The following is a 71147-nucleotide window of genomic DNA, read 5'->3' on the forward strand; positions in this document are numbered from 1 at the left end:
GATGATGGATCATTTCAAGCTGTTTATCTGAATGTCATTTTAGGTAGCAAAATCTTGGGAAAAATGTTTTTGTAGTGATGTAAATTTTAACACACTTATGGAATGAGTGAATAGAAAGTATTATAAATTGCAAAGTAAATAAATAAATTAAATTGACTTTTCTATATAACAAATGAGTCGACTGCTGATGTTTTTTTATAGAGACAAATAGATAAAAGTAAAACAATGCTGTGTCTGTGTTTCAAATAGATGTAATACACTGCTTTTTTGTCATTGATTTCATGAAATACAAACTTTCAGGAGTGAAAATAAACAACTTGAATTTTAGCTTTGTTTCCATATGAAACAAAGCTGAAATCACTGTTATTTTAGCTTTGTTTCACTCAAGGCTTTAGCACTGTTAGACTTTCACTACTTAGGAAATACATCTTGCCACACTACAGACAGAAATGAGAATCTCGTGGTGCGCCTCACTTTTCCTTCCTTTATTTAACCAGGAAAATACTGTTTTAAAACTATCGTCTTGACTCAGTTCCTGTTTTCCGCGAAAATATTTTATTTTGAAAGTATAAACGGAAGTTGAGCTTCAATCATTTGGACCTTTACACAAGCTCAAATGGGTAGCTAACGGTAGATAAGTTTCCTTCTTGTACTTTGGTAAAGTCATTGCACGGGACTGCATTGAGCTATGGGAAACAAAGACAAATAGTCCCGTGGTTTGGGGATTTTTTTCGACTCAACAGGTAGGGGACATTTTGGCTCAAAGTGCTGCCTAACTGTCTGCCGGTAACCTCGAAGTGTTAGCTGAATGGCCGTTAGCCTAATAATAATAACAGCCATCTGCTTAAGCTTCAGGGAGCCGGAGACCTTCCATGTAATAAATATAGTTCAGAAACACTATTTTATTTAATTAAAATTTTATTCTAAGACCTAAAACTGTAAGCAATCTGAAACTTCAGTTGTGTTTATTGGCGTTATTATTGATAACTTCGGTAGTGACGCTTGCCGTCACTCAACTGACTCAGTTATGGTGTAATCCATCAGCCAATAGAATCACTGAACCGTTTGACTGCTTTAACTCTCAGCCAATAGGAACGCGACCCAACGATAAGAGACTCCCCAGACGGTATTCGCTGTCTTTTTCCGGCGCAGTATGCTGGGGATGCTGATGCCAAGGAGCCTTGTTGATTTGTAGCATCACCAGAACTCAATGCTTGTCGACATGCTGTGCTGTCAGAGGCTGCAGCATTGCGTTGACCTCTGTCTGGGCCTTTTTTTGTTTTTAGCCGGGTTGCAGCAGATGGAAGCGGCCGCCGCCGACACAGAGATGGTCAACTTAAACTGGAAGCCATTCATCTACGGAGGAATAGCCTCGATTGTCGCAGAATTCGGTACTTGATGCACCAATACACACAGACACTCGCTTCAGTCTATTTTAATGTAAATACAAAGGGCACTATCTACTAATTTGTTTCAGATTTATGTATAAATTGTCACCAGCTTCTGAAATTTACTGAGAAATTGTGCAGCAGCACCTGCAGAGTGATGATGACTCTGGTTTCAAAGGGAAGCTGATGCATTCTGCTAAATAGATTTTAAGGCCATCTCACATAAACCTAATAAATAAGTCTGGAATATATAATGTGCACAGCTTACAAAGTCAAAGATACAGCAGAATGGCAGTTAGCCTCACTTTGCATCTTTCATGTGATATCAGCAGGTTTTAGTCAGAGCTAGCCTCTAGCTAAATTGGAAAATTATTCCTGTAGAAATATAAAGCTCTGAAAAAAATTACGAGACCACTTAAAATTGTCAGTTTCTCTGGTTTTACTCTTGATAGGTATATGTTTGAGTAAAATGAACATTGTTCTTTTATTCTATGAACTTCTGACAACATGTTTCTGAAATTCGAAGCAACAATTAAGTATTTGCAGAAAATGAGAAAAGGTCAAAATAAAGAAAAAGATGCGGTGCTTTCAGATCTCAAATAATGGAAAGAAAACAAGTTCATATTCATTTAGAAATAACAATACTAATGTTTTAACTAAGGAAGAGTTAAGAAATCTGTATTTGGTTTTGAATGGGATTTAGTATTATTTTCCAGAGCTGTATATGTATAAAATCTATCATCCTATTACTGATTATTTCAGTTGCATAAATATTTATAAAAGTTGTAAAAGGTGGAGGTATTTGACTGGAGATTAATGTTATGTTTAATTAATAACATAATATGCAATGCCCTGCAGAAGTATCCATGCTTCTTGAGGTTTTCTACATTAAAACCACACATTTTAATGCAATTTAAATCTGTATTGGATTGCGAAGTAGAAAGTAAACAATATCTTGTTGCTTTTACACTGATATCAATACATAAAATCCTGTGCAACCAATGACCTTCAGTAGTCACATAATTAAGTGACAGAGTTAGCCTAAGTGTAAATGTAGCTAACACTGAATACATCTTCCTAATAGTAAAACATCATGCGGTAGAAACTGATCAGAGTAGATGGAAAGATGGATTAGTCTGAGTAAAAAACACCTACTAAATGAAGATAGAATGGACCAGTCAAAGTTTTACCAAAATCCAATTGAAAAGACTTGGAAAACTGATGTTTACATAAACTGTCCATCTAACCTGACTGAGTTTAACCTATTTTTACAAAGAAGATGGAACAAAATCCCAGAATCCAATCTTTATTGCTCAAACTGCAGCAGACATGGTTCAATAAAAGTATTTACACTGGGCCTTAATTTTATATATTTCACTTGTAGAAAAATCACCATAGTGTGCTGCTTTGTATGGGACTGTCACATAAAATCCCAATAAATATTTGAGGCTAACATCCCTCTCAAAATTTGTCATCATATTAATCTGTGTTATTTTCCATCTTCAGGGACATTTCCTGTGGACCTGGCTAAGACCCGGCTACAGGTCCAGGGTCAGTGCCAGTACACGGAGGTGCGCTACAAGGGCATGTTCCACGCTTTCCTCAGGATCAGCAAGGAGGAGGGAATGCTGGCGCTCTACTCTGGGTAGGTCGGCGTGTCTTGCTCACATTTTGTTCTTGAGTTTGATTTCCTCTTTTATTTTCTGGTTAAGAACAATCTACTTCAAATAAGCAGATAGCTCATATTTTCTTTTAGGAATATATTAGGTTCAGTTATGGATAACACCAAATGTTTCTTTACATTTTTGCTAAACTAGATGGAAAACTAGAGACCTCACATCTCTCAGTAGTTTATAATTTTAACATGAAACCCAGCCCATTAACTTTAAAGGTGTTATTCTGCTGTTTTTAAATGAAGATTTGATCATCACTGGTAGTTTATTATCCTTCTCTTTATAGCTAGTGAACTGACACAATGTTTTTGATTTGTTTCTGAGTCTTCTAGTATTCAGTGATGTTGGAACACCTGGAAATATTTCAGGAGATTTTTCCTACTGGAAGCAGTAAACCAGATTTCTGATCTATAACACAAACCAGATAAGGCAGTTTTGCAGGGTCTTCAGTACAAGCAGCAGTAGTAGTAAAAGTGAAGGAATTACAAGATTTTTCTCATTTATGCATCAAAAGTATACTCTTTATATTTGAGCATTTTCCTAAACCTACTGAAATAGTTCACTGAAAAAGGTGGGAGTTCTTAGTGTTGATGCATTAGTAGTATTAGGGATACTAATCCAATTTTCTAGTATTTCACCTGCCAAACATGGAAAGAAGAATTCAAATTCCCTTTTCTGGGTGATTGATTGTCTTTGTTAATGTCAAGTTCATGTATTATCTCTGAATGATGTCGAGCTTCTCATTGCGCTCCAGAAAACTGCAAACATCGAGACTAATCTGAACAGCGTAATAAACGTGAGAACAGCCACGAATGAACGTGTCCGTAAAGTTGTGCAACTATTACAGTTACTTTTTCAAAGTAACTATGCCATCACTGGTCATCAGATATTAGAGAACTGTTTTCCAACATTTTTATGGACCACTAATTAATTATTATTTTTAAAATTTCTTCTAGTTTTTTTCTATCGCTTTCAAGATTTGTTGATATTTTCTACTTTGACCTTTAATTAACGGTGTTACAGTGTATTTACACAATACTAGTTCAGTTCAAAGTTGATTGGTCCAGTGATGCTACTTCAAACTTTTCACGTAGACTCAGATGTTTCACTCCTTGTCTTGCATATAAATTGTTGACTTCAACTGACTAATTTTATTTTACTGCTCTGCACAGGATTTCCCCGGCTCTTCTGAGACAAGCTTCCTATGGTACAATCAAAATAGGAACGTACAACTCTCTGAAGAGGTTCTTTGTCACTCACCCAGAAGGTAAGTGTTTGCATATTTTTTGTTAAGTATGCTCCTGTGCATTCTTCCATCTTTTAGTTGGATAAACTATTAGTTTGAAACCATTTCCAATGTTTAAAAAACCCCCTCTAAGCTTGGATTTCAAAGTTATGAATTGTTTATACAGTTTTGCAGACGCAGAAGCTAGACTAGAATAGCATTAATTATGCTTTGTTTTATTTTAGGTGTAAAAACTTCCAGTCGCAGAAGAAAAATCAACAAGTTTCACTTCACGTTTTTATGTCATATTAAAAACTTATGTTGGGAGCTGAATGTAGTATTTACACCCCTGCTTAATAGATTTTTTCTCACAGAAGCAATGCAGTCAACTTAATTTAAACAAAGAATGGGGAGAACTCCTTAAAACTTTCCTTTATTATTATTTGAAGCAGAGTCACTGTAATAACCCGACTCCAGTAATTTGCAAGTTAAATAAGAGGGAAACAAACTTCAGGAAATTAGATTTTGAGGAAATTTTTTACAAAAGAAGAAGTGTAGTAATAATTAGAGGTCAGATTTGCTCTGACGGTCTCTGATACCAAATAGAAATATGATAAAATTATAACAGAATTATGTTTTTTTGATACAGACAAGGATTATGTTTGTGAGCATTAGAAGAAATACGACTGATATATTTTGAAAAAAAAAAAACAAGTATTTTGAGGTTTTGATAAAGAGATTGAGGTATTTGAGTGATTGCTTTATCTACAGTGTGCACATTAAATGACTTTGGTTGACATCCAAATTACATTTAGCTTCACTTGTGTGTAAATAAGTGGCGCCATGATGTTTTTCAGACTGTCAGGATGTTTATGGCTGCTCTTTGGGTTTTTCCCCCCTCTCTTCATGATTCATTATATGACTTTTTCCTACTGACTGGTTCCTGCTTTATCTGCCACCACTACCTGCCGTTGCCAACAACATTCTCTTCTCCCCGGTGTCTCTTTACCATCATCGACTGCAGTGCAGTTTCTGAGTAAAGTTCCTGGAGACACTGCAGAGCTACAAATATTTCAGCTCCAAGCAGTTATTTTAAATTTAATTTTCACTCAATTCACTTATCTTTATTTTAATCATGATTTTCCTCAATCTAATGCAAGAAGGGAAGACTGAAGGCCTTGTACTCATTTTATTGTGTATAATTCTGATAAACTATATTTTTCAGTAAATGTACTGTTTTGACCTCACAAGCAGCCTTGAACTAGAATTAATTAGACCTTGAATTCTCACTATAGTTGTAATGTGTAAAGATTAGTTGTTCAGAACATTGTGACCAGTTTCCACACTCTTATTTTTGTGCAGCTTCTTTAAGCATCCGTTTTTAGTTGATTCAGGTTATTTTTAGAACACATGTGAAGTCAGAATTTGTAAAAACAGCTTTCAAAAGGTCGCTACTTGGCAATTTATTTGTATTTGGCGTAAATTCAAAATGAGTAGCAGCACTTGTTCTCCAACAAGGCTTCTCCATTTTAAAACGAGAACAAAATTTAAACAGTCTTTATCAGGAGTTTATATTTGCAATTAGTGCAGCTAACCTTCATAAAACAGCAGTTAATATATTTCTTTATATTTAATTTTAAACATCCAAACATATTTCCTTTTAAATATGTTTACTTGGTAACGTAAACATATTTACGTTCTCCAGGTGATTGCTAATGGATCTGGTTATGTTATGTAAATAAAAACCTTTTTTCCCCAAACAAACAAAATCAGAATCATCAGGTCAAACATTTAAAACATGGATATTTCCATTATGACTTGTTTAAATGTTTAAATACCTCAACATCTGTGGTGACTTCTGTGCTTTGGTTCACAGATGAGACATTGATCATCAACATCTTCTGTGGGGTCGTATCTGGGGTGATGTCCTCTATGCTGGCCAACCCCACTGACGTCCTCAAGGTGATTGCTAATGGTAACATTAGTCTGATGGGTCTGTTTGCCGACACATAAAAGCAGCTTTGGTGGTACGTTGACATGGAAACGGGTCGGTGTTCTTCCAGGGATGCTGGACTCAGGCAGATGACATCAGAATGATGTCACTAATAAGGAAAAACTCAACATTTCTCATTAAGTCAACAGCTGACTGTAGCAGTGGTAGACATATAAACCAGTTACTAAACATACATTTATGAGAATCTTTAAAAAAATTATAACTTTCCGTAATTGTTTTCATTCCAGATAAGAATGCAAGCGCAGGGCAGCCTGCTGCAGGGCAGCATGATGTCCAACTTCATCAACATCTACCAGACCGAGGGCACCAGAGGGCTGTGGAGGGTGGGTTCTTTCTGGACGCTTCTGTGACCATTATGTTTGGAATAATGCTGCTGTAGAACGTTTTATTGGGTTCAGGGATGACTGGGTTCAGAGGCAAGGTCATTATAGTTAAATAAAACTAATGAAATAACCAGAACTGAAATTGAGGAAACATTTTTGTGAACTGAAATAAATAAAAACGGTAATTAAAGGGGACAAACTGTAACCAACTGGAACTATGTCATGTTTTTTTTTAAAAACTAAAACGTACTAAAATTATAATATATATTTTGTTTTTGTGTTTATGAATCTATTTATTAGCCTTTCGAACTAAGTTGTCTGTTGGGAAATTCTGGTTCTCCATACTCCCCCTGGCAGTGCTTATGCTAGTCTGCAAAATGGCAACAGCTACTTTGAAGTTTGCAGTTTTAACAAGACAAAAAAAAAGAACTGGATGAGGTATGAATACTTTTGAAAGACATGGTATGTATGACCTCTACTCATAAATACATAACCATATCCAGTCTAACCCCAGGCCTAAAGATGAGGATGAAAAGATCTTACTTGCTTAATTTTTTACTTTCAGTTATAGAAATATTTTTGGAAAATATTGACAAACTGCTTGGCAGTTTACTCAGAGTTGTTCTGCAATAAAGCCAAAGTTAGACTTTGTTCTTCTTCTTCCTCTTCAGGGTGTCATCCCCACTGCCCAGCGGGCAGCCATTGTGGTCGGAGTGGAACTTCCTTTCTATGACGTCACAAAGAAGCACCTCCTTCGCTCTGGCCTCGTGGGAGACACCATCCTGACACATTTCATGTCAGTCTCTTCTTTATATCAAATTTTTCTTGGTTTTTGTGTATTAATCACTTTCAAAATGTTTTCCACAGGTCCAGTTTTACTTGTGGCCTGGCCGGGGCCATCGCCTCCAACCCTGTGGATGTGGTTCGGACTCGCATGATGAATCAGCGGGTTGTGTCTGGAAGCCCCATGTACAAAGGAACGCTGGATGGAGTGATGCAGACGTGGAGTAATGAGGGATTCTTTGCTCTGTATAAGGGATTCTGGCCAAACTGGCTGCGACTGGGGCCTTGGAATATCATCGTATCCTTTAAAAGCACACAGAAAAACCTATTTCAGTGAAGAAACAAAAAAAGACAATAGTTTAGACCAGTCTTACTCAAACTGTGGTCTCCAGACCTCTGGTGGTCCGCGGGGCCCCCCTAGTGGTCCGCGAGGTACTGCATGTAAACAACCGTTTACTTGCCGTGAGGCTAGATCAAAGTGCGACGCTACAGCTAGCTTACCAAAGGATTGTGTTTAAAAATTATAATGTAAGACTTAAAATGGAAAGCTTAAAACCAAGTCACCCAAAACAAAAGCTTCTGCACCGATGGAAAGAAAACAACTCCAGGACTACTTAGAGTAGCTGGTGAGAGTGTTGATGTGCTGTTCACTAGCGATTGGACGTTCCTTTGAACTAACACTCACCCACAATAGGACCCGTCTCTGTTAGGCAGAATTGTTTTTGTTTTTTATGACTTTGCTTGCTTATGATGCTTTGTTTACACATCTACAGGTATTGTTATTTTTATTTAGTTAAAAATAATTAAATACAGTTAATAAATACAATTGGCAGAAATGGGTGGATTATTTTATATGTAATGGTGCAGAAAAGGATCTTTTGTTTCTGCTAAAGCAACTCAAGTCCATTTTTCTTTAATTGTGCTTCTAAATCACAAATAGTCCTAAATGTTAGTAATGCACACAACACTTGGTAGTAAAGATCAACTTATTTTTTTATTTCCATGTGTTTGATGTCATTGGAAAGCTTAGACACTTTCAGGATCTTTTAATAACTCAAAAATGCCCAAGTAGACATGTTCATGGCTTAGTTGTGGCCGGTCAAATTTAACAGCACCACTCTTCTCATAAAGATGAACAAAGAAAACAACAATAAGTGAGTTAAGAGACTAATATTTTCATTTCAGGTTGCAATATATATTAAGTTGCATTATTGTGGAGACAATTTCAGGTCAGGTGGTCTGTGACTGTTAAATGAGTTAGAGTTAGGAAACACTGGTTTAGATCCACACTCAGCTGCTAACACTTCCTGCAGTTTGTCTAAAAGTAGATCTGAGGATCAAAATAAGTTAATTTGAATAGTGTAGAAAAATGTAACCTTTACTTTAAAGACATTTATTCAGTGGAGAATGTAATCCCCCCTTACTTTCGCAAGTTTTGCCATCCGTAGGGAAGAACATTTGATTTTTTCCTCTTCGCACAATTTTTTTAAAATCATCCACCAATTTTTTAAGGGCAACTTCTAACGATAATTATTCTTTTCACTTTAACCTTGTTAACAAAATTAGAAAGAGCATACTATTTATTGCAATAATGAACACCAACATACTCAATTAACCGTTTTGTGACTTGGAGAAAGTAAACAGTGGCTGCAAATATTGACGTATGATTGTGAAATTAATGAATATAGTAAAACTACACACAAATATGTTTATTGGCACTTTTTGATCTTGTCAGCTGTAAAACTTAAATAAATAAATAAAAAAACTAGATCTAGCAATGCGAACAAAAAGCTTGCGTTTATGTCCATGATGCCATGCACTGTTAAGAAGATTCCAGAGGCCTGTGGAACTTTAATAGCCCAACAGCATCACACATCCCCCACCATACTCAGTCCCTTTCTGTTCAGGTTTGTTACTCCCAGCCTGTGTTTGTAGCCTGTATTCTATTTGCTAGTAAAATGAAGGGTGAATTGTCGTCATCTGACTCCCAGTAAGCTTCTCCTTTATACAAACTCCTGAGCTTTTCCTTAGCAACCGATCCAGTTCTTCATCACGTTCGAGCAGCTGAAGAATCTCCCGTTTTAACACGGACCGCACGTGGGACTGCGCTGGTCTGCTGGACATTCCCAGAGATAAGTGGAGTTTGAACAGAGCAGCAGCCAGGAGTTTATGTGCACCAGCAAGCCCCCACTCTGTAAATAAGACAGAACCTCACACTGCACTCGTGTAAATATTTTTTTTTTACCATCACCGTTTTTGTTTTCACGCCATTTTAGTTCCACGCCGTGACATTGGACACTCCTCAGGCAGCTAAGTGTGTGGAGAGCTGGCAAAGAAGGGAGATTCAATCAAATAGGTCACTTGAGTCACGAATTAATAAAAAAAAATGATCCTCATCATGCACTCAGGTTTCCTGCAGGTTTGTGTGTTTACCTACTGAACTGACTACTCCTGAACTGATTTGTCCAACTTCATAAGATGAGTCGAACACTGGAACATCTGATCTAACTGCGCATAGTTTCATGCGGCGGCACAGCCATAATGAATAGATTCTTTTTAAAGCCACGATGCTTTATATTTTATAGAAAAACTGAACAAATGACAGGCTAACTGTTACAGGCTGGAGGTAAAGCAGATGTCCAGAATGAAAGGAAGTAATAAACGTGAAAACGTCTGTTTTTATGTGAAAAGAGTTAGAAAATCTGTCTATAGGAAGATTTTGGAAAATAAAATGTGCTGTTAAGATCCCAACTGAACCAAAGTATCCAAAGAGAAAAGAAGTGACACATTTGCATTCTTATTTATATTTATACTTTATTTTACAGAGCTGCTAATTTTAATGAAGTTTTTGTCTTATTTTGCCTCAGTGACGTATTCCTTTGAATTTGTTCACTTCCATTCTGAGACAGCAACAGGGAACTAACTGGTTGGTAATTTCTGTCCTGACAGGGTAAATGATGTAAATGTCTGTACAGACTCATCCACCCGTTAAAGGTGGATGTACTTCCTGTAAATCAGCTGTATATTCAGTTTTTTATTTTGTGCCAAACTGTGATTCTTTTAGGCCCCGTTACATTTCTCTGCAGCTGCTCCACTGCAAGACATCCAAATAAGATTCAGGGAGCTCTGCATGCATTAAGAAAACCACATTTACTTCTAAGCTAACTTATTTGAAATGTATTGCATAGGTCCAAAGACATTACACCTAAATATTCACATTCCACACCACCAAACATGTTTAAATGTCAAATGTTATTTTATGTTTCTTTTAAAAGCTGAAGATGTGGATTTTACTTGAATATGAGTTATATTTAAAGCTGGGTGTTTTGTGTTTAGAAATCTTCTTAGGTTTGTGGACATGCTAACTTATTTACTTTTTGTTTGTGAAAATGTAAAATTTCTTTCAGTCATTTCTGTTCCGGCAGAGGCTGATAACCCACAAATTTTTTTTAAAAGGTTTCCGAACCACAAAAAATGTCTGCGCTGTTCATATGGTTTTATTGGGAATAAGCACCTGAGTTACGTTTCCTCTGTATTTATAGAGTAAACAGCGACTGTTTCCTGGATTCAGTCTTTTGTTATATATTTTTCTTTAATCCTCTCTATAAGTTAATAATTAAGATCCCAACTGCTACTGGTTTGATCTGACTTTCCTGAAGAAACGTTTTCATGCTCTTTGTTCAGTCGACAGAAAATGACGTCGAAATCAGCAGCTCATTGTTTTAACTCTAGATTCACTACATTTTTTTTAAGAAATAAAAATTGCATTCTGATTCAATTCTTTTGAATCCAAAAGAAAAATGTACAATTAAATCTTAACGTGTTTAAGGCTTGTTTTTTTTTTTTTTTTTTAACAAAAAAATAAATAAACTGGAGAAAAAGTAAATCAACTGATTGGAATTAAGATTTCTAGATTTCCCTCCAATCTAAATATAAATAGATTGATTGATTTTATTTCAGTTGAAGTCCAAGTCACACTAAAAAGAAAAAAATAAAACAATCAATAAAATAAGAGAAAAGAAAGTACATAAAAATGCCCCTAACTATTCAGGAGGCAGTCCTATCAATGTCTCCAAAGTACAGATGAGTAACTTACTGCATTATGATATGCAATATGATCTATTGTCACAAATTTCAAACCCTGTCAATACAGCCTCATAAGTTTATTTCTAATATGACTGGTTAATTTCAAAGATGCAACAGCGTCTGTTTCCGTTTAAAAGTTTACAGAAAAGATTCTGCTGTGAGCTTGTAGGTTTTTGTTGACTTAAGCTAAAGTTTGAAATGTGTTTCTCCTTCATGTTCTTCTGAAAGCTCTCCAGTTTCAACACATTGTATCCCCTTCTTAATCATAAATGCCTTTAATTATCTTGTGGAGTTCTGGGGCACTTTTATCATCTGCTTCAAAAGTTGCTGAATGTTTACTGCTGTAGTAATGCAGGGATTGAAGGAGGAGTGTTGTGATTGGTTGAAAATTCAAAATGAAGAAAATGTAGAAAAAAACAAATTGCTACTTTAGGAAAATAAGACAATTATTTGGTGTTTGTTTTTCTTTTTTAATAGTTCAGATCATGAGACATTTTGGGTTCAACATTGGCAACATTTTGATTTACACAAAAACAAAGAAGCACTTAAAGTCACTTTGTTCTGTGCCAAAACAAAAAAGCCAGATGTTAAAAAGGTTTTCATCACCAAGTTGTAGAACTCATTGGAAAGATTTTCTTTGTTTCTGACTGGTGTTCAGGCCAAAGGTTTGTTTCTGTCAACATTTCAGGTATGAGCAATTAGTTCAAATCTGTATATTCTGAAAAGCATTAAGAAAACCAGTCATTATGTCTTTTGGAATGGGAAAACAGATTCATCTCATTACAGTAATCAGTTTTTCCATTATAGCATGTAGCTATTAGCTCATTTGCACAATGTTGAGAATGTAAATGAAAACTGTTTTGATGTCTGACTGAAAAGGAGTTGGTTCTCTGTCATAATTATCTTTATGAAAATATTCTATTGGGGGGAAAAAAGTTTAATCATCTTCCAATAACTTTGTTTTTTTGTCAAATTCAATGTTCTTTGAACAGACTGTTCCTTTAATATGCACAAAACAGCTGTGAAACAAACTGAGGTCTAAATCTTCCTAAAGTGTGTTTCTAAAATCACCATTGAGAATTTGATCTTGAGTATATTTTTGTCTTTTTATTTAGACAGCAAGACACCATTTACATTGTGTTGGCCATGGCAATACATTTCTCTCTTCAGCTATTATTAATCTTCATTCAAATTTTCCGATGCCGTCATCAAAATAAGCAAGAAAAGCTCCATTTACATGGTGGGTTTGGCTGTGTTACGCCATATTTTTAAAAGCTGGTGGGGTCTTGATGTTCGGTCTGTGGCATGCTTTTTGGTACCATCAAAAGTTGCATATTCCAGCAGCTGAACCTGTGCAATAATAATTGTTTGCATTCAGATGGTGTATTTGATACAAAATGGAAAAGTCTCATTCTTTGGCAATATTCTGCATGGGGAATGATGTTGTGATTTCACGGTCAGTAGTTGAACTCTCCTCTGATTGAACAGACTTGCACTAATCAGAAAATAGTCTGTGAAGTTTTAATTCTAATGGATGGGCTTTATCACATCTGAGTGAAGGATGGACATTTTCTCTCTTAAATATCTGGCAACTGTTGAAGTGTTATTGTTGCATTTAAAAACTTGACCACTAGAGGTCCTATAAGGCTCTACTGTCCTGATTTTATCTTGATGAAAGATTTGGCTCTTTCAAGATCCTGAAAAAGTTAAAAAGTTAAACTTTATATTATTTGGAGAAAGTTGCAGCTTTTCATGAGTCTTGAATGTTTCTGTTTAATACGCTCTGGGATATTTTCTTGTCTGTAAATACTTGAGATCTGCTATCTGTTGCGTGAAGCCTAAAGGCCTATTGTGCGGGGATAGCTAGGTAATAAAACATACATGTTTTGTTTTTATTCATAATAAACTAGTTAAATAGCTGTGAATTCACTTTTTTATGGAAATGTGTGGAGCATACATGTTTTGTTAAAGTTGGACTTTGGCAGATCTGGGGGAATATTTTTCCCCCAAATCTGCCAGTTTCTCTTCTGACATGCGACTTCTTTCATATAGGATTTTTAATATAATTACACTGATCTATTTGCAAATACACAGACTTAATAATTATTGCATTTAAGGGCATTTCATATTTGCAATGAGTTAAAAATGTGCAAACCAATGAATCAATCTGAAAGGAGGCTTGTTTCTTCTACCAACCTGCCGATGCATTTGCTTTCAAATGTTCGACTTATTTAACAGAGAAGGTAATAAATCAATAAATCAGTCTGCTTGGGAAAGAAAAATTACAAATATTTCACTGCCAATGATTATTTTCTTGTATCATTGTTGCCTGTATTCTCACTTTTTACTTGATGAATGTTAATGTTGAAACTTTTATGTGAATCTTTTTTTGGCACTTTGGTTTAATGTTATTTATATTTACTGTTCATTCAAATAAAGGACATGCTCTGACTGTGTAAGCATGCTTTATTCAAAAAACAATGAGTGTCATTTTAGTTAAAACAGCTGCAACATTTCAGCACTAAAGTGATGCATTTCAGCACTAAAGTGATGCATTGAAGGCATTATTTTAGCGCTTGTTGGGGTCATCATATGACCCGGTTCAGGTGTGTCTGATTGTCACACAGGTGAGCTGTCTTTTTAATAAACCCTGAGAAGCAGTGGAGGGAGAAGCTGTTTTTAAGTGTTAAGGCTGAAATCCTGCTGCTTTTTTTTTGACTAATTAAGTTTGTTGCGATTTAGGTTTTTTAGATTTTGTAGCCCATCCAGAGAGCTTTGTGACATTTCAGCCGCAATTACATTTGCTTGCATTGTCTGTCTGGTTAATTTTATTTTTCTATTTCTATAGTAGGCTTATTGTACAAGTCTTTTTATGATTTGAGTTTGTTTTTTATTCTTATTTAGCTGAATAGCTTCTGTGTTTTGAGCTGGAAAGTAAAGAGTGTGTAAACCATGAAAGAGGAAATTGCTGCAGCTGTGTTCTTTACCACTCGGCTGGTAAAAAGATACGGTTGTCTGGATAACGACAGCAGGGAGCGGTTTGCTGCCGCCCTCACCTCGGCTCTGTTCGAGAACTACAAGAATCACTGGCACCCAAGCGTGCCCACCAGAGGACAGGCCTACAGGTGAGGACCCTGGGATCTCATTGTGATGCACTGTTGGGTTATCCTGCTGCACTTATGGTGGTTTTGTTCACCAATAAATGTTCACTTACAAGTTAGTCAGATGCTTTGCCCAAAAGTTTGCTTGAGCTATCTAGAGTAGGTTAAGAAAATAAGTGATTCTCAATAATCCCAATATGCTAGCAATTTTCTTTTGAAGGGACACTCAGATACGAAAGTGACCAATTTCTAACTGTATGTAATATTTTCAGAGTTTTTCCCTAGGTTAAAAACAGCTGAATGTAGGCTGCTTTATTTCTCCCAAAAAATAACTGAACCTACGATGATTTTATTGCTCTGTCATATAAGCTTGGAGGTTTTTAAATGCCATATGTTTTCTTTTAAAGCTATATAAAAGGTCAAAATAAGAACTCTTGCCTTCTATATAACTTAGTACTCTTGGTTAAATTGTGAACTTGTTTAACTATTCTGCTTGGGACATTTTCTGGCACATTCACTAACCTACTGAAGCCCACTGGGCCTTATGAGGCCAAGTTCTGGTTGTATTGTGGTGGTTATTGGTTAAATTTAGAGGTATGGTGTGAACTAAGTTCTTGTTTGGTTAGTAATATACTGGTTATGGTAAGGTGTAAATGCAGTTACTAAACTGAATTTCAGTCTCAAACACCTGTCGTCCCGTCTTATGCAGTTTGTCTCTTATTTGAACGGACTGCTGAATTGAAACTCTGTGCTTCTGTGACAAAGAAGCTCTGATTCTAATTTTGTCATTGCAATCTGGTTTCAGGTGTCTTCGTATGAACCGTGTCCAGCTGCAGGACCCGGTGTTGCAGCAGGCCTGTGAGCGGAGCGCAGTGCGGTACGAAGACCTAGGGCTGCCCCTGGAGCTAACGGTGTGGGTCGACCCTGGAGAGGTTTCCTGCAGGTCTGTTTACCTGAGAGCCAGATGTGGTGGTGATAAATGGCATTGCAGAGTTCTCAGATGTTGACAGTCAAGTGAAATTAAACTAAGTTTGGCTTTCTGCAATGGAGAACGTATTCCTTTTTGTTTTTCCAATTGTGATTTAAAGATTGCCATAATAACCACTGGAGTCGGTGTGTTTAAGGAACTTTCTCTATCTGCTTTTGTTTTCTTTCGAAGGTACGGTGAACGTAGCACTCCATTCTGCGTCTCGGTGTTGGACAGCTGTCGGCGAGATGGGGAATTTTCACGACGCATCCATGAAGCTGTGGAGCGAGCAAGCCTCGACATCCAGTCAGGAAGTTCTTCTGATGAAGAAGACAAGGATATGGACAAAACCATGAGTAGCAACAGCAGCCGCAGTCTATCAGGTCCCTGCCCTTCCACAGGCTTCGAGCCTAAAACCATCCCAACCATCATCAACCCCAACAGCATTTACCGGGTGAGCCCACATGAAGCTACAGTATTGTCCAAAACTCTTAAATTGTCCATTTCTTCATTTAGCCTCAACATTATGAGCTTTTCTTGTCATTTTAAAAGGGTCTTTCTGAGATGTTTTGACTCTGGTAACTGTTGTACCCCTCTTGCTCACAGTTAAGTGAGTTCTCTCCAGGAGCTCCGCAGACCTGGGTGAGAGAAAAGAGGAAGGGTTTCCCTGGAGAGGCTTTCTCTTCTGCTACTGGATGTCCACTGTCTCAGTTCTCCAATCAGAAAGGCTTTAAATCCAATCGGCCCACGTTTATTTTTGCGGGGCCCCGTGTCGACAAGTACCACTGGGTCTCCAAATCTCGATCTTGAAGTTGGCTGTGGCTCTTCACTTGGTACTGAATATATTCCTTTAAGACTAGACTTCGTTTCACAGTGTTTGTTTAATCTTTAAATTAGTTTATTTGAATTGGTTTAAATTGATAGTTTAAAATATTGCTGTTTAAGCAGGTTTTTATGAAACTTATTGTGCTATTTTAATCTAATTCTTCTATGTGTTTTTAACTTGGATTAAATCAAATGTGAATAAAGTGAGAATGAACTGTCATTGAAAAATAAATTTATTTCTGCATCATCTGCCAGTTGTGCTTTTCTTTTCTTTTTTTCTTCCCCCTAGACATCTAACAACTTGGTGTGGGTGGTGGCTGTATGAATGTGAACTTAAGATATTTTGAATTCAGATGAGGTATTTGACACTTGAACTTGTGTCAATGACCACCTCAAAGCCCCAACTGCATCATAATAAAAGGGGCAAACCTCTTCCATATTTCTACTGAAAACCATGACTGCATCTTGTAATGCGATTCTGCTCATGGCAGATGAGCAACACTTGCCTCCTTTGGTGCCTGTTCCAGGTTTATGCACTGTATATCAGATAATTTACATATGTGTGCATGATGTAAATTATGCAGTCGATAAGTCCAAATGAAATGTTTCCTTCTGGATTTTGAATTGTTTGCATATTTGGAACGAAGCAGAAAACTTATTCAGAGTTGAACAACTTTCACCTTTGGTCTTCTAGAAGATTCATTTGCATTCAGATGGTAAAGTACAAAGCTGCACTGCTCTGGATTGTCTTTTTTTTTTTTTTTTTTTTTTTTTTAAAGCGATAAACTTCCAGCATATCTAATTTGCATATTAACCTGATGTTCCCATTTTGCCTGTTCTGCATTTTAATAGTTTTCCTGTTTGAGACTGAATGTTAAATTGCCATATCAATTTTTCTCTCTGCTTTTAATTCCCTCTTAGTAAGAGGCATCAACTATAGGGACACAGTAGTTCTATGGTTGCAGGATAATGTCGATAATACAGTTTTATTACAAATTTGAATTAAGTGGGTTGCTATTATTTTTGAGATGAGTTCAATTTAAGTTTTGTTTTGAAGATATATTTTCTCAATGATTACAACACTGGTACTCTTTGGAGTATCTGGGTGTTCACCTGAACAATAAACTGAACTGGAGTCATAACACTGATGGTTTTTATAGGAAAGGTCAGAGCAGACACTACCTGTTGAAAAGAATGAGGTCCTGAAGTGGAAGGGGTGCTCCTGGAGGCCCTCTTTGACTCTGTGGAGGCATCAGCTGTCTTCTGTAGTGTAGTATGTAGGAGCAGCAGCTTATCTAAAGATAAAGCAGTTAAACTAATCAGGAAGACCAATCAGGCCAACTGCATCATAATAAAATGATGCAGTTCTCAACCTAGTGCAGGCCACAGGTGGGAGCCCCTGTTGGACAGTCAATCCCATGCATGAAGCTGTTGCTGAATTGGAGAGCTCCTTCAGTGCTGAATCCTTTGTGCACAAAGCAGTGTAATTATAGATCCTTCCTCCCAGCAATTGGAACTGGAATATTTTATTATAATTAGACTTATGCTCAGAAATGTCCACATCCCTACTGTTTAGTGTGTAGGTTTTCTCATTTTAATTAACATTCCTGCACATCCCTGTTGGTTTCTGTTCTTTAGTTTTTGTAAATAGTCTCGTTTTATGCACAAATACACAGTCACATTTCATACATGTCTTATTTTATCCTACTCAGTTGCACATTTCTTTGAATCAGAGTATGCATTTTAATAACTGTTTGGTACTGTTTTATGCTGTAACTTAGCTCTTACGGTACACTATGTCATTCTTAATTCTATTTTCTTATTTTTATTTTTGTGTAAATTTAGATGCTTCGACTTGCCTGACACTTTGCTGCCGGTCCAACCGAATGTTCCCACTGAGGGACAATAAATGTTTTTTGTTTTATTCAACTAAATTTTACAAAAACAAACATACAATTACATATCAAAAATTAGTTTAACATTAAATTGAGTGTTTCTTTTGTTCAGAAACCCTGTTTCGGAAACTTTGCCACTCACAAGATGGCGGAGGTGCTCATGTATCATGGGCAAAGAAGCCGATGCGGCGACTACTCTAATATGTATGCGTTGATATATATCTTAAACAGAAACAGCAGCGTGAAAAGCAATGCTAACAGAGAAAGAACATTCGGCTGGTGACTATGCCTTTTGTCACAGCCTTTACCCTCTCAGCCAATAGAGAAAGAGCTTTGATTATTAAACCCAAGACCTTGTCCAATCACATACACCGTCTTTACGAGCTTCCCTACTGCTTGCTCACATCCGGTCGTATATATTTTGCCACGAGTTAGCGGCGAATTTGGAGTGTCCATTTTGAGCTGCGAGTCGGCGACCCACTGGTTTATTCACGCAAAGTAAGCAGCGGATTCTGTTGTTATTAGCTCACTTAAACCTTAGTGAGATGGTTCAGTTTTATTTAGGCGTTATTCTGTGTGCGTCTGTTGTGAGAGGGGCGGTTTTTATTTGCGGCGTGTCTTGATGTTAGCATTTAGTTAGCCGAGGGAGCTAATGGTCATGAACGCGGTTATTTAAAGCGATGAATGAAACGCTCTCTTCCTTGTTTCCACGCTACTAAGCAATACATGCGTATACTTTAGCTCTTGTTTATTGGTGTATACTCCCAGACTATTTGTTATTAGTAATTTAATGAGCTCCTTAGTGATTAGCTGCAAGTGAGGCCTACTATTTGTCCCGAGCGGGTACGAGGCAAAGCGCGGTCCGCTCAAACGCTCAACAACATGGAGACTCGCGGCGCTCGTTCTCTTTTTGTTTATATATTGTCGTTTTATGGAGCCTCAGAGATGCACACATCTCTCTTTTTTCATCATTTCCTCATGTTTACTTTTGTGTTGTACCGTTTTGTCTAGAAATGAATGAATCTTAGCAGTTAAGCGATCATCAGAAACGTGTAATCTTTCTGCCATACTACGAAAAAGGAGGCCTTTCATAGTCGGGATCACTTAAATTCATTTCTGTTTGCGAAATTCTAGTTCAATTTGTGAAAAAGAAGAAAGAAGACTTGTTCATTTTGGAGCTTGGACTTCATATCTGTTTGCAACGTACCAATAAATGTATTTTTTTTAAGTGGAAGTTAGTTTATTAGGAAACTTTCAGGCCCAGTTTGACGAGTTCAAGTAATGTGGTTATATTGAACTATTCAATCCAAAATTATACATTGATGGCTTTGAAGGCTAGTTGGGGAAGGAAAGTAGAGTACTTATTCATTTATGGTGATATTCTATATTAATTAAAATGGCATATGCTTTTAATTTATGAAAATAATTTGCCAGTTTTCAGACCACTGAAGAACAAAAACGGTGAAGTTCTTTAGTTTTTAAGGGCAGCTTGCATCAATCAATGTTGTAAAAGAGTGAAGTTTCTGGAGCAAATGCCTTAGAACTCTCAGATATGGTAGACAAAAATAGTATAGTCTGTAATATAGTGGCGTACTTTAAAAATCCAATTATTTTTACACAAGGCATTTTAATTGTCCCAGGAAAGAAAATTGTCAAATACTTGCTTTAAATGAATACATAAGTGCAGATTGAACATATTTGAACTCATCAAATGAAATGTATACTCCCAGAAAGTGGTGCTTTGTGATTTAATTATAAAAATATTAAACGGATGTATTATGGCTCATGATTTATTCAGTTTTATTGAAATGCTGAAACACAAGCAAGGTTGAGTATTTTGGAGGGAACTTGATTTGAAGAACTAATTAGCCATATAAACATTACAGCACTCTTTTTATTTTATCATATACTCCTTAGGATTAGTATTTATCAGTTGCAGTAACCATGGTTTCATATTTTCTCTAGGAGAAAACAAAAGTTTTCACATAACTGCATGAATTGGAAATGCACTGAAGAGCTCTGTCTTTCACCAAAAATATAAAGTTCTGTGATCCTTTGGGGGCATTTTTTTAGAAGGCATAAATTTTGCTCCTTCTTGGCCTTAAACGGCCAAATTTATTAACATCTCATCATTTTTCTACTTTAAAAACAAAAAGAAACTAAGCTGTTATGACTGTTCAACATTTCAAGTGTTGGTCCTCATAATTTGAATTTTGTGCTTGTGTGTACTCAGTCTCTTGAACAGAAACCCATTTCAGAATGGCAGACGCAGAGAATCTGCTCATGGAGACATCGGAGCAGAACGGAGACGAGGACCAGAATGGAGCCGAGCAGGAGCTGATGGGGGGCGACGACAGCCAGGACAGCGGCACAGACGGTGGCAAGATCGACGCCAGCAAAGGAGAAGAGGATGCTGGGTAAGAGTTTAAAGATAGTCATGCTAACTCCAGTGTTTACTGGGTTTAAGGGAATAAGTTTTGTCTTTTAGAAGAGATGGAAGTGTTTTGTGTCTTCGGTTTGCAGAAAAATGTTTGTTGGTGGCCTCAGCTGGGACACGAGTAAAAAAGACCTAAAGGATTACTTCAGCAAGTTTGGGGAGGTCTCAGACTGCACCATCAAAATGGACTCCAACACTGGCCGGTCCCGAGGCTTCGGCTTTGTGCTCTTTAAAGACTCTGCCAGTGTGGACAAAGTGAGCCTCCTTAAAACAGCAAAACGCATTCCTGAGATGTGTCAATTGACTTTCTTGGAGTCACCGATACTTTTTGTTTCTGTAGGTGCTGGAACAGAAAGAACACAGACTTGACGGACGTCAGATCGACCCTAAAAGGGCGATGGCGATGAAGAAAGAGCCTGCTAAGAAGATCTTTGTTGGAGGGTTGAATCCTGAAGCAACCGAGGAGGCTATCAGGGAATACTTTGGCGCTTTTGGAGAGGTTGGTGTCCAGTTATAGTAGAGACATCGTTGAAACAGGTTGCATATATTTTCTAGCAAACCTTCTTTTTATGTGAACTGAAGTTGCACTTGAAGTTTGCAGCATTTATATTGTGATGTTCTCCTTCTAGATTGAGACCATCGAGTTGCCCATTGACCCCAAATCCAAGAAAAGGAGGGGCTTCATTTTCATCACGTATAAAGATGAAGCCAGCGTCAAGAAGTGTCTGGAGAAGAAATACCACACCATCGAAGGTGGCAGGGTGTGTACTCTCGTCCCTCTTTCTTTGCCTTCTCAAAGCTGGTTGGCTTCAGCTCAAGACACGGGTTTCATTTCCTCCACAGTGTGAGCTGAAGATCGCCCAGCCGAAGGAGGTGTACCAGCAGCAGCAGTATGGGACGGGGCGTGGAGGAGGATACGGAGGCCGGGGAGGAAGGGGCCGTGGAGGTAAACGACAAAGCTACTGTTTCATATATAGTAGAGCAGTGTTTTTCAAATGTGTGCCACCAGGGGGCGATGCAAGTACCTCAAAGTTGGAGGGAAGATGAGGAAAAACCTTTTTCTTTTTTTTATTTTTTTATTAAATGTTTAAATTGATATAAATGTTATTCCTGATGCTCATTTTCAAATTGGCTGTAAAAATAATCAAGCTACTTTGCTCCTCAAGCTAGTGTAGCAAGCAAGAAATAGAAATGTTTGATAATGAAAAAGGCTAAAGGAACTTACTCTGCAGCAAGCACCATAAGAACTGTGGGGATGACGTAAAATTTGATGGGATTAGTATGAAGTATTACATATTTTTATAATAAAGAGGGGATTGTAATGAAAAATGTTATTATCTGGTAATAGACATATTATCTGATAGAACTTTCCACCATAGAACTCATGGCCATCTAGAATCAGAAGGTGTGAAACAGCAGTTATTCTTAATAAATGCAATTATTCAATAGTCAATACAAAAGCATTCTAAAGGTTGATGTTTCTCTACAAATTTTGATTTGAAAAGTAGGTCCTCAGCCAGGCGTTAATGCTCTTTGGGATTTCATGGCATGTAAAAGTTTGGGAACCCCTCCATCGGAGGACAATTTATTTCTCATTATCATTTCATTACTTTTAGGTTTTAGTCGTAGTCGCTCTTGTTTCTCAATTCTTGTGAGTTCTAGTGATTGTCCAAACGGAAGCACATCATTGCATACCAGTCGTCTTTAAGGGGTTTTAGGCCAGGGAGGCCGCCCTTGCTTTGTATTCAGTCTGAACAAGATCAATTGTTGTCTCAGGTCAGAGCCAGAGTTGGAACCAGGGCTACGGAAACTACTACCAGGGGTATGGCAGTCAAGGCTATGGCTACGGTGGATACGGTGGCTACGGCAATTACGACTACTCTTCTGGTTACTATGGATATGGCACCGGATATGACTACAGTAAGTGATAAGTCGATGAACTTGTTTCATCAGTCTTCAGATTTTTATATATTTTTTTAATTTCTGTGGCTTTGAGTATTTTACATCTAATGACTTGATGGTCCCAGTGATGGTGAAGTGTTCAAGTCTTTGGAAGTATTGAAATTATGAAAGAACACTTAGATGCTGGGAATTTCATTTCAACCATATTTAGAGTTTTCTTCACCACTTGGTGTGATTTTTATTTCTCTCCATTTGCCATCTTTTCTTCCCTACCAATTGGTCCCAGTTTGGTTTGCAGGGATTAAAGGGTGACCATTTAAAGATGGACATCCGTCCACATCCTTTGATGTTTATATTTAGGAGACAGTAGAGAAACTTCCTGCCAAAGTGTCTGACTTTCTTGTTTTGTCTCCATGACAGACCAGGGGAATGCCAGCTATGGTAAAACCCCGAGGCGGGGGGCACACCAGACCAGCTACAAGCCGTACTGATGATCACTTGGTGGCAGAAGGTATGCCGACTGCAACACATTCACATACGCTACATAAATGCGTGGAGTTCTTGAATCAGCAGCTCAACCAGGACAGTAGGCTCAGATGAACAGAATTTGCTGTCTTGGTTTTTATTTAATTATTCTGGGGTTTTTTTGGTAATGAATAATGTTTTTGCACTTTATTCAGATTTAAGTTTAACTTAAACCTTTTGTGTTCCTCAAGACTCCAGTGATCCAGTAACACCGACGGCAGGACGGACACACTGGGTTCACTAAGACCTCTTTTATGACAGAAGACCATTTGTACAGAAAACATCTGAAATGTAACTTTTCCATGTTTTTTTTTTTAGCCTTTTTGTTTTGCTTTTCCCTTTGGTGTGTTCTTTTTTTTTTTTTTTTTTTTTTCCCCCTCCACATTTCCACTGGAAGTGTAATTTTTACTGTACTTTTTGGTACCTGTTTTGATTCTAATGTATTGTAAGGGTTGTATTTTACATGTGTGCTGGCTTTACAGTATAAAATCGTTGCGCTGTAAAGGAGCTTTTTTGACAAATAAAACCAGTTTTCAGTAATTTTTTTCTTTTTGTTCTGACGCTTGCAGGTTTGTTGAATCAAAATGGGGTTTAAGTTGAGTTTTTTTTTTTTTATTTGGAGGGCTTGTGAAGTTTGTCTGAATACGTGAAAACCATTTGAGTGAGGCTGACGTGTGAAGGCCTACAGCTGTGTAGGACGTAATGTGGGTGTTTCTGTTTAGAGTATTTAAGTACCGCTGATTTTAGATTGTCCCCCTGTTTTTGTTTTTTCTTTTCTTTTTTGGACAGATTTAATCTTGCCAGTGTAGTCTTCTTAGCCAGTGTCTCTGGCCTTTATTAGTAATAAACATTCACATTTGGTAAAATCTCTGTTCTATTTTGTTATTTTAATGTTACTGTTAAATATAACTGGCTTAAGTTTGAATTTCTGGAGTCTTGTTTCACAAAGCATCAATTTACAGGTATTTTAAAAACATGAAGGGTCCAGAATTTCTAGTTGTGTATAAATTAGTGTATTTATGCAGTTTACGTCTGTTTGTGGCTTACAACTTAAGGGATTCCAAATTCAGTGTCCTGGAAATAACTAGTTTTAGTATACATCTGTCGCCACCTGGTGGAGATTCGTCCAGCAAACACTTGACAATCGGAAAGAAAAACACAAAAGGTCATGTGCCAAGAAGTTGGCTGTGGAAATTCGGTGCTTTTCAAAAGTATTAAAATATGGTGTGCTGGTGATGGGGAATATACAGGTGATGGTCATAAAATTAGAATATCATGAAAAAGTTGACCTAAATCAGTAATTCCATTCAAAAAGTGAAATTTGTATTTATTCATTACAATACAGACAGATGCATTTCAAATATTTTTATTTTTGCCTTTATTACAGAAGACTGAAAATTCCAAATTCAGTATCTCAGAAAATTAGAATATTCTGTGAGTTTTAATTGAAAACCCCTGGTGCCACACTAATCAGCTAAATACACCTGCTAAGGTCTCTAAATTGTCTCCCTGTCCAGTTCTGTAGGCAACACAATCACAGGGATGACTGCTGACTTGACAGGTGTCCAAAAGATGACCTTTGACACCTAGCACAAGAGGACAAAGCACAAAATGTCATTTTGCACTCTGCACAGTGTCCAAGCACAAGAGAGGTAAGAGATAGGAAAAGTTGTGTTAGGGAAAAACAAAAGTGAGCAAGCAACAGGGATAATCACATCCTGAGAATTGAAACAAAACTCAAAAATATGGAGAGATTCTCAAAAGGTGGTCTGGAGCTGGTGCTTCAAGAACCACCATGGACAGATGTAAGACGGGTTTCAGCTGTCGCATTCCTTGTCGAGCCACTCTTGAACTCGAGACAGCATCAGAAGCATCTTGCCTGGGCTAAAGACAAACAGGACTAGACTGCTGCTGAGTGGTCCAAAGTTATGATCTCTGATGAAAGTAAATTTTGCATTTCCTTTGGAAATCAAGGTCCCAGAGAGAGTCTGGAGGAAGAGAGGAGAGGCACAGAATCCATGTTGTCTGAGGCCCAGTGTAAAGTTTCCACAGTCACTGATGGTTTGGGGTGCCATATCATCTGCTGGTGTTGGTCCACTGTGTTTTCTGAGGTCCAAGGTCAACACAGCCCTCTACCATGAAGTTTTAGAGCACTTCATGCTTCCTGCTGCTGACCAACTTTACGAAGATGCAGATTTAATTTTCCAACAGGACTTAGCACCTACACACAGACCTGCAGACTCACCTGACCTTTGCCCCATAGAAAATTTATGGCGTATTATAAAGAGGAAGACATGATGCACACCAGACCCAACAATTCATTAGAGCTGAAGGTCACCATCAGAGCAACCTGGGCTCTCATAACACCAGAGCAGCGCCACAGCTGACTGCTACGACCCGGCTCATTGAGCTGTAACAACATCCAGGGAGACACGGACGTAGGCAATAAATAAGCTCTCTATTGAGCATCAAACTTAAAATAAAGCAAGAAAGCTAAAGCAAATAAGCAGGCGGCCCCTGTGGCCGATCATCGCCAGAAGCTGGTGGTGTGAGCAGGCGAGTCCTGCAGACAAAAAGCAAAGCAATGCAACACAAAGCAAAAACCAAACAGTCGGGGTGGGCAGGCAAGTTGGGGAAGAGCCAGTCTGAAGAGCGGAGCTGGACGGAGAGAACAGCTCAGCTCCAAGCCAGCTTCAACTCCGCTCCTCCAGTCCCTTCTCTCTCTTTCCCCCCTTTGGCACACTGGAACAGGCTGCTTATGTGGCGACACTAGATGGTAGTTCGGGTTTTGTGGGATTTTAGTTCTAATAGGTTGCTCAACAACGCCACCCTGGGAATTTCACCCAGGGAATATTACCTCTCGTCGGAGGCACACAGGTTCGGTTATGCAGGGATTTAAAACATCTGAGACAGTTCACAGTTATAAAAGTAGTTTTATTAAATTCTCTTTTTTAAAAAATGTTTTTAAAAATGACACAATAAATCAAAATAAGTCAAAAGAAAATAAAAAAACTGCAGCAGCTGAGGTTACCGGCCGGAGGGGGCGCTATGGGGACGACCTCCACCAAACACAGCAAACCAAAAAAAAAACCTTTTAACACCAGACGCAGTGAGACACCCCAAACTCAAAAAATCACAGCACACAGACGAGGAGGACACCGTCACCACACCAACACCGCCACCGGGCCTCAGCAACTGCAAACAAAAACAGACAGTTAACCAATATAATAATCTCAAAAAGAATAATATCAGCCCTGACTAAATAAAGAACAAAAAAAAGGCTGTAGACAAAATAAGTAAAAGAAATAGAAAACAGATAATACAAGTTAAAACATCAGGCCCAGGCGTGGTCCTCTTGCCGCACCGCAGCGAGAGGTGAAATGGGCGCGCTGACGCCACACCCCAAACACCGCTTTAATGAGGGCGGATAACGCCACAGTCCAACTTTAAAAACAATTGTGCCGAAATCCGGGAGATAAACGTAGACAGGAGCAGAGCAGGTCCGGAAAACGGATGCAGACAGAGCAGATCCGGGAAACGAACGTAGACAGAGCAGATCCGGGAAACGAACGTAGACAGAGCAGATCCGGGAAACGAACGTAGACAGAGCAGATCCGGGAAACGAACGTAGACAGAGCAGCAATGGTCCAACTGTGGGGACTACAAACAGATTAGTCACTAAAACTAAAAGAAAGCGGAGCCTAGATGGGTGTTAATTTCTTACCTGCCGATCCACAAACACGCACACACACACACACACTCGCAGACCGAGGAAGAGGAGCGCAGCGCTGAGGCGTTTTACCTATAATCACACTTTAATTTAGATTTTCTGACCACGATCAGCTAAAGTGCAGGGAGAGAGAACACCTACCACCAGATCGTCAGCACAACATGCACCAGCCAGCAATTTGTTGCTTTCCGCTGCCAGATTCCACCGGACACAAACCACACAGTGGGAGCACAAAGACGACACATGCTGAATGAGCGCTGCAGCTCCCTTATATACACCACGCCCACCTAAGAACCGGAACTCCTCACCTGGAAACTATTTGTAGAATTACATACATTTCTATACCACTACATTCTACCCCCCCTTCTTGCATCGTCGACCCGACGATGGCCAATTCAAAACTGGAACTATCAGATCCAAGGTCTAAAAGCTGATACACTTGACATGGATGCAGAAGAGCCTCCAGGAAGAGCATCTCCTGCTGGCCGTGGGAGATGGTACACATTAGAATGTTGTCCAGCAGTTTGTCGTTTGGAACGACGTAAGGCCACTGGCTCAGGACAGCTGACAGGTGGAACAGTCACAGATGTAGAGGGTTCAGCGGATACAACTGGTTCACATGGTGACCCTGGTTCCTGGGATGCAGCTTGAGGCTGTGATCTACTAGAAGGTAAGTCAGAAGCAACCACCAGGGGTTGCTGTTCACAAACAAACAGATCATAATCAAATGGGCCATTATCCTCAGACAGTCCTTCTTCTACAGAAGGCAAGTTGTGAGGAGGAATGTGATCAGGAGGAACAACACCAACCACAGGCTTCAGCATGGTACGGTGTACCTGTCTTACTTTAGTCTGGTCATTCATAGGTGCAATGGTATAAACAGAGCCATCGTCCTTTGGTGCCCTCAACACTTTATACTTGACAGAGCTCCATCGGTCCCTGGTCTTATGAGGCCCCCTAGCAGTAAAGTCACGCAAAAACACAAATTGACCTTCTTTTAATGGCAGATGTTTCACCTGAGTCTCATGGGCCTGCCTTCGGCGATCTGCAGCATGTTTCAGGTGCTCTCTAGCCCCATCAAAGGCTACCTGCAAACGAGCTTGATGCTCTTGAACCCACTCATGGACAGAACCACCAACTGGACTCTCAACTCTACCCAACAGGAAATCTAGGGGCAGTCTAGGTTCCTGACCAAACATTAAAAGGAAAGGTGACTCTCCAGTAGATTGGTGAGGAGTTGTATTATAACAATAAAGAACCTGGGGCAAACAGGCATGCCAATCTCTCTTCCGAGACACAGGCAGCGTCCTTAACAGATTGTGCAGCGTCCGATTAAAACGCTCACATTGGCCATTTCCTTCTGGGTGATATGGAGTGGTGCGTGATTTTACAATACCATACAAGCTACACAGCTGCTGGATAAGTGAGCTCTCAAAGTTACGACCCTGGTCGGAGTGCAACCGAGCTGGAACACCAAACTTATAAAACCATTCAGACACCAAAACCTTAGCCACAGTGGCCGCTCGCTGATCCCGTGTGGGGACAGCAACAGTATATTTACTAAAAACATCTGTCAAGACCAAAACATTTTCTAAGCCATTCTGAGTGGGCTCTAAGGTGGTATAATCAATAGCCAAAATTTCATTAGGACGTGATGCTAATAAATGTCCCATGTTACCATAAGCTTTAGGGTGGACATCCTTTGCCACCTGGCACCTCTCACAAGCCTGGCACCATTGGGCCACATCAGAGGCCATATGAGGCCAGTAACACCGGGACCGTAAGAGCGCCAAAGTTCGCTCCACTCCCTGGTGACCATGTTCTTCATGAACTTGGGTCAGAACATCCTTAATTAGCACACTTGGTAACACCAACTGAAACACAACATCACCACCGTCGGACCTAAATACCTTTCGATAGAGAACTCCATCTCTCTCGACAAACCGGTTCCACTGTCGAAGCAGAACCAACGTGGATGAAGACAGCTGGGCTCGCTCCTCTCGACTAGGATGCTGTCCTTTCTTCCAAAACACCAACACGTCCTGTAAAACAGGATCCGCCTGCTGCAAAGCACAAAGTTCAGCTGTAGTATGCTGTGGCAAAACTGCAACGACTGCTTGGGTTGCCTCAACTGTTTCAAACCCCAAAGCTTCCTGCAATGCTCTAGGCATAGCTGTACCCGGAAGCATGACTTTCACATCTGGTAGGTCAGGTGGATGCTGGCGAGAAAGCGCATCAGCATTGGTGTTACTCCGACCTGACCGGTACTTGATCTCAAAATCAAAAGATGCTAGCTGAGCAGCCCACCTCTGTTCAGTGGCAGCCAATTTAGCGGTGGACAGATGACTGAGAGGGTTGTTATCAGTGTAGACAATACATTTGTTCCCCAACAGATACTCTCTAAACTTGTCAGTCATGGCCCACTTAAGGGCCAGAAACTCAAGCTTCATGGAGCTGTAATTTGCCATGTTTCGCTCTGTGGGTCTCAAGCCTCGACTGGCATAAGCAATCGGTCTCACCTTGCCTCCTTGCATCTGAGAGAGGACTGCTCCCAGGCCACCATGGCTGGCATCAACCTCCAGGATAAATGGCTGAGTAAAATCTGCATAGGCTAACACTGGTGTTGTTGTTAGCTTAGCCTTCAGGATTTCAAAGCTCTTTTGACACTCATCAGTCCAACATGCAGCAAGTCCACAATCTGATTTCTTACCAGCTTTGGCACCAGCACACTGAGCCACAACTCTATGCAAAGGAGCTGCCAGTTTTGCAAAACCTTCCACAAAACGACGGTAATAACTGGCAAAGCCAAGGAATGACCGAAGTTCTGAAGCTTTAGCGGGAGTTGGCCAGTTAGCTACAACTTCAACTTTACTAGGATCTGTGGCAACCCCTTCACCAGAGATCACATGTCCTAAATAACGTACCTCTTTTTGAAAAAAGGAACATTTACTGAGCTTTGCCTTAAGCCCCTGTTGTAGAAGTCGATCCAGCACCACCTTCAAGCGCTCCAGATGTTGATCCACACTTGAAGAGAAAACAACAATGTCATCAAGATATAACAAAACAGACTGGCACTGTTGATCCCCAAAAATCCGCTGCATTAACCGTTGGAAGGTACTAGGCGCATTGCAGAGCCCAAAAGGCATCCGGTTCCATTCAAACAGCCCAAAGGGAGTACAAAAGGCAGTTTTTGGACGATCTGCCTCCACAACTGGAACCTGATTATACCCACTAGCCAAATCAAGGGTGGAAAACCAACATGCACCAGACAAGGCATCCAATGACTCTTCTATTCGTGGGAGAGGAAAAGAGTCTTTTCGGGTCTTGCTATTTAACTGTCTATAGTCAACACACATCCGAATACTTCCATCTTTCTTTCTCACTAATACTATTGGAGAAGCATACGGGCTGCTACTCTCTCTAATGATCTGTGAAGTCAGCAATTGGTTGATATGGTCCTCCACCACCTCATAATCAGAAGGGGGAATACGCCTATAGCGTTGTTTAACTGGGACATCGTCAACCAAAGGAATGTCATGAGCTATCAGACTAGTACAGCCCAGGTCACCATCATGAGATGAGAAAACTGTCATGTACTGATGGAGCAATGATCTCACCTGACCTTGTTCTTCCACAGACAAAGACGACAAATCCAAGTCCTTCACCTGCTGTTGCACACCAACTGAAGCCGTCTGGCACCCCATCCTGGCTACTTTTGCTGGGACTTCAGTAATTCCTGCCGGGAGACTCACCACATTAACAACATTCAGTGTGCCAACAACAGTGCGAGGGTATAACACCACTTCAGTCAAACCAACATTAATAATGGGCACATAAGCTGTACCCCTGATTACTGGAACCAAGGCAGGGGAAGCAAGCAAACCAGAAGGCAATCCGGACTCTAAGGGTTCAAACAGAGCAGTAGAGCCTGAGTACCCATCAGAACATGTGGCAGCCACAATTTTCATGACTCCACCAGGAATCCGACAGCCCTTTTTACCCCTGACCTTAACCCTTCCAGGACTATGAGGCTCTTGTAAGGAGGCAGACTGACACTGCTGCAGTGCCTGCATGACGGACTGAGGGGTCTCAGAAACACCAGGCACAGAAGACCAAGCTACACCATGCAGCCCAAACAGTTCCTGATAACACTTCCTGATCACATTCATCCCCAAAACACCTGGGACCTTAGTTGGGAGCTCACCACAAGGGTCCTGAACAACCAAAACACCACAGTGGGGAATCAATTTGCCACAGAGTTGTACATCAAGTTCTAAATAGCCAATATAAGGAATCTTAAGACCATTGGCAGCTCTAAGCTCCAACCAATGACACGAATGGAGACGCTCCAAACCCCAAGACTCCATATGCTGACGAAAAAAGCTTTCAGAGACCGTGGACACCATTGAACCAGTATCCACTAAACATGCGACTGTTACACCACCCATGATTACATCTGCATGAGGACAAGCTGAGATCAATTTAGAAGCACCCAAACTCCCAATAACGGCTTGTGAGCCAGTAGCACCCCCACCTAAACTGTGGCTCTGCAGTTCGGTGGGAACTAGTTTTCCGCCGCTGAAGCAGAATGGGGCCGAGTAGCTGAATCTGACTGAACTTGGGTTCGACGAGGGGCACGCACCCCATCACACTCTCGTGCAAAATGACCAGGCTGATTACACCGCCTACAGATAACTGGACCAGCAAAGGGTGGACGGTTAGTACGACGGAAATTCTGCAACTGAGAAATGCTCTCACTAAGCTGTTGGAGCTGCTCTTGCTGACGCTTTAGCATTTCCCTCATCTGACTCATTTCTGTTGCTGATGTCAAAGAAGCTACCTGAGGACCACCATGAACCCCATACTGGACACCATAAACTGAAGGAACCGACTGACTACGGCTTCTCACAGGATGAGGTACCCCTTCGCGCTCCCACTGTATTGCTGCAGTCCTAACATCAAGCAAAGTGCTGTCCGGCCTCGCGCGCACCAACTGCTTCAGCTCACGACGCAGGGAACCATCCAACACCTGCTCAACAAACTGATCTCTTAGCAGCGTCTCAGAATTCAACATACCAGCAGGTGCGCGTTGCTTTACCTTCTCCATAAGACCCATTAATGCGAGGGAGAACTCCTGAAGACTCTCCCCCTCTTGTTGTCCTCTGGAAAAGAAGGCCTCTTGGAGAGCAACATATGACTCTGAGCAGCCATACAATTCTTGTAAGATTTCAAACACTTTAGCAGGGTCCTCTCTCTCTGCACTAGAGCGATACTTTATTTCATTCCTAGCCTCTCCATCCAAATGATCGAACAGGAAAAATGCTTGGTCAGCAACAGATAGATGTCGCGCTCTCATACACACCTTTGCTTCCTCCATCCAATCACTCAATCCTATGCCTGTCCTTCCTCTAAAGATGGGACATTTCCTATCCCTAGGCACAAAAATCAGTCTCTCTGCTACAGGGAGACTAGGCGTAGGAGGGGCATTAGCCGATGCCGAAGAAGTGGACGGTTGAGCACCCAAGCTAGCCTGACCCTGTCGCAACTGCTCGTTGTCAGCTCTTAAGCTTGCTACCAGGTCCTTAAGTTCCTGAATTTCTTCTTCCATTATAGCAAGCTTATGATTACTGCAGTGCAAAAAAAAAAACAACCTAAGGTTAAACTATTAAGACCTCACCCACCACTTTGAAGCTCTACATGGAACCACTGCTGCTCTGTTTCTGGATCGGTCAATCTGCACAAAAAGAAAAAAAGGGAAAAAAAAGAAAAAAAAATACACAAACACAAATATTGAGAAACACAAACACTGGTCTCAGATGTTCATAAAAAGCATAATCCTGCCAACAACGCCAAAAATGTGGCGACACTAGATGGTAGTTCGGGTTTTGTGGGATTTTAGTTCTAATAGGTTGCTCAACAACGCCACCCTGGGAATTTCACCCAGGGAATATTACCTCTCGTCGGAGGCACACAGGTTCGGTTATGCAGGGATTTAAAACATCTGAGACAGTTCACAGTTATAAAAGTAGTTTTATTAAATTCTCTTTTTTAAAAAATGTTTTTAAAAATGACACAATAAATCAAAATAAGTCAAAAGAAAATAAAAAAACTGCAGCAGCTGAGGTTACCGGCCGGAGGGGGCGCTATGGGGACGACCTCCACCAAACACAGCAAACCAAAAAAAAAACCTTTTAACACCAGACGCAGTGAGACACCCCAAACTCAAAAAATCACAGCACACAGACGAGGAGGACACCGTCACCACACCAACACCGCCACCGGGCCTCAGCAACTGCAAACAAAAACAGACAGTTAACCAATATAATAATCTCAAAAAGAATAATATCAGCCCTGACTAAATAAAGAACAAAAAAAAGGCTGTAGACAAAATAAGTAAAAGAAATAGAAAACAGATAATACAAGTTAAAACATCAGGCCCAGGCGTGGTCCTCTTGCCGCACCGCAGCGAGAGGTGAAATGGGCGCGCTGACGCCACACCCCAAACACCGCTTTAATGAGGGCGGATAACGCCACAGTCCAACTTTAAAAACAATTGTGCCGAAATCCGGGAGATAAACGTAGACAGGAGCAGAGCAGGTCCGGAAAACGGATGCAGACAGAGCAGATCCGGGAAACGAACGTAGACAGAGCAGATCCGGGAAACGAACGTAGACAGAGCAGATCCGGGAAACGAACGTAGACAGAGCAGATCCGGGAAACGAACGTAGACAGAGCAGATCCGGGAAACGAACGTAGACAGAGCAGCAATGGTCCAACTGTGGGGACTACAAACAGATTAGTCACTAAAACTAAAAGAAAGCGGAGCCTAGATGGGTGTTAATTTCTTACCTGCCGATCCACAAACACGCACACACACACACACACTCGCAGACCGAGGAAGAGGAGCGCAGCGCTGAGGCGTTTTACCTATAATCACACTTTAATTTAGATTTTCTGACCACGATCAGCTAAAGTGCAGGGAGAGAGAACACCTACCACCAGATCGTCAGCACAACATGCACCAGCCAGCAATTTGTTGCTTTCCGCTGCCAGATTCCACCGGACACAAACCACACAGTGGGAGCACAAAGACGACACATGCTGAATGAGCGCTGCAGCTCCCTTATATACACCACGCCCACCTAAGAACCGGAACTCCTCACCTGGAAACTATTTGTAGAATTACATACATTTCTATACCACTACACTTATATAACCAAGATGCACTGGGCCCTAGCGGATCCTGGTGCTGCCCCTTCCAGTGCGCCTCGGGACAAAGAGCAATTAGAAAAATGACAGATCCCTCCATGTAAAGTGGAGGGGGACATCACACTGACTGACTCCATGTCACTCTGCATTGCTGCAGTAATCCAGGCAAAAGGAGCCCCAACTAAGTACCGAGTGCTGTACATACTTATAATTTTCAGTTGGTCAACATTTCTAAAATCCTCTTTTTGTATTGTCTTGAGTAATATTTTACTCAAGACAAATATTACTCAAGACATTTGTCTTGAGTAATTCAGTAATTTCCTGAGATACTGAATTTGGGTTTTTCATTAGTTGTGTTATAATCATCAACATTAAAATAAATAACCATTTGAAAAATATAAATCTGTGTTATGAATGATTATAATATACAAGTTTCACTTTTTGACTGGAATTACTGATATAAATCAACCTTTTCATAATATTCTAATTTTATGAATATCTTGAAGATTGACACGAAGTCCATTCAAGTGTTGGGTCTCTGGTCAGCGTTTGAAGAGCCTCTGAACACAGTTATGATATTAGCTAAATTGTCATTCATTATGTTAGAGCAGACCACAGGTTTTATGTACTTGGTTAAATTAACAACCGCAAAATGAAAGTAGCATTTTCGCTCAACAAAAGTAAATTCAAGAAATGTGGCAGAGCATAAATAAACCAACCAACCAACCAACCAACCAACCAACCAACCAACCAACCAACCAACCAACCAACCAACCGTTTTTTTCTTGCTGATTTGTACTTACTGACCACAGTGGTACTTTTAGCTTGACTATATTGCATTATAGTATGATAATGCAGAATTAGCCAAAAGCCATTTTATTTTGCTCATCTTCATATCTATATTACATCAGTCTCCCTAGATCTATCAAACACATGTAAGTTTTGTGCGATTGAACAGAAATGCACTCCACACTTTTCAGGTTCTTTTTAATGACAAAAATGTTTTAAAAAAATGCAGTTCCGTTCCACATACAATAATGTGCTACTATCCAAATAAAATATATTAATTACAGCTTGATAAGGGGAAAAATCTTGTGCACCTGAACTTCCACTTACGGCCACTAGATGTCAGTGTTTTAATCTCCAATAGATGGAAATGTGTTCAAATATAAATGTTTTTCCCCCTGAAATTATGGGTGTCAGTGCCACTTTCTTAAGTTTGCAAGGTGAAGCCAGTGTTTTTTTTGTTTTGTTTTTAAAGGTTTTATTGGCTCTAGTGGTCTTTATGTTGCCAGGCTGGGAATCAAACCTGTGACCACCACCACAAGGACCAAGGCCTCAATACATGGGTCATGCTTTGCCCCTGCACCACCACAGCACCATAGAAGCCACTGTGTCTTAGTTGGAAAACAGTCAAATACAAACTGCTGACTTCAGGTGATGTATTTAATAAAAGGTTGATGGCTATGTCTGGTAGTCTCAGTACTTAAGTCAAGTGCTTAATCTAATACCCTTACACAAAGACTTTCTCTTAAACTAGATAGTGCTGATGTTAGGAATAACCAAACATTAGTCTTCAGGTGTTTTTCAGACCTCAAAACCACAAATTTACCAACAAGTCTGGAACCCTGACTGTAGTGTTGCCTAAATTTCTGCTATTACTGGTAATATTGCAACTTTAAACCTTCCAGGTTGTCTACATGTGAAGCGACAGCCAGATGGACTCAAACACACCTTCTGTCTCTCTGCTTCTGTTTTTGGTGAGGAGGCACCTTGAGGGGTTTGCTTTCCCTCTTCATTGTCCGTCTTTCTGTCGGTTTCCATCTTCCTCCTTGAGATGACGGTGTACCGCCTGATCCTCAGGTCTTTCAAGACAACACCATGGTTTTCTTGTGAAGAAGGAGACTGTCTAAGAGCGGAAAACTGCCGTCCTGCTTTTCCGTCCTCCAGCAGTCCTTCGCGGGCCAACCGGGCTGCGGTTAGGAAAGAGTCTGTCTGGCTTTGTGTTGATGGAGGAGGCCTTGGTTTGACCAATGTCAAGCTGTAGCCGTTTGGATCCCTGTTGCACTCCATCTTTCCTGCTGTTCAGGGTCAAGTCCTGTGCTGCTGAGGTCCAAGAAATGCTGCTTAGACAAAGAAGAAATTTACAGCTCAGCAGGTAATGCTTAAACTTTTTCCTAGCAAAGCAAACCTTGTTCACTGTCTCTTGATAAAAGATTGGGAGTTTAATGGTCTAACTTTTATCTTATCTATAAATGAATATTTTCTCAAAACATCTCCTTAAGTTTTTTTACCCAATGAAATGTCCTCTGGGTCGTCTTTTTTCTGGCTGTTTTTTCACTTCAATCCATTTTAACAACACTTTTGTGCTTCTAAAATACTTTCTAATTTTTGCACATTTTAGATACACGTTCTGTGTGATCTAATTGAAAAATATTGGTGTCGGTCTTCATTTTTTCTGCCTTTCTGGCCAAATTTTACTCCTGCAAAAGCTAAATTTCATATGGTGCCGTAACCTGCTGTTGCTTTCTCCAATATTTGCAGCTATGTTTTAATTTTATTATTTGCAGTGTGTTTTTCGCTTTTGTTTAGAACATCTTTCTCTATTTCATTGTGTTTAGGAACATTTTCTAAAAGTAATCGTGTCCCAATTATTTAAGAATTAGGTTTCATGTTAACTTTTCTCCACTAGGTGGAGACAAATTCCCTGGTATGCTGCATAAGAGTCGAAGAAAAGCTTTCTACTAGTGCAGGGAGTTTAAATCTTACCCTTTTTGTGGCTGCATGCCCCTTATTTTGTGCAAAAAAATATTTAAAACATGTTAAAAACTAAAGCATTGTTGAAAGCAGACGTTGAAATAATCTTTGCAGGAATTTCATTGTAACTTAATCTTATTTAAAAATAACTGACAGCTTAAAACTGTCCCTAAAGAACTTCTAGGGGTAAAGTGATGCCCAGGGTTTATTTAGTGTCAGTCTTTGCCTGCACACAGAGCAGTCACTAAGCTTTTGTCTTAGAAGGGAAATGTTGCAACTCTTTTCTGCATGAAGAACAAAAAGTTTGTCCTCAATGTTTCTCAGCTTAATCAACTCAGATAGACAACTGTTCAACATATCCAGGTACAGCTATGCTCATTTCATGTTCATGGAAAAACTGCATTCTTGAGTTTGAAAATTTGATGAATTGGGTTTTAGGATGGCCATTTTGGCGAGAGGCTTCATATTCTGGAGAAAGCCTGGAGTTTAGCTGATGCTCCTCATCGGAAAGGTTCAGTGAAAGGTGGCTCATACGTTTCTCTCCCTGGAGGTTTCCTGGGAACCTCCTATTGGGAGGAGTCCTTGGGTCAAATCCAGGAACTCTCTACTGAAAGTGATTGCAAGGACTCAGATAAAGGCAGAATGCAGGGACTGTATGGAAGGAGCACTTAAAGAAAACCACAGTAAGCTACGTTAAAGGAACCAGGAACAGAGTTAAAAATAAAGATCAAGAAATTCCTGAATATCAACCACGTTTAAAGAGAGCTTAATCTGTGTCTCTCTTAAATAATCGCTTTGAACAAAAACACCATTCAGCTGGTATGCGGATGTCAGCATTTTTTTCAGCCAACCTTAAAGTGTGAGACATCTTAATTTGCAAGAAAGACCGGATTTTGCTCTGCTTTTTAATCTCAATCACCTATTGTCTCCTTGTTTCAACATCCAAAAGAAATATGGATGGTATTTTCTTTGCGTGTTAGTTATCTTTTTAACAGCTGATTGGTGTTTTATTGCAGACCCCAACACACACACACACACACACACACACACTTTTTTTTTAATCATAAAAGCAAGAAATCAAAACCAAAAAACAAACCTTTAAACTAGAATTATGTCAACTTCTTTTTTTCTGAATTTATCTCCATTTCTTTTAACAGAGCCACAAAAAATGAAGTTAGAGATAAAACGCTGAGCTGCTGCATGCATCATTTAATTGAAACTTACTTGATTTCAGTTGATTTCTGATCAGGATCTCTCGTTGCGTGGACTGTGACTTCTGCTCTGCTTCACGTCTAGCTCTCTGCTCACAACCAGGCGTCAGCTGCCTGGTCTTTCTATACACAGTTCAGTAGGTTCATCTGTGGTGGATTCAACAGGCTGGCTGCAGAACATGTGGCCTGACTGTGTGTGTATGAGAGAGAGCGTGTGTGTATTTAGTGACGACACTCCCCAACATTACTTCGTGGAAAAAAAATTGAACAGATCTAGGACACTGTGTGATGCACGTACAGTGTAAAGTCTTTCAGACATCCAGAACTTGCCCCAGTTTCCATCATCCTCCTGTGTTCAGTACATTGCAACATCTTGATACAATTTGCTGGCGTACAACTCTTTTACAGCCTTCTCTTACTGTGTTGCCATCTGTTTTTCATTTCAAAGTCCCGTTGGCTGCTTAGAGAAGCCGATAGCTGCTGAGTCAAACCAATGGGTAAAGAATGTTAACTTGTCAGCAACTTAGAGCTGAACATTCCTGACCTAAATTTAAGCTTCTGACAAGAAAGTTGTATAGAAACATGACTGTCAGTAATTATTCACTCAGTGACAGTTGGTATTAATTCTTGTTCCTTGTGGAAATCATCCTATTGTTTTAATCTCTAAGATTTTTCCTTTTATTTATTTTATTTGATTTTTTCTGCAAAAACTTCAAGAATTGCAAACAAGTGTTTTTGATAGCTGCCTTTGAATTCTCTGTGGACTGACCCACTTTTCCTCACAGAACTGTTTTAATTTAACACTCAAGGATTTTTCATGGAGAAATGGTCTCTTTAAGGTCATTCCACAGAATTTAAACTTTGACTAGGACACTTCAAAATTGTCTTTTTTGAGCAATTCTGAGGTAAACTCGCTGGTATGCTCTGGGTCATTGTTGCTGTTGCGTGAACTTGGTGTGCTTACGCTTTTATATTATATTATATTATATTATATTATATTATATTATATTATGATATGTTATATTAATTATATTATATTATAATGACACGTAGTGACTGTAAGGGCCTGTGGTCATGTGTTAGCAGAAATATTAAGTTGTATATCACCAGCACAATGCAATTCTGAATTAATCTGAGCTAAAGAAAGCATGCAGGTAATATAAATCACATAAACCCTGAGGAACAGCACAAAGCAACTCATTTCTAAAACGTAATGTTTTTTCACCAAAATATCACTTCAGATGTAGACAGGAGGGGCAAAATAGCAGAACATTTTAATTATGTTAATCCAACTATTACTGTCAACTGGTCTAAGGTGAAAATGCATTTAGTTGAATAGATACAATTCAGAATTATTACTCAACAAACAGTTACTCAAAAATCAACTGCACATGACATGGACTGGTTTTCACGTTTTGATCAGTTAAGATGTCTTCAGTCTAAAACAGAGCTCTTTAAAATCACTTTGTCTTATTTCCAGCTACTGCATGAATCTTGTTTAACCTTTTGTTTTTCTTCAGCATGACATGGAAGCAAGTCCGGATTGTAGTCCGCCACGTTGTATGCACTGCACTGTTTGCAGGTGTTGCACACGTAACCCTGCAATATTTAAAGAGTACACCGAATCATTTTATAGATAGATAGATAGATAGATAGCATTTATTGTCACTGAACAGAATTCAACGAAATTTCCATTGCAGCTCCCGTGCAAAAGGTCAAATATATACAGTATAAATAAGCAAACACACAATAATAATAATAACAATAATAACAATATATACAACTAAATTAACTAAAGGCACTCAACCATGCCAAAGAAGTAGCAGCAGGTCCAATTATGGCAAAGTACAGATAATGTGACAGTGCAAAGTGCAGAACAATCTGGCTGTGTGGGGGGGGAAAAGGGGGGGGGGGAGGAATATGTATGTGTGACTGCGAGGTTATGATATATGTTGGAGGGGGGGACGGCAGGGAGTAATGGCTCTGACGGCTGTGGGGAAGAAACTGTTTCTCAGTCTATTTGTTGTAGTCCGTATATTCCTGTACCGCTTGCCTGATGGCAGCGGCACAAACAGTCTGTGACCCGGGTGGCTGGAATCCATCGCTATGGATCCAGCTCTCTTCTTGACCCGGTCTGTGTAAATGGAGTCCAGGTCTGGGAGGGGGCATCCCACAATGCCTTGTGCTGTTCTCACCACCCGTGTCAGTTGTTTCCTCTCCAGTGCTGTGCAGCTACCATACCACACAGTCATGTTGAGGCAGAGGATGCTCTCGATCATCGCCCTGTAAAAGTTCACGAGCAGCCGTGAGGAAAGTCCAGCCCGTCTCAGTTTCCTGAGGAAGAAGAGCCTTTGTTGTGTTTTCTTCACCAGGTGGGAGGTGTTTGTGTTCCAGGAGAAGTCAGACGTGATGTGATATCATTGACCCCAAAAAGCCATTCTCACATGGTGAGCAGAAGCTGCAACTCTCCTCTCTTCAGAGTAAAGTTCACAGACTGGAAGTTACAACAGGATGAGACTCTCTTATCGTGACCATCAGCTGAGGTCACAGGCAGAGGGAGAGCGTCAAAAAGCAATGTCAGCATAGTACAGTACCTCCAGATCTACTGCTGACACAACTAGAGGAACATAAAACTGCACTTTATTTAGTTATCTGAGTAAAACTATTGTATTCTAGCTTCATGTTGACGAAGTAAAATTCTGTCCAAAGCCTTTTATCTGTATTTGTAAGGGTTAAGATGAATATGTATTTAGTTGCATATATTCACCTTAACCCTTTTTGGGACTATATGGATTTCAGCCCCAAATAACTGAAATCCACTAATACATAAGACCCCAAGTACACCTCAATACACATTAATACACATTTTGAAAACTGTCCTGCAGGGTGTCTTTATATTCTTACAAAGTCTTAAATTGAAGTATCTAAAAATTAAGGACTTGAAATGTCTTAAATTTATTGTGGGAAAAAGTTGACCTTGAACATGTTAATCACAAATCTTAAATTTTGTTGTGGCAGGACTATTTAATCTAATATTTTCTGTGTAGTTTCCTTTTGTTTCGCAAGACTTCACTATTGTGCAAAACTTTTGAGTCGCATGCAGACATCTTCACTTTGTTCTGTGACTCAAGGCTACTGCTAACTAGCTGCTAATACACACAGCAAGGGTAAAGCTAGTAGCTAGCTTATTTACATCCATCATGGGTAAGCGCAAATTTATCACCAGTTGGCTGGATGATTTCATCTTAGCCATTGGCTCATTTCTGTTGCCAACACATACTATTTATTTCTTTGCAATTTTCTTTTGTATGTTTCTGTTGCAACAGAGATCTTAAATTTAATTTATAATGGTTGTAGAAAGGTCTTAAACTTATAGAAACCTTGGTCTTACCACTACCACAGAAGCTAATATCTCTACAGTCTTATCTGTAGTCTTAGTGGTACAGTCAAGGAAATAAATGGTGCGCCTGGATTGGCTGGTTTGCAAACACCGGCCAATAGTCTGTCAGGTAGCAATAGGAACAGGCATCTCAGCTTTCTAATCTGCATTTACTTTTGAATAATTTCATGAATAGGCAAATTTTTCATGAAAAAGTTAGTTACGTTTCACCTCCAAATTATTTTAAGTAGGCAGATCACATGCGCCATTTTCTTACTCAAACCGGACGATTGTGAACAAACAGTACTGTACGGCTAAGTAATTGGCAAAAAACGAGCCAAATTCAAATCAAAGCCAGTTCTAACTGACACTGTTTAGAATTGTGTCTAAACTATGTTAAGACACTGTTTAGAGACATTGCTTGTTTTCTTGTTTGAAATAAATAAATTAAATTAAAAAAATCTGTAAATTGGTGAATTTGTGAATAAGTGGTGGTCTGCTGTGCTAGTAGATTCAAAATGATTCTGAGTCGTTGTTGCTTAGGTTTACAGCTGGCTTCCTGTAATCCGTGGTGACACAGCTTCTCGCCTTATCGCTGTGGCTGAGCTCAGGCCTCCTGCTGAGAATCACCTGCTGCATGTATCTCTGCATTTTATCCTTGATCTTAATCACATTTAATTTCATGTGTAGCAGCACTCAAGTGCCGAGAAGCGGAGGAGGAATGGAAGTTTGCTTCAAATTCCAGGAATCCAGATCTCAGTTTACACATGGAAGAGCAGAAAAAAAGCACAGTGCAAAGATTTTTTTTTTTTTACATTTGCATGGATATTGTGATTATTGTAGGTATTGTAGTTAAACGTTCTGCGTAATAAAACACGGAAAAGCGTCACTTTTCTAGATAATCTCTTTCTGCATTTTTCTGTATTTTTTCTCTAGGGAAAAAATACAAGCAAAGCACAAATGAGTCAAGAATAAAAATGGCTACTGTGCAAATTATTGATGCTGGTAAAACGACTGAAGCACTGTTTTCTGACTTTCACACATCTCTTGAGTTTTTCTTCTCGATGTTCCAGTTTGTAGCTGTGTGATAAGACGCCATCAGTGTCAAACAGGAATGAATGCAGGTAGTTTCTGTTGATACAAAGATGTAAATCTCACTTTTGTCTTTAGTTGCTTTTCTTTATGTCAGTGTCATCTGACATGTTCTCCGTGGCTCTAGATGACAGCTGGTCTATTATGCTCTCTGATTTCCATCAGCAGTTTTCAGTTTTGGCCACTGAAGGATCTGTGTGTTTTTGTCTGAGCATTGTTCTCTAATGTTCACAGTGGGCTTGATGTGGTCGGAGGTTTGTGGCATGTGCTGCGTCACATTAAGAGGTCTCTGGATGGAAACATTTTAATAGTGGGAGAGGTCTTTAAGGGCTGGTTGTGATAAAGTATGTGATTCTTCCCAGCCTTCCTCAGATTTTTCAGACATGAAAAAAGATATTCACTTGTCAGTATTACATTTGTAGGATTGCACAAAAGTGGAACACCCAGGTATCGGTTTTATACTAGTGTGGTAAAATCGATGATTTTGTTGATATCTTCTTGAAGTTTTCATTTTGTATTGTTGTTTCTCAAATCCTCCTCAAAAGATTTTCTTTTGATTCGCTCTCAGACAACACTTTGCATGTTGTTTTAGGGGAAAAAAGCACACAAATTTACTGTTTTGTTTCTGTTTATCATGTTAATATGCTGTTAAGTCTGCAGTTAAAGTCTATAAAACATAGGAATAACAAAAAAACAAGTTAAAACTATTTTAGTACCTTTTCTTTTTTATTTCTAACACTAAGGAAATCTGTAAATAGAACTAAATATTGTTATTATTAAGTATTATTCTTTTATCATGCTCTTCGTGTTTTGATGGGTTATGAAATAAAAAGTAACAGCTTTTTGCATTATGGTAGCTGTTTATGGTTGTGGTGACCAGTGTTGTACTCGAGACCATTTATGAGGGTCTGGTGACAGAAGAGTTGCTAGGTGTTGACATGCTGCTCTATAGGAAAAATTGCTTTGCCATTTCCATATGAAAGAGAGTTTTCATGTGTGAATTTTTGTGATCTATTTTCTTTCACTTATTTAAATAAAACAAAATCAGTAAAACTACATCTCATGGTTGTTTATTATTATTGTAGCATCAGTTTTGGTAAAATATCTTTCATGATTCGCTCCGATGAAATGCTTTTTGGCCTCGGAGGTGGAAAGTTCATTCACATCATTCACCTGTTTATTTTTTAATGTTTTGTCGTTATTTAACCAGGAAACATTGACTGAGATTCTCTCTCTGACAAAAAGATGCTTGAAAATAATTTATTTTTCTCGCTGACAATCCAGTTCAATACACTTTAAAGTAAAAAGAAATTCTTTCCAGAAGTTTTGGTGGATCAGAAAAGCAGAACTACACCAGACTTAGACATGGCTAACCTGACATGGCTCAGCACCCAGTACTTCTTGCCAGAAGTTAAAAATAAACACTTTGTTTCTAAAGGATGATAAAAAGATTACCTGAAGGAACTGGTGTGTCTGGTTGGTTTACTTCTCCATCCTGAAACTTACTGCTGATCTGACTCAAGTCCAATCTATTCAAAGCAGAGATCAGCTGCGAGAAGGCGCTCAACCCAGAGGTCAGGCACAACAGGTGAGACATCAAACTTTCTGATTAGTTGGTGCAACAACAACCTAAATATTATACTGTCTTATTATGGAGAAGTTCACTTAACTCATTAAAAGAAAAAAATTACATACCTAGCATGTGCTTCCTTTTATTAATTTAAATATGCACAGGATTGTTTTTCTTCCTGTAAGTTATCTAACGTTTTAAAATATCAGTGTGGCAATTAGTTATGGTGATGCAATGTAAAATCCAACTTTCTGAGTTGCTTCTAATATTACATTTTGTTGTCCCCTTTAAAACCAAATCACATTTATTTCAAAATCCTACTGTTGAAACGTTTTGTTGGTGTTTAAGCGGCCACTTACATAGAAAGTGAAAGCAAAGAGCATTCCTTTGGGTAGTTATGCAACAACTACACAGAATTATTCATAACGTTGGGTAGTCATGAACGGCTTCGTAACTACCCAAATATGTCTTTGGGTAAATGAAGTCTAAAATATGTATTTTTTCCTCCCATCTTTTAGACTTTATCATGACAACAACAATAGTAATTCAGCAACCGCCACCGACACAAGTGGTCGAGGTCATGAACCCACGGGAGTGGAGTACGGGATTGTTTGATTGTCTCGGTGATTTAAAAACATGTAAGTAACGTTGCTGAGATTAAGACATTAAAGACAGATTCAGAGACTTCCTCATTGACAAGTTTCTATGGCAACTGCTTAACAATATTTCATAATTGTGTATTTTTCTCTATTTTATTTTATTTTTTTCACCCTTGAAGGCTGTTTTGCGTACTGGTGTTTTCCCTGCTTCGCATGCAAAACCTCTAAAGACTACGGCGAGCATCTCTGTCTCCCCCTGCTGGATTATTTTGGTTGGTGCGTCCCACCCATCACATTGGCTATGAGGGTCTCCATGCGACACCGCTATGGCATCGACGTAAGTTGTCATTTGAAAAATAAACAAATGGGTTATTCTGTTTTCTTCATACTATTAGTACTGTGTTCAAAAAAGCATTTATTGGAATTCAAAGCGCTGTGATCCTCAGGGCTCCCTCCCTAATGACTGCGTGCTGTCCAGCTTCTGTCCCGTCTGCATCTGGTGTCAGATGGCCAGGGAGATAGAAAAGAGGAATGCTCCGGTCATGATCGCAGCCAAAACCGCATAACCTCAAAACCACCACCTCGACTGATATGTGTTCTGGTGCTGCTGAAGAATATCTATAACTCTAAATCAGCATAGAGAACCTTAATGATGCAGCTATGTGAGCCATATGATCTTGATTTAAACTTTACGAATGAAGGCCAATGGATTTGGATGAAATCAACAGTTAACATTGTTTTCTAACGGGGTTTTGTTGGTATAACTAAATTACAATTGTACCAGTTTTTATGTATTCTTTGTAGAATAAGGTATAAGAATAAGAATTTAAGAATAAGGAAACAACACACTAACTCTTATGAGAGTAATTCTGACTTGCTCCTTAGTCACAATTACTCTCATATAATGATTCTCATAAAAATCATGACAATCATCATATATACCGCTATGGCATTATATATGTCTATATATATATATATATATATATATATATATATATATATATATATATATATATATATATATATATATATATATATATATATATATATATATATATATATATATATATATATATATATACAGATATCTCTCTCTCTCTCTGTATATATATATATATATATATATATATAAATATATATATATATATATATATATATATATATATATATATATATATATATAAAATACTTGTGGAAGCACTATGATGAAAATAATATTCAGTTGGAAAAATGTATATTTATTTCTGACTGATTTCTGGTTTTATTGTCTTGCTGTTTCCAGTCACTAGAGGTCCCTATTGTCCATCTTCTCCTAAGCCTCAGTACTTGCTACCTCCTTTGTTTACCTCATCCTGCAACATATGTCTTGATTTATTTTTTCCTATAAAGGTAAAATAAATAACTAAAATAAAATTGTGTACTGTATTTCTCTTACTTTGAAGGCACGTTTGATTAATTACCAATATGGATGTAGTACATCCAGGTTAGTGAGATGTTGAGGTGGAAGCCTTTACAAGTTACACACCATGGTTTAAAATACGTCTTAAATTTGTTGGGGAAACAAAGCTTACCATAAATACGGTACTCACACGTCCTAAATTTTGTTGTGGCAGAACTATTTAATGTAATATTGTCTGTGTAGTTTCCTGTTTTCTCGTGGAACTTCACTCTTGCGTAAAACTTTGAGTCATGCACAGATATCTTCACTTTGTTCTGTGACTGAGGCGCTTGCGAATAACTAAGGATTTATTATAAGTCCTGCAAAGGTTGAAGCTCACTAGTTTATTTAGGTCCATTATGGGTAAATGGACGATGTTCGTCTTTGCCATTGGCTCTCTTCTGTTACCAAGTTATGCAAGTTATTTGTTTGCGGCGTTCTTTTGTACGTTTCTATCACAATACAGGTCTTAAATTCCATACATAATAGCATTAAGAAGTCTTAAATGAGTTGGTGAACGGAAAATAAATAAATAAAACTCCGGGACTGTCGACTCTTACTTTCTCATATATTTCTAGGTTAGCCTGCCTGAATCACACTAAATACATGTAGAAACAATTTGGAAAAATGTAGATAACCCCCCCGCCCCCACCCCCAAAACTTTAATATTTCTGATTTATTTTCCTACTATGTTTTTATCATGTCTTGCTGTTTCCAGTCACCAGATGTCTCTAGTTGTCCTCCTTCTCCTCAGCCAAACTCCTCAGTACTTGTCCTTGTTTTATTTTATTTAACCTGCAATATATTTTGAAAATATTGTCCAAAAATGTAAAATAATTTTGCCATTTATTTATGTTTCCTTTACTTAGAAGGCAGGTTTGATTAGTTACCAACAGGGATGGAATGAATATGATATTTAGTTCATGAATCCCCTTTTTGTTTCCACAAATCTTTACAAGTCACAAACTGTGGTTTAAAAGAATCTTTAAACATTTTAGAATAATCCAGTTTATATTGCAGATATTTTGCTTGCCTGTTTATACATAATTGAAAATTCACTCTTTAAAAAAACTGTAAAGATTTAAATATTAATCTAAAATATATTTATAGCAGATTTAGATCAGATGTTGCTTTATTTATCAAGTTTGTTCTCCCAAATGAAAGTTTCACAATTATTTAAATTATTATTGTATCTAAAAAGGAAAAATAAAAGCTGTTCTTTCTTATAATTATGTATCTAGGCATTGTTTTTACAAAATAATATGACCCAGTAGATAGTTACAAACCAGATGGTAACTTTACCTGGTCTTGTCATATCTGTTTTAAAATCATTACAGCAAAATACTGAGAAATCTAAATAATATGAATAAAGAAGAAAAACTGAATAACATTTTCTGTGAAATCCAATTACAAAACCAGTTAAAATTTGTAATCTAATCAAAGTTAAAACTCAAAGGTTTAAGATTTGAGTGTAAACCTTCAAACTGTTGAAGATTCAAACTTAGACATTTGGTTTGGCCAAATCTTACCTGTTGAACTGAACAACGTGATGGGATTGATGGAGCTGTGTGAGGCCTTCACATAGAAGATGATAGCAGTTTATTACTCAGGTAACTATGACAACGTTTTACGGTCCTTGCATATAGAAAAAGAGGAGGAGTACATTTCTGCCAAAGAACTCAGAAATCTTGAGATTAATGTCAGGAATTTTCTAGAAAAATTCAAAAGTCGAAAGTTTTCAACTTTTGAATCCTTTCACTCTATTTTTTAAGGATGGAATGTTTTCCTGATTAAAGAATAAACACTTCTTTGGTAATATGATATTATCAGGCTTGGCATCTTAGATGGGGGCAGCACCACAAAACTGAAAAGGTTTGACTTTTTCACAGTACAACAGCATGAAGAAATCTGACACTGCAGGAAGAAAAAACGATGAGAATGCAGGAAATATAAAAAAACTTTATATGTCACTAGACATTTTACATGTGAAGCTGGTAATTATGTGAAAGAGTTTGACTTCTTAATTCACTTAGAAATGTCCTAAATGTAAATGGTGTTGCAGATTTCTATGTATTTGTTCTAAAAACTGCTTATTGAAGTCATAACCATCACTATTAGAATATATTATAAATCAACTTAAATCAAATTGAACTTTCTGTAAGAGACACCATGGTATGAAAAGAAATGTTCTTACTTTACTTGAAAAATGAGATCCACAAGTTTCTTTAATGAAGATACTGATGACATAATAGTAAAACTTGTCCATGTTGACCTTCAGTTTGTTGAGTCTTTCCCTCTGTTGAGAAAAGATCCAGAGATGAAAGTCTTCCCTGCATACTTTTGTTCTAAAAGTCACTGCTGTCTGAGATCCAGCATAACAGCAAACATTAAAAACAAAACAGCTTCTTCAATAAAGAACCACCACAAAGTCAGTCCTCCCTTTGTGCCATTCAGACTGAAAAGCCTGAACATTTCTTTTGTTCTTTTCTTTCCCAGAGGTCATTTGTTAGTAACTACAAACAAGCTCCAACTCGTCTTCAATTGAAAGCTGAGAAGATAGTTTTAGGTGAATCATTGCTGCCCTCCTGTTAGCGATCTTGAGTTCAAAATGAATAATTACATAAGCAGCATTAGCTTCTGAGCCAACCTAAAAGGCAGGATAATAGTTTGTTTCAGAAGCTTTAACAAACTCAAACAAATCCTTAGTTTAATGTTAGTCAGCTATGCAATGTAATGAATATTAATGATCCATTTTGTGATTAAAAAGTTGACTAATTCTGCTTTTTACAAATATGAACATGATTAAACTCTGACTCCCTCACAAAATCATGACTACTAGGTTGATTTGTCTCTCCAAACTGCCCTTTAATATGAGTGTGGGTGAGTGTGGTTGTCTTGTGAAAACATGTTTGTGTTAGAATGGCATAGCCAAAAATCTTGAGCCAGGTCCAACTCAGAACCTGTTCACAGGTGCTTTCAATGCAATCTCACTCAACCTGATTTAATAAGCAGAAAACTCAGGTCTCATGATGTGCGAAGCTGTGAGTGACACACTCCCAAAACACTTGTAAGTGTAAGTACGGAAATCTGGTTTTACAAAGTATTGACTCAGAGGGCATAAAAAGATACATTAACAACTTTTCTGATTTTACTGTGTAAAAATAACTTTATTTTTTTTTACTTTTGTTGATTATCTTTGTATAAACAAATGTTCATAAAAAAAAGTTGGCAACAAATGTATGAGAAAATAAAAAAAATGAGTACATGGGTCCATGTGTGTGTTTGGTTTCTACACTCCTGTTCGATGGCCAAACACTGACTTCTCAAAATCCTGTTTCCTTACACAAAAGTCCTAAAGTAAAGATTGATTTTGGAACTATTTGTCAAAGAAGCAAAGAAGGGAAGACAGATGAATGAATAGAAATCTGATTCACATGGGAAAGAAACATTTTCATCTAACTTCTAGATTTTAGACATCACTTGGGTCTCAAAAAATGATTTGAATTTCACTTACAGAGGAGCAGCAGCTTGATACATTTACTCAGTTTACTTGAGCAGGTTTTTGGGCAAGATGTACTTTTTGAAGTAGTTTTCATACAACCTAGTAAAATGACTTGAGTTATTATGAAATATTAACTACTGTCACTTAAATAAAATGTATGTATGAAGAGCAAATATATTTGAACCAAAAATGCATCAGACACACAGCTACGGTTTATGTTGAAGTGAGACCTCTTGTTTATACCCCAGCTTTGTTGAACTCGTGACATTGTCTGCGCTCTGAACCTGTTGTGTCTTATGTATGTCAAGTCAATCTGCAGAATATTTTCTCAGAATTCTGACTTTGACCTTCTGAGGTCAAGTGTCAGAATTCTGAGAAAAAACGTCAGACATTTTCTTCCAGCTGCCCTAATCCTCCAGTTATTTTCATTGTTATACTATTTATTTGTATTCATTTAATTCTTTTTAGTCTTCAACTGACCAGAATTTGCACATAAGTTCATGTGTTTGTCTGTCTCATGTCCGTTTTACATCCTTTTAAATATTAAATCCAATGTTATGATCAGTTATTTAATACCTGAGGAGTCATTTCTCCAAATACGTTTTTACTCCTGCTGTAGTAATTTATTAGACCGATACTTTTTTACTTTTACTGGAGTATCTTGACGTAGTTGCAACTCTTATTTCAGTACAATTGGTTTGCTCTATTCTGAATATAGCCCATCCTATTTATTATCCACCCACACAGTAGACAATGCTTTCAACCTTTAGGAATGGAGTTTCAGGAAAGTTTCAGAGTGGCAGCATTTTTTCCACCTCATGCTCAGACGTTCTGAGAGCCTGAGTTGCCCAACCCTTATGAGAAATAGGCGGGGGGAGAAGGATAGTTAGTGCGGGAACAACCAGTAAGTCCAGTTTGCTCTCTGAGGAGGTGTGATGAGATGTGGTTCTGCCAGATTCAAGGTACTTCATTCTAGAGCCAGGATCATCTGCGTCGGGACCCAAAACTCAGCTATCAACCACAAAAAGGTGAGACAATCAGATTTAAATGTTTGTACATACACCTGTCACAATAAATCCTTTAATCGCAAGATAATTTAATACAAACTTGATAATTTCCATTAGCATGATTTATTGTTTTTTTTTTCTCTCTCTTTCTACCAAGAACTGGATGACAAAAGTCTTCAGTCTGGTGGTTTGGTCTCAACTAGAACTTTTTATTGAAGGACAATTTTGTTTACCGAGACTTCATAATTTATTTATATATATATTTTTTTGCTATTTCTTTTGTTTTTATTATTTTGGATATGTAATATGTCTTCCAGCTTCAGTTCATTAGAATTTAAAGTTCATTGAAGTTTGTTAATGTGTTACATTACTGTGCCATTGTCATTATATTACTTGAAAATAATCTCAAAACAACAACATTATTGTTTATCACAATAAGTTCTGGGACAACTTATCATCCAGCAAAATTTGTTATCATGAGAGGCCTAACTGTCCATCACTTGTTTTAATTTTAAATATATAGGTTAAAGCTATATTCTTTCTTAAATACATATGTGAAGACAAAAAGATTTACAAATGATGCTTATAAGGCATTTGAGAGATAAAATCAGTAATTTTCTTGAAGATAAGCCAACAAGTTGTTAAGGACCTGACCTAGGAGTTATGTAAAATAACATTTATTAGGGGAAAAAAATATCTTTATTGTGCAATTTTGATGTCTCTGTCTCTTGACTGTCACTTTGTTTTCTATACAAGTCAATGTCAGCATGATGATAAGCATGAAATTATGATCAAACGTTTGGTCAACTTTAATGGATTGGTTTGTTTCAGGCTGAAACCAAAACACTTATTAGATAGAAAATCTTACGATCCACCTAAATTCTTTGTTCTATATATATGATAACATCTTTCACCCTGTAGACTTTATCATGGAAAAAATCGTGATCCACCAGCCTCATCCAGACCCAGTGGATGTCCCAAACGCTCATGAGTGGGGGAGTGGCATCTGTGACTTCAAGGAAGACACGAAATCATGTAAGAGGGTGAACACCTTCATAAATGTACTGTAACTACATCAGAAGCTCGTTCTGTAAAAAAACCCAATTAATTCCCGAAAAGAAAGGAGATGACACTACAGCAAAAGTATTTCCTGAATGCAGTTTTAGAGGAACTATGTGAGGGTTGATGAAAATCAGGTGACTTCCAGGACATCTCCATTCCTTACTAATAATAACAACATGCCATGTTATTGTTTTTGAACTTTTATGTCAATCATCTATGAGTTCATCATCGTGAGCCTTTTCATGTTTGTATTGCCCCCTCAGGCTGTCTTGGCTTCTGGTGCTGCCCCTGCTTTGCCTGCATGACTTCCAAAGAATATGGCGAGGGTCTCTGTCTCCCCTTGCTGGAATTCTTTAGAGGTTGGTTGTCACCCATCACCATGTCCATGAGGACCAGCGTGAGAGAGCGCTACAACATTCAGGTACATGACAAAAATGTATTCCTTCATTCAGTTGGAAATAATTTGTTGTTAGTCCCTCATAAAACAAAAATGAAGTGTTAAAAATCATATTTCCTAGTTAATCAATGTAAGTTTTTTAGTAGTAGTGACCTTTGTTTACAATAATAAGACAGAATGTGAGCACAGAGAAACAGGAAACAGACATGCAGCTAAAAAAAAAACAACTTATAACTGGTTGAGCCACCATTGGCTTTAAGCAATGGAAGATTCTGTGGAGGAATTTTGACCCAAATGTTTTAAAAGCGTAGTTTTAATTCCACCCTCTCAATTGGTTCTGACAGATGTTGACCAGGCCACTCTAAAGCCTTATTTTATACTTTTTAAGCCATTCAGAGCTGGACTATTCTTTCTTAAGGTCACTAACTGATAGCCAAATTCAAGATTTCATGCTGGAGAACTTATCTCAGTTTTGGTCTGCAGTGCTTTAGGTTTGGCTCTGGGTTTTTCTGTGAACTCTTTGATGAGTCATTCGTGTTTTCTTGGAGTAAGTTTGGTACATCTTTCATTTTGTCTCTGTGTGAGGATCACGTCTCTCGATGTGGTTCACCAGAGTCCCAGAAATTACCTTGTAAGTTTCTCTAGACCAGGGACCGCAATCATTATAATCCAAAGAGATATTTTGGCCCTCGGCCCAGTCAAATGAAGATTGTTTATAGCCACAAATGTTACATGATCTTTTGAGAAAAGGAAAACTGATCTGAAATACCTGCAGCAGGCAACGTGTTGTCATCTTTAAAGAACCACAGTTTTATGACTATTTAGAGGATTTAAAATAAAGTAAAGTGGAAAACATTTGCAAAAAGAGTATGCGTACATTCAATTATATGGGATGTTAATATTTGTGGAAAGATGTAAAAAAAATCTTCCAGTCTCCAATATTATATTAAGTGGAACAGATCTAAATAAATGTTATTTGCACTTTTAATATATATATTTTTGTGGAACATCAATGCAATTATTCCATGAAAAAAAATGAAAAAATGCTAAGACCTGCACATATGTTTATTTAAACATTAGTTTGTTCTTTATTATTTTTAGCCAGTTGTTAAGAGCCGTTGTGGGAGATGAAAGAGACGCTTGCAAGAGCCGTTTGTTTCTCATCTGGTTTTGAATTTCTTTAGATGATATTTTGCTCTTAGCATTCTCCATGTCGTCAGGCTCCAGATGAGGAGATTTCCTGACTCTGCATGTGTGGCAGTAATCAGGAATGGAATTGGCTTTGAAGTTAAACATTTGAGTTTACTCCATTTATCTTTGTCTAATTTAAAACTTTTCTTAATTTACACAAATAATCACCAAAAATAACTTTCCTATGTAACAGATTCAGCAAAAGGTCTGAGTTTCTATGTCTAACTTGATCAAATGAATCTGCCTGATTCACAGGGCTCCATTGCGATGGACTGTGTGTGTGCCACCTTCTGCACGCCTTGTGTTTGGTGTCAAATATCCAGAGAGCTACAAAGAAGGAAACGTGACGTCGTCTTGGTCAACGCAAAAACTGTATGAGCTCATTCTGATCGTCGGAGCTTCCATGTTTAAACGATGAGTAGAGATCTAGAATGTACTAAATGTGTAAAAACTGAATTGTGAAGATATGTTGATTTATGACACAATGAAGAGTGAAGGATTCTAGTTTTATATTTTTTATGTCAGAAAACATTTGCCTTTTTTTTTTTTTTTTTTTTTTTTTTTTTTTTTTACCCAGATTTGTGTTTTAACTTTGTTCTGATACAATCAGGGTATGAAAATTGTACAATATGTAAGGATGACTTGTAATTATTCAGTTTAAATGTAAATTGTGCTCTGTTATTTGTTTAGTTGGAAGTTAGGAAGACACAATAAAGAAAAAACATTAATCCAAATGTCTACGCTAAGTCAAATACAACTCCTATAATGAAAGTTTTTATGTTGCTATAAATTACCAGAGGTGGGTGGAGTCAGCAAAAATATTACTTAAGAGCAGTGGTGGGAAGTAACGGAGTACAAGTACAGTTTTCGTGTATCTGTACTTTACTTAAGTAGATTTAATAATGGATACTTTCTACTTTTACTCCACTACATTTTACAGTAAGTATCTGTACTTTCTACTTCACTACATTTCTACAAAACCGTCGCGTTACTCGTTACATCCACGTCGCATTGAGCTTTTTGTCCGTTAAAATGTGACGTTCAGGGACTTAAGGTGGCGCCGTAAAATCCAAGCAATGACTTACTGTCTGTTGTCACCCATCGCCTCCACCTTTACTCGCACGCGGAGCTCCAGACATGCGCAGTGGTGGATATCGTCTAATCGTCAGTAATATAATAGCGCTGCATAAACCATGAGATATGGTGAGATGTAAAATCAGCAACGCTTCGCTTTCACAGACGGTGGGGACTTCGTGCAACTTTTAGCGTTGCACGAAGGAAAGCTTAAAAGGTAAGATCTGTGGACGTGATGCTAGCAAAGCTAGCTGTACTGACTGAGACACATGCTGCATCTGCGATGAAAAAAAAAGTTGTCACTCATGCCATTGTGTGTTGACTGAGGTGTCGCATATATGGGACAACGCTGTGACCAAAGTGGAATATAGTAATATGACATTCAGGAACGATCCGATTCTTCTGGACGGATCTTTACTAAGTCCTAAGGACTGAAGCCTCACTGGGAGCCGTTCTTTGTTCTTGTGTACACTGCAGTAGCTAACACATACATACACACGTTTATTTAATCGCCGAATAAGTAAAAGTTGAATGAACACAGAGCATGCTCATTGATTGATTTCGTCTCCTGTCATGGTGGCAAACATCGCAGTGGGGAGGGAGGGTGAGAACAGTCACGGTGCTCCTTCTGCTTGGTTTCTTGTTGCGCCGTTGGACAGTGTTCATAGTTGAACGTTATTTACCGTTAATTGCGATGTTTCAGTTGTGGTTTCTGACATGGGCAATATGGGCAACCGTCCAGGGTGTTATTTTTCTAGGGATAGCAGGAGACCTCTGCGGATTGTAGCACAGCGATGAAAGCAAAACAGAATGAAATGAGTTTTAATTGATACTGGTTAAATAAATTTCAGCTCTAAGTATTTAACATCTAGGTGTTTTTATGGGAATGTGGATCTTTCAGATCAATCGGAGAACCAATTTTGATAAACTTAATTTTATTGTGTCATGTAGCGCAGGGCACTGGTCTTGGTCTCGGGTTCAGTGGTCTTGACTACAACAATGCTACGTGGCTCCTTGGTTGCATGTTCTCCCTCACCCACCTTCTTTCCATCCCCTTTCTGTTGGATTTCTTTCTAAATAAATGTCACTAATGAAGTTCATGCTATGTTAGGACAGGAGACGAGATGTTTCCATCCCTGAAATTATCACATATCTAAGTATAAACTGTTACAGAGAATAAACACAATAAGAACATGTTTAATCTGTGGCATTGTTCATTAAAATGGCACATTTCTTATGTATTAAAATTAAATATGATCAGTTCACTTAATGATATTAGCGATTAGGTTATGTATTCAGCAAGTACTTTTACTTTTAATACTTAAGTATTTTTAAAAGCCAGTACTTTTTTACTTTTACTTAAGTAAAATGTTAATGTGGTACTTTGACTTTTACTTGAGTACATTTTTGACTGTGTATTTGTACTTTTACTTAAGTATATTTTTTGAGTTCTTTCTCCACCACTGCTTAAGAGTAAATAAAAGTAAAAGAAAACATCCAAGAAATTATTCAACAAAGAGTAAACAAATCTTTTCATTGTAAAATATTAAATGTTATTTATGAATTCTGGTATTTTAAAGACTAAAATGAAAAGCTATCACAAATAAATAACAATCACAAAAGTAATTTTAAGAACAAGAAACACTTCCAGATATATTTTTTCAATGTAAAACTTAAGACACAGATGACTCAGCAGGCTCAACAAATGATGGAAAATCACATTAGAATAACAAAGCTGGTGTATAAACAAGAGGTCTCACTTTACTGTAAACTGTAAATCTGTGTCTCATCCGTTTATGTTTAAAACATGTTTTTCCCCCTTCATTTAATGAAGTGAATGTTCTGAAAATTTCCTGAAATAAGAGTAGCAATACTTCAAAAAAATATTTGTCAAATAAAATTAAACAGTACAGGACAGTGAAACTACTAATACAAATAAAATGTTTCCTAAAAATTACTTTAGTAAATGCAATGGAACTGAATTGCTCCTCTCTTCTCCTCTCCTCTCCTTTCATCTCATCTCATCTCATCTCATCTCATCTCATCTCATCATTAAATTGGGTGATTTTCGTTTCTCCAGAAAACTGCAATCAACCTGGTTGTGCAAGATCAGCATAAAACAGATAATGGTTATTTTATCTACAAAACTGAAATATTTTCCAGTGGTAAACCTGACATAGTGAGACAGAGGGGAAGAGAAAAAATACTGAAGGACCACATTGACCGGAGCACTTTGATAGATATCCTGTCGATTAGCTGGGTGAGTATTCATCACAGTGGCCAAGGGTCAAAGTTCAGGAAATTTCAACTTTGACCTGCTTTAGCACATGCTCCACAGATCTGCACACAACTCAGCAACACATTCAATATGAAAGTTTTGCAAAGTTATTAGTAAAAGCAGAAAACCCCCGAATGAACAAACTTAAGCTTATTTTTTCCCTGAAACATAACCTCTGAACGGCTCAAACCTTGGACACAGAACTCAGAATTAAGTTCATTTAATGTTGCTAGGTTACAGAAAACTTTTTCTCTAATTACTCATGTTTATTTCAAACAAGTAACCATATGTTTTTTCTTGATATGTATTTATTTTGGACCAATTTCTCCTTTTCCGAGAAATTGGAAAAGGAGAAATTGGTCCTCAAACCCTCATTTGAGGAGATAACCATGATGCTTATCTCCTCAAATGCTACTTTTCTTCCAGTTGGAAGTAACAGTAATGTAAAGATAATTTGACCTGGGGAAACATCATTTTGGGACGGCTGTATTTGTTTTGAGTGAAGTATGACAGCCACCAGGTGGAGCCGTTGCCTTTACAGTTTGTTTCTCATAGGTGAGGTCATTGTGGGATGTGCTGGGTCATACTGGTGTATTTATCAGGCATAAAAATCTGTAATTTGGAGAAAGTTTTTTTTTAATACGTAATTTATTACTTACTTGCATAATACTCAGTTGTTTATAACATATACAACTGCTTTTAAATATGAACAACTAGGCTCATGGTCATGGAATCTTAATAAACCAATTAAAATATCTAGAGTGTAAGATTCTAATATTTTGATTTGTCAAAGATTATTTTCTAGACATTTTAAGATTTAGTAAATATTTGCTAACACTTTATTTGTTGTGGTGTTAATGACACCTGTCATGAACATGACATGACAACATGACAGATAAATATGACACAACACCTGTTATGAACATGAAGGAGTCTTTATGAATGTCTATGACTGTTGTCATGAAGCGTTATTAAATAATGACATTTTTCATGTAAAATTGCTCTAAAAGTTGCATTGAAAGTTCATTAAAAGTCCCAACTTTGCATTCAAGGGTCATTATTTACAAAAGAACACAAAGGTGACACTTTTAATGGACTTTTAATGCAACTTTTAAAGCAAATTTGCATTTAAAGTGTCATTATTTACCAAATGACACTTCATGACAACTGTCATAGACATTCAAAAAGACTCTTTCATGTTCATGACAGGTGTTATGTCATGTTTATGACAGTGTCATGTCAGTCTTATGCACCTCATTCAAATGAAGTGGCATCAATTATTTTTATGGATTTTTACAATTAATCAAAAACCAATTCACAACAAAATCTGCTTCAGTCCCATCCAGTCATACAGGCAGATATTTAAAACAATATAAATTGATCCAATTTATCAAATAATGCAGACAAGTTTGGTTTATTATTCAAATTTCAAAATGTGTTGTATCCAAAGGAAACCCAGTCATCTGCATAGAGTCACTTTTTCTCGACTGGCTTCAGTGGCAGTAGTCTGTCTTGTATTTATGTTTGCATTGAGTTGCTCTGCATTAAGCTTATGTAGACAATCCCACACAGTTTCCAGCCTATTTCCTACCCATATGGACCCCACATGTAAATGTTGGGTGGGTCTTGTCTGGACTGGGAAGGCCTTGGGATCCCCCAGGACGAGTTTTGAGTCTTACTAATGAGAGGGAGGTCTTGGTTTCCCTAGAGAGCCTGTCTATTCATCAAAAGTGTTGAAAAATACACTTTGTAGGATGTTTTGGATGAAACTGCATAAAATAAATCAAGAAACATTACCCTAGTTACTGAGCAGGGGGTCTGTTGATCCAGCATCAACTATAAAGTTTCTTGTGGTGAAGACGGAGCCTTGGTTTTTCACCTCTCAGTTTTCCGAATTCCTTCTATAAATGGGAAATAAGCTACAGACAGGTTAAACTTCTTCTGTTGAGTGGTAAACTTTTGTTGTCATAATCATGTCATATTTTACCCAGTTGCTCCCAGTAAACCTCCCTACTGCTTTGGTCAGCTTTGTGCTCCTGCGGAGGGAATCCTTCCCCACTGTTGGAACACTTGGCTCTGGTGTTCAATGTGAATTGCTCAGTGGGTTGTTTTTAATGGGATTATAATGACAGTTATGGTTTGCAAGAATTGATGTTTGTGACTTTTATGAGGTGTGATCGAAGGGGCGTGTCCCGGCGGCTCATAAAGGCTGCAGGAATGTTAATTGGTCGAAGCTATTGCTGCCGTCTTTGTTCTGTACTTTCATACTGGGCTTCTGTTGCGCCCGTTAAAGGCCAAAGAACTGATTTAAAATCTGTGACTTGAACCCCAGCCCTCCATCTCCACACAAACCATCCTCCTCCCTCCTCCACACATATGCACACACTTTATCCCACCCATACAAAACCTCTACCCTGGTCACCTTCTGCCATTTTTTCTCCCATTCTCTTGTTTTTCTTGCTTTCTTTCTCTCATGCTCATGTTTAGGCTTTGTTTGAAGTTTTAAACCTATCCATCCATCTATTGTCTATACCCGCTTATCCTTGCAGGGTCATGGGGATTTGGTACTTATCTCCAGTGATCACTGGGTGAGAGGCGGGATACATCCTGCACAGGTTACTAGTCCATCCCAGGGCAACACAGAGACAGACAGGAAGGAAAAAAACATGCACATACTCACAACCAATTTCGAGAGACCAATTAATCTTAAAAGGGACTCCTGATGCAAATTTCACATTTTGCACATATTTAGTCTTCCGTTTAGGTCTCCACTGCTCGTAAAAACAACCCAAGTGCTTAAAAAAAACACCCAGCCATTTTTTGGGAATAAGTAAATGTTTTTTGAGTCTGGAAAAGCCTCCTGAATGTTAAGTCACAATCAACGGGCACTGTGTCATTACCTAGCAACTCCAGCCAAACCTAGCCTGTCATCTAGCAACCCAAGCAGAGTTCCAGCACCTTTGGTCAGCTGGTTTTATCGCTGTCTTGCAATTACTCAATACTCAAATGACCTTTTTACAAAAGTCTTTTTTTTTTACTTTTACCTGAGTAATTTCTTGAAGTGCTACTTTTTAATCCTATTTGAGTACAATGTTTGGGTAGCCTAGCCAGCTCTGGTGAAATCACACTGAAGGGCTTTAAGAATGCTTGACAGACCACTAAAAGGCAGCTATATGACATCAAAAGAAATGCATAAAAGCTCCCTGGTGTAGACTCTGACTTTGTCCATCATTAAACTGAACCATCTCAGCTCAATTACTGCAGCAACGTTCTCTACAGTAGTGGTCCCACATATCCAAAGGTTGAGTTACATCCTCAGCATACCATCAAGTTTTTTAAGACAAGTTTGCTGCAACAGGGAAATGTTTAAAACATACAGGACCGTGGGCCCCGAGTACCAGACCTGGAGACCACTGTCTACTGGATGCACACTTCCCACTGCCATGCAAATCTGAAGACAATACTGCCCTCTGTACGTTTCAGGTCAAATTCCTTGGAAGCTCAACATCTTTGGCACTCCCTATACGACCTTCACCAAGTATCTCAAAATCAACTTCATTCAGTCAGCAGTGGCAATAATTAGCAGTCTTCCTCCAACAAATGTTGGAGACATTTCATCAGAATAGGTTTCAGGCTCCAAACATCTTGAACAGGTTCAGATGGGTCTATGGGCTATGCAGAATATGTTCATTATATTTATTGCACAAAATCATTCTTAGATAACGAGATTTTAGTCTTGTGTTAGTTCTGTTATTCTCATTATTTGTGCTTTGGATTTGTTTAGTTGGATTGTTATTTATTTCTTTTTACTGATCAAGTTTTCTTTCCTCTTTCATTCTATTTGTTCTTGTTTGTTTTTATTCTCCCCTTCAAATAAATTTGCTTAATGAGAACATTTCAAAAATATAAAAAAAAAACATTCATTTTTAAATAATACATTTTGTCGCTAGGAGAGGTGGGTTTCTGTTTTGTACTATATTGAAATTGGTTTATATTGCACAACTGCAATGGAAACACTTATTTGCATTATATGAGTCATGTGATCAACAACCGGATGTTGCCACTGGCACAAACCACAAAGTAGAAGATGACAGGAAGTAGTTGGAGAATAATGAGGACGATGGCGAGGCATGTTTTTGAATAATCTATTGTGTGAACAAACATATTCACATGGGACTTTTCTTATTTGATGGACAAACCACAATTGCAAAGTTGTATCTTTTCGACATTAACCTGTCACTAGAGGAATACTGACAAAGTTTTGTGTACGTTTGTAATGGAAACACAGTTAGTGCATGTTGTTTACCCGTATGAGAACATCTTAGCATGCAGTTTTGATTAAAAACTATTCGTTCTTCATTCGGTGACATTTCTCACAGTGGTTACAGTCTCCAGGACTTGTACTCAAGTAAGAGTTGCAACACTTCATAATAATATTACTGAAGTAAATGTAACTATCTGCTACCTCCTCTGCCTTCCACAATGAAAATCAAGGGACTTTCACCAGCCTGCTCACTAGAGAAGTTTATGGATCTTTCCTTTGTTCCAGAATGCTGTTATAATGTCACCTGTAATTAATTGTTGGATACTGTGTTGATGGGCCTGAGATGGACACTGGAGGTCACATGATGGATTTGAACCTGGAGAAGCTGGAATCTGCCTAAAGCCGCCAAGCGCCGTCCTGTCAGTTCTGTGGTTTTCGCCCTGACAGATGGAGATGTGGACTATCTGCCAGCGTCTCCATAATTTCCTTGGGAAGTGTTCCTTTTAAAAGACAAGGTTGGAGTTGCCAGGGAGTTGGCTGAGATAACGGCTCAGGTTAAGATGAGGGAGGAGGGGGAGGCGCAGTCCAACATGCTATCAGACGATGGGCCTCTGAGCAAACAAACAGCGCTGACCTTTAAAAACAACGGCAGCAGGGAGCAGCTGATAGGGAGAGACGGATGGGTAGAAGTTGGTGATGCTGCAGCATGTATGTGTGTGCATGTCAATGAATGTGTTATGGGAGGTAGGGAACAGGGGGCAAAGGTGCTTGCAGGGCAGAGATTATCTGAAATGTCACCATGTTGATTAAAATGTGGGTGTATATGTTTGATTGGTGGGTTTTCATTTAATTTGTAGAGTTGGATCCCTAAACAGTTAAATGAGAAAAGGGGCAAAGACTATAAAGACCACATAAAGCATGTGGCCAATATGAGCTTTATCTATATTGGCACAGAATTGGATTGACCAGTTAGGGCAGGAAATATACAGATGCTGTCTTTATTTGTTTAGAAAAATATATTTTTCTCCTTCTCGGAGTCTCTACCTCCCTGGAATCTTTTGTCACATTACAACTCCAAATTTCTGTATGTTTCTGTTTGATTTTACTGTGCACATCAACACAAAGAAAGGCATAATTGTGAAATGGAAGGAAAAGGATACAAAAATAAACTTAAAAAGTGGGGTTTGCATTTACAGTCGGCCTTTGCGAGTCAATATTTTGCTGCAACCACAGCTGTAAATCTTTTAGGGCATGCCTCTGGAAGATTTGCACATCTTGAGACTAAAGTCTTGACCAATTCTTTGTCACAGAAAAACTCAAGCTCAGTCATTTTGGATGGAGAGCACCAATTTTCATTCCTAGTGTCTGATTTTCAGTCATATTATGTTTTGAAATATGATCCTCTGCCCTATTTTCAGATCTTCTGAAATTATTTTTCTAAGTTCTGTTAAAGTTCCAACTATTCTGTGTAAAAGCAGTAAAATGTGATGATTTTCTATGTGGACAGTGTTTCCAGGTTCAAATTCAAATCAAAAATACTTTATTGATCTTGAAGAGAAACTGAATTATGTAGCTCATGTTATAAAATTTACTTCAAAAATCTTGTTTTAGATGCTTTATAGATGTCTTATGAATTCAACCTCCCTGTGGAATCCACTGCTATTGAGAAACCTTTAAATAGGCCACCAGTTAGTAGTAAACCGGATTCTGAATACAGTCATATTCTGCCTAGTCTTTTGACAATACATTTTCCCACATACATGGTTTTAAAATTTGTTCATGTGTCGTTTCCATTTTTATTTTTATTTTTTACCTGTAACTGAATTTATTTGATGTGAATTTTTGCCAGTTGCCTCATTATAATTAAGTGTTTTAGGATTAACAAGTCTAATTGGTAAAGAAAAAAAATCTCATAATCAAATAAAATAATCTTACAGATTACTAAGTTTGTACTTTATCATTCAGATATGATTTATGTTTGCTCTTTCAATTTTTTTTGCTTAATATTGACTCCTCCTCCTTTGTGTAGTCAGTTTCCAAAATGTAATTTTTTAAAAATCAAACAGATTTAAGCAACCAGATAAAATAAAGATAAAACATTGATGTGGTGCAAGGCATGAGGGGAAATCATACGGTCAGTAAAGCTCATTCCCCATGAACACATAGATGAAATCCTTTTGGTCTGTTCATATGTGTGCTCATCCAGACAAACTGGGAAAGCATGGAGTGGGAGGCGCAGCGGCAGAGGGGAGGGAATGTCAGGCAGATCTTTGATTGCTGAACCTTGTCTGTCAGATAGCAGAAGGTCTGAAGCTTCAGCCTCACCAATAAAACACCAGTCATGTCTCCACTGCACAGGTAAACCCAGTTAAAACCTGATTATTGGGTCTTTCTCACCTCTTTTTGTAGAATTTATAATTTTATTTTTTTTCTTTAATCTCTGATGTTTTTATTGTATTTCTCCAAAGTTTTATATTATTTTACATCTGTAAATTGCCATTTTCTTTTTTTTAATCCTATTTTTATTTTGTTTTCTGCCAACTTGAATTTGATTTGATAAAATTGTATTAGGTGTACAGTATATCAGCTGTACCAGCAGCAGTCTCTACCTGGATTTTTTCTTTGTCCACTAGTGGGCAGTAGTGTTAGAGGAGGCATGCTTGGAGCTCCTTTGAAGAGGCTCTGCTCTGTTGTTAGCTTTGATATATGGCTGCTACAAGCAACCCGCTAAGTGCATCTCAAGGTTCATTGAACGAGTGAATAAGATCTATAATTCTTACCCAGATGTTTTCTCGGACAAACATTTTCAGGCTTGTTTGGCCTCATGGTGGAAAGGCTCTGGTATTTTATCTGCCCAGTAAACAGAAAGAGAACATTGTATGTGTTAGGCTTTTAATAAAGCTGCACTAAATAATAATGTAAACTGTAAGAAGAGCCCAGTGTTAGTCAGCAGGACACAAAGACATAGAGGCTTTCTGGTCCACTCTTTACATTTTCACGAAAATCGTCAAAAAAATAGCATGACACTTTTTATACCAACACATATTTTTAGTTCCTTGCAGCATGTAAAGTTTGTAGATGTTTTAAAATCAATGGGTGTTTAGAGTCTAGTCTCACAATTACCTGTCACACTCAGAAGGGTTTTAAACTGTCCAGAGCTGCAGTGGGGGGAGGGGGGCTGCAGGCCTGTGTACGTGTGTGTGCACACCCCTGTGTGTATTTAGCCGAATATTTGCAAAAAAGTAAATAAAATTCTTTCACAGCACAATATAAAAAAGAGAAAGTAAAGTCCTTTGTTGAATGATATTTTGTTGTCATTCTGCCTTAAAATTGTGAGCAGTCGTTAATGAGTGCTAACGTTTTCTCCATAATCTGTTTATGGTTGCAGTATTTGAGCAACTTAATAATTGATTGGACCCTTTTACCTTCAAATATTGGTAGATTTGCTTTAACATCTTTAAACTTTTACCAGTTAACTAACAGCATGGATTTAGGATCGAAGCATTAAAATATACAAAAAGCTCTACTACCAACAATGATGGCAAAATAATTTAGTAGAATTATTAATCCCTAATAAAAATGATCATAATAGTCTTAACATAAATGGTTGTTGTAGAGATTTTTTTTAACCCTAACTTCCTTCTTCTAAATACAGCTGTCATCTTTGGAGATTTTTCTTTCCTCTCTCTGCCTGGTGGCAAAATAAAATCCTCACCCAACCAAGTTTGTTACAGTTCCTGTTTAAGCTATAATTATTCTTCAAACTGCGGAAAAGGGCCAAATTTAGGCAAATAGCCTTTTTCTTGTATCCACCCTCTGATTTATGAAGATGAAAACACATCTGCCTCTCTTAAACAACATGTTTCGCAGTTTAAAGTGTGGCCTAAGAAAAATGTAATGCCATATTTACACCCCAATGAAACAGGAAGTCATGGGCTGGACTTCAAAAAGTAAATAATACAGTTTAAAATGTTAAAAGAGTTGCTGTGATTTTGTGTAAAACAATAATTTCTTAATGTAGGATTTTTCTCCCTTCTGAATAAATGTTACATATTATTATAATTGAGAAATGTCATTTTCCGTATATATGAAAAGGATTATACTACTGTGATAAAAAAATCTATTTATTTTAAAGCTTTTTATTTATATTTTGTGTAGGGCATGGTAAATGTATACAAATGTAGAAGTTGGCATTACTTCTGCAGTTTTTGCCCATTTTGTAATTGTAAAAATGTGTTGTTTGCCAGTTTATTGTCTTTACACAGAAGCTGTGGTCATCTGCACTTATTTTGACAAAGTGAAAATGTTATCTTTTGATGCACTGGTTTCAATGTTAGGTTCAGTTACAGACAAGTTTATCCATTCAAAAAACAAACAAACAAACAAACAAACAAACTTTCTAGTCTGCAAATATCTTTTTGAGAAATTAAAACCTTTCTAATATAAATGTAAAAAATTAAATGTGGTCCAAAGCTAATTTTGGATCAGTACTTGCTAAGAATTTGACCCCTTCCTGTGCTAATCTCTGCTACTAAATGCACAGTTGTAATACAGTGTAGCTTTACACACAAACAGACCAGATCTAGAAAATCAGCTTGCAGAAACCGTCCTGTGTGAACAGCAGATGGAACGTTCACATATGCAGCCCAGCCACTCTGTAAACAGCGCTCAATCATGGCTGTTAAAGGAAATGGTTTGTTGTCGTTCCCTCTTAATTGGAAGCGTGTCACTTCCTGTGGACGAATGAATCAAAAATCAACCTGGAGATCTGAATTTGAGGAGAATGTCTCTGCCGCAGCAAGGGTCTATTTTCATACGTGTACGTACGTCTCTGCAGCTCAGTCCTCCCTGACCCACGACGCCACTTATTCCAGCCCCCACCTTCACCCTCACCTCCACCTCCAACCCCTCAGACCTAGACTCTTTGTCACCGTGGTGATTGGTAGACTAAACAGCGCGCAATATTCACCAGATCCACGTCCCGCTGGATCATTACAAACATTAAGACGATACAAAGGGAAAAACTCGTGACCCCGCCCCACCTTTGCACCCCCTCACACTCTCTATTTTAAGTACACAATCACACAACCGTGCAATTACATGCACACACACACGCACACCCTCCACCCCCCCACACACGCGCGCACACACGCACACACACACACACACACACACACACACACACACACACACACACACAGTCTATATTCTTAACATTCTTCATGCAGTAAACAAATGGACTCATGCAGATGCATCACCTCCGGCAGACAGACACGTTAGGAGGGCTGGGAATGTTTACATGGTCCTGTCGGCCTCTGAGGCCTCATCCCAGCCAGGATGGACCTTCAAGAGGAACATAGAGACAATGTTCAATAGGCAGTACACTTGAACTGATACTGGCCCTGATAACACGAGCATCAGGTTCCGTCATTTATTCTCTGTGTGCTTCAGAAGTTTTTTTTTTTTTTTTTTTTCACATCTAATAAGATTCAAAGATTTGGCCAAAAGTTCAGATTCATTTGTACAAAGAGACCCAGATGACATGTCATCTCCAAATGCAGGATCCAAATTATTTTTATTATTTTAAATGATTTGTCCTTATTTGTAATTATTTTTTTAGATTGACTTCAAAACTGTGTTTGTTCAGCAAACAAAACTCAAACCTCTCAAAATGGTTGCTTTTGGACACTAATATGTTGAATTGATAACCTCTACAGTGACTGAGACTGGATCAGAATGCACAAAAACAACAATCTGTTTCTGATTTGTTTTGACAGCAAAGTCTCTAAATTAAAGAAAAAACAAACATTAAATAGCTTTTAAAAAAGATCACCAGAGCAACAAAATATTATGTGGAAATGAAATATTAAAGAAATATTTGTTTTACAAGTGTCAAAACAGGCTTAATTTGCCAACTTCATTCTCTCAGATGTGCATGAATGTTTCAAATTTTGCTGAACAGTAATCTTTATCTTGTGGTTTTTTTTATTTTTATTTTTTATCTGGTCTTATACAGGCATGGAAAAAAATCAGTTGTATTCAAGATGTTTTTATGTTCACCTTTTGCTGACATGTTTCAGATTTAAGCTGCTGCACATTTGATTTGTAACATGTGGTAGGTAATGTGAACAGGTTTATTGGAAGGCAACACAAAAGATTTCCCCAATGAGACAAATGAAAAAAAAATTATTATTTTAAAATATGAGATGCCAACAATGGGGGGAAAAAAAATCAGGACTTTTTAAAATGCTTTGTAAATGTTTATTTTACTCAACATAAAGCTACGTCAGTATTTTGTCTGAGGTATTTTATAGCCTGAATTGAAAATACGAGTATATGACATGATTTTCTCTCATCTAGAGGTCATTGTTAGTGACTAAGATTAGCATATTACAGTCATCAGTTTAATATTAGCTCCAAAATGTGTTAAAAGCTTTAAAAATAATCACTTTTATTGTAGAAGCATAATCTCACACAGAAAAAAATTGCTAAATCAGTCTTTAATATAAGCACAATTATGCATTACATAATTGCATTTAGAAAAAAATTCTTATAGCCTCTACCCAAAATTGATCATTGGGTCGTTTTGGCAGGACTAGGATCCCAACCTTGTCTGTACAGCAATACAGACAAGGTTAATCCAGAAATAAATTCAACTTGCTTTAATGACTAACTGAGTAATTATTCCCTATGAGCAAAATCTACAAAGTACCTGCAAGAATGTCAATAATTGTGGCTCTGGTGATTTTTGTAAAATATCTGTTCTTTGAGGACCACTCCTGAAATGTTCTCAATTTTGTAGTATGAAGTTTTGCTGCAGCAAATAATTTCAGTATAACCTGAACGTCACTAAATGTTCTATTGTCCAACTGTCTCCCAGACTTCACCTCTTCCAGTATCTCTGGAGGAAGCCCGAGACGTTCCCAGGCCAGCTGACAGACACACAAGCGCACTAGGGCAAATGACAGATTGGTGATACTTCAGATCATTGTTGTGCTACATAACAGAGTACACTTTAGGTTAACATTATGAGCTGGTCACCGGGGAATTTCTTGCATAATTTTTTTGAAAGACAATAATTCATAATTCTATAAATTGAGCCAAGTCAGCCACATTCTGAAGACAAAGATGTTTGATTGTAGGTAGTCAACTATGTTCTTTCTTCCTATGTTAGCTTCATTGTGACATCTTTGGCAAATCATCAGCATTGGTTCTGGCCTTTGAACTCTCCTTTCAATCCCATTTCAAGTCACTCTCTCATTTTGATTGTTGAATCAAAATGAGAGGCATCCTTAGTTGCTTCAACTGAGGCAACTAAGGATGTTTTTTCTGGGATTTTTTTTGTTACGACCTGGATGAGTGGTTGGTGCTTTCTTGGAGTCATTTTGGCATCCCAGAAAAGGAAAGAATCACGGTGTTCTATATTTTCTCTATTTGTGGACAATGACTTTCCCTGGATTAAAATATGTTGATAACTTCTCTTTCTGTTCTGTTTTTGGATTTCTTTAGATTGGGACATGATTTATTGCTTTTAGTCTACTTCATGTTGCCTGAAAAGTTTCTATTTAGGAAATTTAATTACTCTTGTGGTCTGGTAGTAATAATGCCTGAATGTAGGTTAAAGGTGATCTCAGCTTTCCAAAATATCTGGTTAATTACACGTCTTTTAAGATTTATCAAGTAAGAAGAATGAATCTTTGCACATTTCAGACTTGGTCTACTTAGTCTGGTAATCTTTGATTCATTAGTTTGATCTGAAGCATTTAATCTGTAGGGAGGCAAATATTTTTAAACTGCTCTGTAACATAGTATTAGCTGCAACGTGTGAAATGTTTTTGATATAGGAAAGCAATGAGACGTTGAAGCTTTTTGTTCTGATCTCAGTAGGCCACTTGCTCCAAAATGGATAGTTTTGGTGCCCCACTTTGAATGAGATAAGATAAAATAACACTTAACTGATTGCCACAGGAACATGCTACAAGTGGGCTCTTGTATCCTGAAAGCAGGGAGTTTCTATCATGAACTTAGTCTCTGGCTTTTAAATAAAGATTTCAGGGACCACGCAGAGCCAAAATAGAGTCTGCGCTGTTTTCAGACAAGTCTCGTAACTAAATAAGAACCAGCCAGGAGACATGTTGGAGTCCCAGCGGCCCCTGGATCCAATGGAGCTGACCACATTCTACCTAGACTCCACATTAGTCAGAAAGATATACGCCACTTCCTAAGAGAGAAGGAAAGAAAGAGAGTGAGAGAGAGAAACACTGTCGTCTTCATCAGTCAAGTCCCGTGGCCGATGAACTTCTATCGTCTCCAAGGTTGATAACAAGCCTCTTAAGCTTGGCGGCCAATCAAGCTCAAAGGAGGGAGAGATACTGGTGGAAAAGAAGAAGTCTGCCCGTGGATGTGGAGATGTCTTTCTTTCTCCCTCTCCTTCCTCCTCATTTTCAATTTTCCCTTATCTTCCTCTCTCCACAGGGGGAGGTGGAGGGAGGCCTAATAGCTTGTGAGGAGGAGGAGGGTGGGGTTAGGCCTCCCGTCTCTCCAGAGTCTTTTTACATACCAGTCATTCACTTTAACTGGGGAGAGAGAGAAACAGAAAATGTCCAGATTAATCATCCAGGGTCACACAGCTTCCATGTTGCCCTCAAAAACAGAGACAGAAAAAAGAAAAAATAAAAGTCACGAGAAGAGATGATCTGTCCCAGACGTTAGCCTTGTCTTTGATGTCCGTGCCATCACATTAAACTGAAATAAACAGAAACAAGTGGCCACTGCCGAAGCTCTGTTCAGTGGATTTCATCAGCCTCACCAAGCATGATCCACTCGACATAAAAAATAAAAGCCAAATAAAGTTTTTTTTTTTGACTACGAAATTTGGTGAAACTCTATGAGAATCTTTGGCATCGATCGTGACTTAGAACTTTTCTGCACAAAATTTTCCTCTCTTTCACAACTTTCCTGACATTACTCCTAAACATTCCCTTTAACCAAGTGCTCACAACCCGGCTGGACCCATTCCACGACAATGATATAATGTGGGGAAATTGAGAGCTCAGTAAGAGCAGAGATAAGCAGCACATGAATGAGTCAAACAGCGGAGGAGCTGAAAAGATCTGCGGCCACGCTGAGGTATGCCTCAAGATAAATGGTAATTACATGCTCACTGTGACAAAGATAGCATTCTGATAGTTTGCAGGCTTAAATTTTATAACACACCATCGAATTTGTACAGAACCCAAAAGTGAGAGGTGTGGCCGTAAATCAGTTTTATTGGAGAAAGTCTTTCTTCAGAATAGGAGCGTTACAAATCGCCTCTCAGAAGGAATCAGAGGAAGTGAGACCTCAACTGTGGGAAAAAGGATTTATCCTTCATTAGGACGATCTGCCCACATGTTTGGTGATGTTTACAGACAATAGGTATTTATATTCTCCTAATCTGAGAACTTTTTGGTTTTCACAACTCATATATACCAAGTATTTTTGTTGTTTCTAGTCTTGAAATAAGAAAAAACTAATTTATAAGTAACCTTTTGGCAAGATATAGTAGTTTGTTTCAAATCAATAATTATTTAGTATTGATAAAAATAGTACTAGTTCTACTGGCAGATTATTTCACTTATAACACAAGCAAAATATCTTATTATAAGTGAAATAATCTAAAGCAAGCTCCTACGTTGTGCTGACAAGTTATTTCTGGCTTAGTTTTGTCTTATTTCATGTTTACTAAAAACGTATGCACTAAAAACTAGACCAAAAGTACTTGGGAAGAAGTTTTTCTTACGATGCAATGTAAAGAAACCTATTTTGAACATTCTCATAAAAAAAAAAAAAAGAAAGAAAACTAAGCATTTGACGAGTGATAAGAAGATGGAACAGTAGAATACTGTGATTTATTGGGGCAAAGGAAGGAATCTCATGTTTGTTGTGGTTAAAACTCCCATCACTGTCAGGGTCTGATAGCTACTCACATAATTGTTGGATTGAGCTAGTTTTGTGGGAGTTTGGCGATAAACCCAATTTGTTCAAAGCAATTTAACACCTTCATGACATATCTATTGTTTTTTGCATAGACCCAAATATGAAGTAATTGTGTATTTTTCAAACATTCAGTCCTGTCATGTTGCTTTACGAAGTACAGGTGGAATTCCCTTTCTGCCTTCCAGGCTGAATAAATTCTTCATGCTGCATTTTTGTTCATCCACATTCATAGAACAGCAGTGCAAATGTTTTTTGGCTCTTTTAC

General features: G+C 38.2%; 5 protein-coding genes and 1 long non-coding RNA gene across 7 annotated transcripts; 5 read left to right on the forward strand and 1 right to left on the reverse strand.

The window, feature by feature from the left end:
• The first annotated feature begins 581 nt into the window (after positions 1–581).
• slc25a14 (solute carrier family 25 member 14) lies at positions 582–13951 on the forward strand. Of its 2 annotated transcripts, XM_015001473.2 has the most exons (9): positions 582–743; positions 1287–1391; positions 2895–3033; positions 4234–4328; positions 6163–6248; positions 6528–6623; positions 7295–7419; positions 7491–7704; positions 9450–13951. In XM_015001473.2, the coding sequence occupies exons 2-9, from the start codon at positions 1301–1303 to the stop codon at positions 9489–9491; spliced, it is 888 nt and encodes a 295-aa protein (XP_014856959.1). In that variant the 5' UTR covers positions 582–743; positions 1287–1300; the 3' UTR covers positions 9492–13951. The 2 variants fall into 2 exon arrangements, with proteins under 2 accessions (XP_014856959.1, XP_014856958.1); XM_015001472.2 differs by lacking the exon at positions 582–743 and having other exon boundaries at positions 1145–1391.
• Positions 13952–14098: 147 nt separating this feature from the next.
• Positions 14099–16634, forward strand: btg4 (BTG anti-proliferation factor 4). The gene is made up of 4 exons (XM_015001474.2): positions 14099–14617; positions 15399–15536; positions 15753–16014; positions 16167–16634. Exons 1-4 carry the CDS (start codon positions 14445–14447, stop codon positions 16368–16370), a joined length of 777 nt encoding a protein of 258 aa, XP_014856960.1. The 5' UTR covers positions 14099–14444; the 3' UTR covers positions 16371–16634.
• A 2026-nt stretch (positions 16635–18660) lies between these two features.
• LOC106926505 (heterogeneous nuclear ribonucleoprotein A/B-like) lies at positions 18661–24010 on the forward strand. Its single transcript, XM_015001471.2, has 9 exons — positions 18661–18778; positions 20514–20697; positions 20804–20972; positions 21058–21216; positions 21347–21478; positions 21561–21663; positions 22494–22637; positions 23040–23130; positions 23336–24010. The coding sequence occupies exons 2-8, from the start codon at positions 20540–20542 to the stop codon at positions 23108–23110; spliced, it is 936 nt and encodes a 311-aa protein (XP_014856957.1). The 5' UTR covers positions 18661–18778; positions 20514–20539; the 3' UTR covers positions 23111–23130; positions 23336–24010.
• Positions 24011–32884: 8874 nt separating this feature from the next.
• Positions 32885–34086, reverse strand: LOC148155530 (uncharacterized). Its single transcript, XR_015765205.1, has 2 exons — positions 33871–34086; positions 32885–33801 (listed from the first exon to the last, which is right to left on the reverse strand). It is a non-coding gene; the product is annotated as an uncharacterized LOC148155530 (long non-coding RNA).
• Positions 34087–44004: 9918 nt separating this feature from the next.
• On the forward strand, positions 44005–46670 carry LOC106926497 (cornifelin homolog B-like). The gene is made up of 4 exons (XM_015001467.2): positions 44005–44110; positions 44611–44730; positions 44871–45028; positions 45138–46670. The coding sequence occupies exons 2-4, from the start codon at positions 44619–44621 to the stop codon at positions 45255–45257; spliced, it is 390 nt and encodes a 129-aa protein (XP_014856953.1). The 5' UTR covers positions 44005–44110; positions 44611–44618; the 3' UTR covers positions 45258–46670.
• Positions 46671–50506: 3836 nt separating this feature from the next.
• Positions 50507–54016, forward strand: LOC106926494 (cornifelin homolog B-like). The gene is made up of 4 exons (XM_015001465.2): positions 50507–50659; positions 51560–51673; positions 51964–52121; positions 53544–54016. The coding sequence occupies exons 2-4, from the start codon at positions 51568–51570 to the stop codon at positions 53664–53666; spliced, it is 387 nt and encodes a 128-aa protein (XP_014856951.1). The 5' UTR covers positions 50507–50659; positions 51560–51567; the 3' UTR covers positions 53667–54016.
• Positions 54017–71147: the final 17131 nt, after the last annotated feature.

The sequence above is a fragment of the Poecilia mexicana genome, unplaced genomic scaffold, assembly GCF_051168715.1.
Source record: "Poecilia mexicana isolate PSO_F unplaced genomic scaffold, ASM5116871v1 scaffold_14, whole genome shotgun sequence".
In the NCBI taxonomy this organism is placed as follows: domain Eukaryota; kingdom Metazoa; phylum Chordata; class Actinopteri; order Cyprinodontiformes; family Poeciliidae; genus Poecilia; species Poecilia mexicana.

Bases quoted from the DNA above. Each gene is read 5' to 3' on its own strand.
- LOC106926494 (XM_015001465.2), top strand. From the start codon at position 51,568: ATGGAAAAAATCGTGATCCACCAGCCTCATCCAGACCCAGTGGATGTC. The intron at 51,674-51,963 runs GTAAGAGGGTGA...TTGCCCCCTCAG, and splicing joins CAAGGAAGACACGAAATCAT to GCTGTCTTGGCTTCTGGTGC. The intron at 52,122-53,543 runs GTACATGACAAA...CCTGATTCACAG, and splicing joins GAGAGCGCTACAACATTCAG to GGCTCCATTGCGATGGACTG.
- btg4 (XM_015001474.2), top strand. From the start codon at position 14,445: ATGAAAGAGGAAATTGCTGCAGCTGTGTTCTTTACCACTCGGCTGGTA. The intron at 14,618-15,398 runs GTGAGGACCCTG...ATCTGGTTTCAG, and splicing joins ACCAGAGGACAGGCCTACAG to GTGTCTTCGTATGAACCGTG. The intron at 15,537-15,752 runs GTCTGTTTACCT...TTTCTTTCGAAG, and splicing joins CCTGGAGAGGTTTCCTGCAG to GTACGGTGAACGTAGCACTC.
- slc25a14 (XM_015001472.2), top strand. From the start codon at position 1,211: ATGCTTGTCGACATGCTGTGCTGTCAGAGGCTGCAGCATTGCGTTGAC. The intron at 1,392-2,894 runs GTACTTGATGCA...TTCCATCTTCAG, and splicing joins CTCGATTGTCGCAGAATTCG to GGACATTTCCTGTGGACCTG. The intron at 4,329-6,162 runs GTAAGTGTTTGC...TTTGGTTCACAG, and splicing joins CTTTGTCACTCACCCAGAAG to ATGAGACATTGATCATCAAC.
- LOC106926505 (XM_015001471.2), top strand. From the start codon at position 20,540: ATGGCAGACGCAGAGAATCTGCTCATGGAGACATCGGAGCAGAACGGA. The intron at 20,973-21,057 runs GTGAGCCTCCTT...TTGTTTCTGTAG, and splicing joins ACTCTGCCAGTGTGGACAAA to GTGCTGGAACAGAAAGAACA. The intron at 21,217-21,346 runs GTTGGTGTCCAG...TTCTCCTTCTAG, and splicing joins ACTTTGGCGCTTTTGGAGAG to ATTGAGACCATCGAGTTGCC.
- LOC106926497 (XM_015001467.2), top strand. From the start codon at position 44,619: ATGACAACAACAATAGTAATTCAGCAACCGCCACCGACACAAGTGGTC. The intron at 44,731-44,870 runs GTAAGTAACGTT...TCACCCTTGAAG, and splicing joins TCTCGGTGATTTAAAAACAT to GCTGTTTTGCGTACTGGTGT. The intron at 45,029-45,137 runs GTAAGTTGTCAT...TGTGATCCTCAG, and splicing joins GACACCGCTATGGCATCGAC to GGCTCCCTCCCTAATGACTG.